A 72,089-nucleotide genomic window follows, 5' to 3' on the forward strand; every position below is an offset into this window, starting at 1 on the left:
AATCCGACTCTTCTAGAATTAATTTCATCCCATTATAGTGGTAGGGTGTGACTCTTTAGGTTCACCCTCAACTAGACTCGGGCGTTTATGACCAACACAATTAGTTAAATTTGATTTAATTAATTATTTCCAATTAGACTAGGTGAAATATGGCGTGAACATTTAAGCTCTGAATCCATACGAGTACGGTCCTATTGTCAATCATTTTAGGACATGAAATTGGGCGTCGGTTTCCATCCTTAACTAGGCAACTATGCTTGAAACTCGAGATGCGTTTACTCTACTGATCGTCCTAGGAAATCCCGTCCCACTCAATCAATCTCTATGGCCATAGATTTGAATAGTCTAAACTATCTCATAACACATAAGAGATCTCGTTGTCATATACTAACAGGGGAAGGTCCTCTCTTGGAATCCACTATCCTCGCTACATACTCCGACTGTACTGGATAAAACTTATGATGACCATGCCTCACGACACAGCCACCCCTCACCAAATCCAAGATACAACCTTTGTACGCACTTGACTGCCATGATTCCTCAAGTCCAAGGACTAATCACGTACTATCAAAATCGAAAATTTCAATCATACCAAACAAGCCTTAAGAGGTTTCCACATGATAATTCTCGTGAGTCAGTTCAGTCAGTTGACTACCTTGCCAACTGACCCACTAAACTACACATACGACCTACATCTCCTGCCGATAAAACACAGCTGCAGTACTTAGTGTAAGTCTCTGTAGGATCCTCGATGCTCTGTCCTGAAGTCATCGAATTGGAACTTTTCAAATCAATCCTCGGGAGTTGGTTTCATAGCTGTCATGCATAGCCCAACTCTATGGGTTTTACCTTTCGATCTGTAGGCATTTTGTTGTGACATTGCAACCCCGTTCAATATTAATGTTAAGCACATTGAAACATACTACCAACTTGATGAATTCTTACCGTATTCATCAATTTAATATTATTTAATAAAGATTGGAAATGGCAAATAAACACTTGTTGCTAACAAACTGGTATAGAAAAAGTATCTAAATTCTGCAAAAAATCTAACTGATCTAACTGGAAGCTGGTCGAACCATTGTTGAGCAGAATTGATTAGTGTAAAAAGAAATACACGACATTTAATATCATCAGTATACCTGTGCAGTAGTGCTGCTTTTTCAAACATCGGAATGTGCTCAATAGGGTCGGTAGTACCTTTGTAGGTGAGAAGGTGAAAGGGCACCCTAAAATGAACAGGGAGTTCTTCTCCGATGATGTCAGCGCTGAAGAGAATACCACGCTCCAAGAGCGAGGCTTCTCTCATAACCCCTTAGTGGAATTTTGTCATTCTTTTCATGAGAGAGTGCCAACTCTCGGGAGGTCCTTGGAGAACCACCTCCTTACTAGTAGGCTCGACAAATACAGGATCAGCCTCTTAGAAACCAGTAGGGACTTGCTTGTTGGTTCCTTGCTCACTAGGTGTTCCTCTTTTCCCCAATTGGGAAGGTTGTCTTGCTCCGCTAGCTTGGGTGCTCCAGAGAGCTATCTGGACAGTCTCATTATGAATTGCTAAGCTGTTCAGCTAGCAATGGATGGAGAGTAGTAAGCATAGATATTGGATCGAAGACTGGATGGGAGGTGTGGAGTCCTCCTTCAACTTGTTGCGGAGGTGGAATGGCTGAACCAGCTACAGCAGGGAGTTAACTGTTTTCCCTCCGTTGTCACATGGTTCCGATGATGTGTACCGAATTTCAATAGCACCAAAAAAGTTGAAAGATTTTCATGAAAATTCTAACGTTCTTACTGAAGAAATAAACCAAAAATTATATCAAACTGAGAATAATGGTTAAAATGATATGGAAGTAAAGAAAATCGTATGGAGTGCCAAGATTATGTTGAAAATAGCTTGGAAAATGAGAAAGAATATGAGAATTTGAGAGTGATAGCTTGTGTTTCCAAAAAGAATGCATCATACCTCAATTTATAGACGTTCGCAGAGTTATCTGGAGATTTTTTACTACCATATGTCTTAACAGGTCAGCCACCTATATGACGTGGTCGCTCTGCTGTATTATGAATTGGGTTGCTGTATTGAGCTTACTTCTTGGGCCTATCAGGTTAGGAAAAGAAAACAGTTTTATGGGTCTTATACCTTGCTCTCGGGCAAGCAGGGCCTGACCCGTTGGGTTGCATAGTGGGGCCCACAAACTTAACTTTGGGATTTGAAAAAAATATTTGAGGGGGCATTAAACTATAACGCAAATAAAATATAAATTCAAATCAAATTTGAATTGTGATTAAAATATGTTAATTTTAGTGGCATGTTCGAAAATGCAAAATAGTCTTAACTAATAGAACACATATATATAGGTGAAAAAAATTAAAATTCTATAAGCTAGACAGGTGAAATGCTTCTAATCATTTAAAAATAATTTTTTAACAAATTTAAATTTTAATAGCATGGCGATTAGAACTAATAAAAAAGTAGCCTAACAATTGATATAACTTATAATTTAAGTACATGATTATTAAATTTCTTTTTTCATGATTGTCACACAATATTTGGATATATAGATGATAAATTCAACTTATATATATTTCTACTAAACGTGGTGAAATTATTTTTTTTTTCAAGTATTAACAATATATATCAATTAAAAGTTGGTGAAACTATGAGAATGTATGTAATACTCTTGAGATTATTATCAATCTTTTAATAAGTTCGTATCTCTATAAGACTTTTGCTAAAATATTTGTGTTTATAATGTCTTATATTCTCTATCCTAATATTTGCTAAAATATTGCACAAGAAATATTGTATTTTTACATAAATTTTTTTATTACTATTGATGTTCTATAGTACATGTGTATAATACTTATATCCACCAAATCTATTAATAAAATAACATAGAGATGTATCGATGCACTTCATTGTTTCACTATTAATTTTATTGCAATTTATATCTTATTAATTGGCACTATTTAAAAAAAAAAACACGAAAAGAAGATACATAATGTAATAGAATTGCTTCTCTTATTTTTTTTTTTCTAATTTTTCTCTTTATATCACAATTTCAAAATTAAGAAAAAAAGATTGTGCCAAAATTATTAATTTACTCCAGTATAATCCATTTATTTTTAAAAAAAATTTATTTGACTATAAATATTTTTACTATTTCAAGATATAATATATATCTTTACAAATTTAAGTTTATATTAAAATAATTATATAATTATTCAGTTAAATAAATATATCATGACTAAATAGGTAATAGAACTCAAAAAGAGGATATCCATAATTAAATTGATGAATTTGCATAAACACAAAGTAGTTATTATTTGGATAAGTTTCACCACCTCTATAATTGAAAAAACTTAAATAACTTATTGAATTACTTAATTAATAACTATATTTACATTACCTATTATGTTCTTATTAGTAATTATATTAATAAGATTATAATACATAATATAAAAATTTTAGATAATTATTCAGTTAAATAAATATATCATGACTAAATAGGTAATAGAACTCAAAAAGAGGATATCCATAATTAAATTGATGAATTTGCATAAACACAAAGTAGTTATTATTTGGATAAGTTTCACCACCTCTATAATTGAAAAAACTTAAATAACTTATTGAATTACTTAATTAATAACTATATTTACATTACCTATTATGTTCTTATTAGTAATTATATTAATAAGATTATAATATATAATACAAAAATTTTAGATCTTTTTTCTGTTCACACTTTTTCTAAGAGTATATAATGTTTATTTATGGTTTTGTGCCCATTTTTTTTTGCCTTTTTCTGTTCTTTTTTAGGAGAAATGATACGGTGATTGTTTAGGAGTAGCATTTAAATCTTGTAATATTTTTTTACAAAGAGAAATTCTATTGTATATTGTTACAAAAATTAAAATCTTATACACTGACAGTTTGTTCAATTATTTTATAGATGAATGAAAAAGATCATATAACATACATAATAGTTGCACCTCAAATGTCAAAATTACATTTTAGTCTATCTTACTACAAATCAAATGTGCCTTTTTTTACTGCGGATAAGTGATTTAATTCATTCTTCTTTTTTTTTTAACCTGTTTTACTCTTCAAAATTTTTGTTTTACATGATATTTTATTTTCATTTGTCATCTAACCTATTTTAATATGATAAGCGATCTAACTAATTCTCATTTATATCTATGCTAGGAAATTTCTTTAAGAATAATATTAATATAAGATTAATTTAAATAAATCAAAAAATAAAAGAAGCTTTTATGACCATTCATGCTTTCATAAATATATATATATATATATATATGAACATGTATAACTTTCTTCTTATTATCGATAACTAATTTTCTTTTCATAATGTACTGATAAGACATAAGTTCTAAAGTAATAAATAATTAATTAATTATCAATTTCACATAAATTAAAAATATATTTTACTTAACATCATTAACAATAAAAAAATATATCAAATTCATTCAAATGAAAGTATATCACTTGACATTACTAACAGCATAAAAATAATCTCATCGACTAATCCAACAAAAAAATCTATACAAAAGTTACTTCTCATGCCTGTCCAACAAGTTAGTTCCAACCACCATTACATAGGACTAAACAATATTTCAAATTCTTGACTATTCTCATGCCTCAGAGTCTAAATAATATTTCAAATTGTTGGCCACTGTGACCACTTATGAGGATGTAGGCAACACAAATCAACCATTCTTTGGATGGTACAAGTTTGAAGAACAAACTCCCCATTCCATTGCATAAAATTTAGCAAAAGTATGGGTAACATCGTGGTATCGACCTATTATTGTACCACGGGTCTATAAATTAGTAGTAAATTCAACATGCCGCGCCACTAGATTACATCAAAAATTTGGGGATAACGGTAAAAATAATCGTCCAAATCAAACATACCCTGGGATATAACTGAAATATGCCGTAACCTTTGCTTTCTCCACAAAATAAATGATTTTCTCTGGCAAACTATTTTTAAGAATTGTACTGCGGTTTTCTATGTCTTTGTGGAAGTTTGAAGCTTTTAAGCTGCTTTCTTGCAGTAATTCTCAAGCCATTCCATTGTCACACTTTTAGGCCTCTCGAGTGGCAGTCCTAGAGCTCGGTCCCATATAAGCTAATCCAACAAAAAAAGGAAACAAAAACAATGTTTAGGAAAAACCAAAAAGACAGAAGAAGTAGAAGAAAAACAAGTACTAGAAAGAAAGAGATCTGATGTGGAAGATCGAACCTGTGCGCAAATGCCTATAGCCCTTGATACACCGAAGAGTACAGTGTAATATCTGTCAACAAAAACAACAAAACTGTCACATGTATCTTTTCTTTTTTTTTTAACATATAGTACAGAAGAACTGTCCACCAATGGAAGATATTAGAAGAAATTATACCTTGCTTCTGTTAAACCATAATGGTTGAGCAAAACTCCACTGTGGGCATCTACATTGGGCCAAGGGTTTTTCACCTACAAGAGTTGGACCCCGGATGCAATATAATCAGTATAAAATGACGATATAAGGTTGTAGGACATTACTATTCATCAATGATCTCTGGCGCAAAAGTAGAAAGAAAAACAGGTTCATTTGCAGTATCTAAAGATGAGAAACAAATTGAACATAAAGCAAGCATTGCAGGATAGTTTGGCAGTAGGACATTGGCTAAGCAAGCAATAATCATTAATCACTATGTCAGAGTTGTCTCATGAAAAAGTCTGCAGATAGAACGAGGATGATAAGACATCAGAACATGATAGGTTATTCAATTTCATCTCTCTCTCCGTTCCTCTGTAATTGTTGGCTTTTAATCAATTTGAAGCACAGTGATACTCCCCAGGCATGCTTAAAGGAAATTTCACAATTTATAAACTAGTCATGACTTACCTTGCCTAGTTCCAACAGTATAGGGGGCACTACTTGATATAGATTGGAAACCTGCGCAAAAGTATGCAAATGGGGGGTAATTAGATATATGCCAATGCACATGGTCATGTTCGAAGCAACAACTATATCTTGTTATCAAGAGCAACCAGTTTAAATAATGGATCATCAGGCAAATGCTTTAGTGCGAATTCTCTCTGGCATGTGTATCTTGGATCTGTCTTGCGCAGAACTCCATGTCCAAATCCAGGGACAACCTGCAATAGGAATGCAAGGATGAGAAACTCACATTAAGGAGATAAAAGTGTAGGATCTGAGTGCATTAAATGTGAAGCAAATTGCGGTACACAGTCATAAATTGCAAATTTCAACGTCAAGTTACTACCTTTCCACTATTCAATGTCTTCCAGACATAGTCTTTCAGATGTTCTTCGCTGACATTTTCCCCACACTCTTCTACCACAGATTTGATCCATAGCAGGACTTCCTTTAATAACACAGAAGAATCTCAGTTACAGATGAGACATCATTGAGGGTATAGCAGTTACATTAAAGATAAAAGCATATAGGAAAAGGAAATTGAATCACTAATATCGAAAATGATGATGGATTTTTGGATTGGGGGATGTATGGCATTCATTATTCAAAAAATGGTATTTATACAAAAAGTAGAATAGACACTATAATATTTAAAGTACCCCTAATTCAAAGAGTGATAGCTCATTATTATTGCAGGTTGATAGCATGAATAGAATCATCAATTGATTGGTCAGTAAGAGGCATCAATCTCTCAGGTAACATCTAACTGTGCTGCTAAGACAACCATGCCATTAAGAGAAAGAGACGTGTTCAGGAAACAAGTCGTTGAAACGAAAATACCAGCTGATGCCACTGGAGATTACCTAATCCTGTTCAGGATGTATGTTTTTTTTTTCACCATCCTTCAATGTACCACAAAGTTCCCCAGGTGCACTACTGTTCTAAAATAGAAGTTGCAAATTTAAACTCCTTTTATTTGGAAATTTGGAAAGTACTTCCTCCTTGACTTCATTAAAATCTGGGGTGATCAGAGTTGGAATATTACTGATTCCATAACAGCAGAAACGGTCCCACTCGCACCAAAGAGAAAGGTTAACTAAATTATTACACTGTTAAAAAGATTAAGCATTCATTTTTCTACAACTTAGGTCAGTAGCAAACCTTGTTACTCCAGGAATGATTTCAATTTAAGCTTTTATAACTTGCGAACCACAAGTGTTTTATGCCCGAACCAAGATAATCCTAGGAGCCTGAAATGCCACTATGATAGTCACTCTTCTATACTGAGTGCAAAATTCAGAAAGGTACATTATTCTGTCATATCGAAGCCACACCCCTTCACCCACTTTATGAAATGTTTTAAGCAACTACTTATGACCTGAACTAGGTTTTCCTGTATTTTTCACTTCACAGAATCACATTAGGAGATTGTAATCTTTCATCTTTGCATCATATAGTAGTGCAGTAGAAATTGCAGAAGTAAAAGATGTTTCAGAGTATCCAAAACTGAGTCACAACTTCTAATCTGAAGGTGAAAGCATTGGTTTTGGGTATCATACTCATATACAATGGTTTCCCCACCCAGAGGAACGAAGGAGCTTTGAAAAATTTAGTTGAGTATGACCCAGCAGTGAATTCATCTAAAATATTCATCAAAGACAAAGGCATAGATATTACTATTATTTCAGGGCATTGGCATTGCATGAGCTCATTAGCATTTCAACGCACATAATCTGCAACTGTCACACATTGTTCATCGTGAAGTAACAGGAAAACCTGACGCCTAACTAAACGCAAGAACACCTGCCACTACATTTCGGTGTTCAAGGCCACATCTACACGAGGTTTTGGAGTTGTACAGAGCAACCAAGCGAGTTTACCATGATTTGCATGTTTGAAATCTACTTCACAAACACCTAAAGAATAGATTAACCACCCACAACTCAGTCCCTGGAATATGGGAGTCTGTATTACTCTATTACAAATTTGCAACAGCAGTAAGGACTGAACGTATCTTGAATTAACTATCATGTTATAACATATCCATCCTCTTGTATGTAGAAATAGGAATAAAGAAGTTAGATCAATCATTCAGTCAGAAGAAAATAATCGCACAATAACATATATAATTCAAAATTGAAGACCAGTGGACAATTACGTGAATTTTTTAATTCAAATATTTCTATCGAGAAATTGGTGCAAGAGTTTAATGCAACAGGGCATCAGCATCAGTAATGATACTTAATGAATGCATGCTTGGCTAAACCCAAAAGGACATTGGCAAACAAACAGCAAAAGAACACCTGATTAGCCAAGCCGTGAAGTGGACCAGCTAAACCATTTAATGCAGCAGCAAATGAGAGATAGGGATCAGACAAGGCACTGGCAACCTGAGAAATTACAAAATCAGATAGAAATACAAGAATATTCAGTGAATGAGAGAGTCCAGAATGTCGGAAAAGATCAACTTTAGAAATTCATTCAGGGAAGTTTAACCAGATGCAAGCATTAGCAAATCATTAGAACCCTAGGCCTTTTATGAGGATCAGAAAATGTGAAGTCACTTACTAGATGACCAGTATGGGCACTAACATTCCCACCCTCATGATCACTGCACCAAATAGCAAATGGCATAAATTTTAAATGGATAAGCTGATTCAGGATCTAAATTAGAATTCGTTGTAAACTCTTTACTACATTGTTCATATTTGAAATTTCATAAATTACTAAACACACCTGTGGATGGTGACATAAAGCCTCATAAGCTCTAACATAGAGGGATTATCAAACCCTAACATGTGGGCAAAATTTCCACCATAATCTAGAGAGTGATCCATTGGTATAACCTGTCCATTCTTGTAAATCCTGCACAATTCAATAAAATGTTATCTGAGGACAAATAAATACAACATACAACAAATTAACCATGGATATAAACACAAATGTTTTCTATTCAAGCAATAGAGATAAAATCCATTAACCAACCTGCGGTAGACATAGGAAGCTACGATTGGAAGTTGAGCAATCAAACTAAGGGAATCCTCGTATGTTGGTTCCCAATACCTGAAAATGACAAACCATTAGCATTTGAATATAGAAAGAAAAGTTGATGTTTCATAAGTACTTAGTAAAACTCACTTTGATTTGTGGATTCCTTTCTCATATGCCTTCTGGAATTCACTTTGAACCTTAAGCAGACACAATATGACATAAATTTTCAGTAAAAATCCAATATATTAAGTCAAGAAGGGTAATCACTTTCCAGAATTTGATACTTCAAATCAGGAACACAATAAACAGCGATACTGACTTGATCAACTTTATCAAAATAAAGAGCTCAATCAATTATACAATGCAAGTGACAAGACTAAAAGGAACATTTAAGGGGCAGCTGATCAAGCAAGATCATTCTTTGAGCAACCATTTTGCATTGTCAGCTATAAGTTCATGACCAGTCCATCATGAATATTTCATAACTTGCTAGCTAGCAAGGAACTAGCAAGAAAACCAACGTCAATGACAAATGTGCTCGAGAAGTATGTCGAGCGTGAAAAAGTTGAAAAGCGATGACAGGTCTCCATCATAAAGGTAAAGGGCAAGGACAGAATATCCAACTCTCTTCATTCAATTAATAATATCTTTTGTTATTTAAGGACCAAAGAAAATGCTTTATGCTCAGAAAACACTTAAGTCGATGAAACATTTCATTCACGATGGAAGAAAAACAGTTAGTCTTTACTCATAAAGAAAGTTAGCAATCCTAGGAAATTATATTCAACGGAAATATTTTGTGCCTAAACATAACAATGAGTTGCACAATGATGAAGACAATGACAAAGCCAAAATATGGCTGAGACATAAACATAAAAGATCCCTATTTCTAGGCTTAGTATCTTATTCTTTCCCCAAAGAAACTCCAGATCTCAAATAGCTGCTGCTTCTTTTTTCCCCTTTAAGCTTCAGTAAAGTGGTGAAGATGATACGGAATTAGTTAATAAATAATAATTAGTAGCTTAAGTAGTGAATTAATATATAGGCATCCTACATGGGCAATTAACAAGCATTCAGAATGACTACATGCATCAAGGACCAGGTTCTAACCTGAAGAGCCATGACTCCGGTTGCAAACTGAGTCATTGGATGAGCAGTAACAGGTAATGCATCAATGGTTTTATATACATGATCTGCAATCACAAATTAGAATCAAATCAACTATGAAAAGTTTGCACAAATAAAGATAAAGACTAGATTACCATTAAATCATAATCTAAGCAGATAAAAATAAGTTTAAGATCTGAAAACCTGGGACAGTAGCACGATTTCTCAATTCCTTTGATAATGCATCCACTTGTTCCTTTGTTGGCACCTAATTAAAGAGAAGGTACAAAAATCTGAAGATCAACCTTTAAAACTATCAAAGAGATCAGGGGACTTGAAGTGCCAATTAGTTAAGAAAAGGGGGATCAAGAATGAGTCAACTTAAGAGAAGATGCTAGTTGCACAGTTTGGTGTACATAAATAAACCTGACATGCTCTACAGCACGTAAAGGTAAGACTAGTAATACATACAGCCAACACATAGAGATCAAAAAATACACTAAAACAGTAAATAAACTACCTTTCCTGTTAAAAGAAGCCAGAGGAGACCCTCAGGCAATGGTTCACCATCGGGCTTTGCTGCTGGTAACAACTTCTGGCATTCAGGAATAGACAATCCCCGGAAGCGAATTCCCTAAGAAAATTTAAGTGAAAATTAACACGCATGGGTAAGTAATTATAACATAACGCCAAAACCTTCTCTAAGAGTCCTTAAAAGTTCTGCAAGAGATATGCACCCAGAAAGATGGAAGCTGCACAATTTTACAATCTACAATAGAGCCAAAGGATGTGTACCTCTTCTGGATCAAGCAATGAGGTTTCCCACAATAATCCCGTCATTCCCCTCATGCCACCAAGCACCTTTGAAAATGTACCATTAATCAATTAAGTTACCAACAAATAATCAGCAGAATTTGCCAGAGAACATAAAAACATGAAAACATACCATATCAACGGTGATGTTCCCCAACTGAACCTTTCCATGTTCCGACTTAAGTTTCTTTAGACGCTCCTGCAACAAATAAACAGGAAGTGTGTGGTTAACATCAATATAACCAAGAACCTTTTAAGCTATCAACACGCTGATCAATTATCAAATAAAGATGGGAGGCATTCAAACAAGCATACATCTACATATCTATACATTTGTTCTTTTCTTGATTTTTCAGTTTCTTGAATGTTAATAAATATGCAACAAGATTATATTGCATACAGTAATTGGAAATTAAAGTCAGAACCAATTTGACGAAGCATGACTGTCAAAATAAAGCAGTGGTTAGATAAATCAGTTACTTCTAGCTTAGTAAAAAAGTACCTGTTGTTCTGGGATCAATTCCTTCAGCTGAGAATGGAGGTCCTACAGACAAGTAGTAAATAACATCAGCAACTTAGCTTGAAGAACAAGCAAAAGCATGAAAGAAAACCAGCAAGGATCATAACTCTCGATGAGGAAGTATTAAGTTAAAAAATAACATGACATCGGTATTCTGCAATCCACAACATTCTTTAAGCCCTTTCTTCTGTTATTATCAGAATCTAAGTTAAGCCTCACATCATGTTTACCACAACTAAAATCACGATATTTATTTTCATGATATTTCTATCCTCAAATTGACTGTTTCCCCATTCTCTTCTTCAGGGATTGAAGCAATGAGGTCTTTGAACCTCCCAAGTCCTCAAGCTGCCAAATAGTGACTAGTGTATCTGACCAATCTACTGACCCAGTGCATCCACAACTTTGCTCCAAATAGAAAGCTAAAAGTCACAAGATATTGAAGCCTTACAACATCAGAGGAGGTCTGGACTTGAAGCCATCTGACAGAATTGCGGAGACCTGGTTGTTGGACCTATTATAAAGCAATTCAAAGTTTAAAGAAAGAGGGATCGTAGTGAAACAAACAAATAAATTATACCTGTATCTAATAAAACAATGAGATTGAGGATAGCCAATTGAATAACATGTGCTTGCATAATTGTATAGCTTATTTTAATTGAACTCTACTTTTACTACAAAAGATCATAGTTATGCTTATTTTTATTAAATTTGGGAGTGTAGACGCATATCTTTATGCAAACGTCTCCAAGATATGTTTGTAATACAAAGGAGCTTTCATTGTGATTTAAATTCCAAAATACAAGTTAATATCATAGTTATACATAATTCTGTTTATGATAATTATTCACCACTTTGGTTTTATAAAGTGATTAATAAAATTATATCTCGCTCATTTTTAGGCAGAGGATAAAGACTACTAATTAATGAAAGCAGAATCAGTACAAAATCACATGAAATCAGATGCCAGATGTTTTCTCTACTTATTTTAGATGATCAGAACGGCAATAGCGACACATAACCGCCAATCATCAGAAAATACTCACAGCACGAGAACGCAACTTGGACAAAAGAGAGACGCTCTTATGGAACACCATTGGTCACGGAAACCAAAACTCACTGCGCCACAAAACAATCAAAAAGCAGTCAAATAATTTACACAAACGCCAGGCATGACTATCCACTTCCACCAATAATCCTATGAACACAAGAAAAACAAGAAAAGAAAATAAATCAGCAGATCAACAGAACAAAATATAACAATTAAAAGCAAGAAACCGGAACTCGTACGTATGCTTGCAGAAAACATACTGAAATCCAACTACCACAAGTTCTAACCATAACTAGAATTACGAAATAAAATTGACACTAACACAGAAATTCATCGGCCGAGCCAGCCAAGACCTATATGAGGAAAATGGTGGAAATTCAAGGAGATGAGCAGAGAGAAAGGCTTACAGTGTGCAGAAGATCGTATGGATTATGGACGGAGTATTGTGTTTCAGGACGCAGTTTAGAACGAGAAAAGTCGTGTTTTTCGGTTTTATTTTTATAATAAATAAAAGATTTTGGCTTTTGCTGGTGAGTGCAGTTTTCTCTTTTGACTTCCAAAAAAGTAGGCAATGTACGGTAAAATGTTCGGTTGGATTTTCACGTGTATACGGTAAAATAGTATTTTTCGTCCCATAATATAGAATTTTTTATATTATTAACTATAATTTATTTTTAATTTTATAAATTTTAAAAAGTAGTATTTTTTATTTCATAGTACATTTCTATTAGATATTTAACATAACAGAACTCGTCGTCGTTCAATATATGAAACTAAAAATACTGTTTTTTCACAATTACGGGATCTAAAATGATAATACCATAACATAATAACAAAACTATAAGTCCTAACGGCCGCGTGCTAATCACGTGCCATCAAAGCCTTTGACAATGACTGGGACAAGACAATGACTGTTTCAAGAATTTTATTATTTATTCTTTTAATAAAATAATTTATCTAATAGTATTTAATATTTATATACTAATATATATATAAAAAAATTACTTCTCATCCACAACTGCCGCGATTCATAAGACTGCCACCACCAAATATTAAAATATCAATTATACTTTTAAATATTTATATAATACTTATCTATTTTAAATAATCGATGTCATCTTTTAATCTTTAATATATTATTATTTTATTCTCCACTTGCACTCATAATCATCAATTGTTGCTTAATATTATATTAATTTTTCTACTTTTAAAATCTATATCCTATCTACAAGATTATATTAGTGCAAGTATTGCATGTTATAATGGCTAGTATTATCATGTGAATAGATTCCTAATATATACCTTACATATGTGCATTTCATATAGAATGGAAGCGTCAAGAAAAAATGTTGCTGGCCCAAATGAGTCATTAGAATCTGTGTAGAGTTATGATCATGCATCACAACATCAGGGGTTACTATAAGTATGACATCTAGGAAAGATATAACCTTAGTAGCGATAGGGGGTGCTACATTAGGAAAATCGAGGGGTGTAAAGTAACTACTTTGATATGTATTAAGACTAAATTAACCATATATAAAAAAAAAGGAGAAACGAAGTCGATTATTTCTTTTTTTTTTTCCCCACCTCTCACTTTTTTTAAAAGATAATTATAATTTCCTCCTAATTTTAATTAAAACTAGGGGAAAATTGTAATATATGCACCTAATCCAAGTCTTATTAGTAGTTATTCTCATGCAATGTGCTAATGCAATTTCACTTGCTAGATTGAGTCATTATTTGGAATTCATGTGTTAGAGTTAGGATATAGCCATTTTATTGAAAAATAAAATAGGATTGAGGTTACTCTTTTTTTTTTTTTTTCAATTGAGTATGGGTCGCCAGACATGAGTACAAGCTGAAGAAGGCTTTGTTCGAGTTCTTTGGAAGTTTCACTGAGTCAAAATTTGAAAATGTTTTATTTTCATGGAATTGCCTCTTTGTTGGGGATATTTTCTATTATTTTATCTTGTTACTATTTGTTTGGTGTCAATTGAAGGTATGAGAATTAAAGGGTTAATTATTTTTATTAATAAAAAATAAATAAATTGAATAAATATAATTTAAATAAATACCATAATAAAAATATAACGAGTCAAAACACGACTCAATTAAAAAAGTAATTATTTTTTTAAATAAATAGCCATGTCGTGGTTTCGTATCACGACTTGGTTATTTTTTTATTTTTTTAAATTTTATTTAACTAAATTTTTTATAATTAATTATATAAAATTAATTTTTAACAATATATTAAAGTTCAAAAAATCATAATATTAAAATTATATTAATTTAAAAAATTACAATTAAGTATACAAATGTAATAATGCATATTTTTTTGTATACTTGTAAAAAATGCAATGAACTATACAATTTCAAATGTCAAAAATGTCCACCCATTCCACAATTGCGTATGTGGCTTTGACGCCGAGGTCTTCTTATTTCCTCGCCCACATTTCACATTAGCTCATTTTGCGCCTCATTATCATCACCACTGAACCGACTTAATGTTGTTGCAGAATTAGACTCCACATTATTACAATATGCACCAAAAGATGGAAATGGAATTGGTGAAATATTGTATCTTGGTGCATATAATTGACTAATACCAAGATCAAGGTCAAGATGTACTTGTGAAAAAATAATCTTGTATTTGGGTTGGCATATATGGTGTCGATTGAAACTAATCACCTTGAGGCGGTTGAGGCATGTAGTAATCTTGAGGTGGTTGGTGCACGGTAATAATTCTGAGGTGTATATACTGTAGTAGGACCATCTATATCAACCCAAACACCATGATGTTCAACTCTTAGAACTTCTTCTTTGCCTGTGGGATGTTGTGGGAGCATCATCGGATGGAGAAACAATTTGTTGTGGCTGATGGGTTGTGGCCCGTGTTCGTATCTATATTGACTATATCCTTCAATATTTAGTGGTCTAAATTAACACAAAAATTCAAGGCATTCACCTCGTATGCTTGAAAAAATTATAGGAAAATGATAAGCCTTGTGTTGAAAAAATAATATTTAAAATAAAATATGTGATATTATATAACAACGTACCACAACTTGCAACATATGTGCATCTCCAGGTTGGTACCCGCTTTCCACACATCTATTAGTAGATGACGATACGAAATATTTTATCGATCTATACCATCTTTTAACATTCCCGAAAGTACTCGGGGATTCCATTGATGTAGCTACCATGAAGTATGCAAAAGCCTATGACAAGAATGAAGATAGACTTGATGTGGGAATACTTTTCAAAAATAAAGAAGCTTTAATTGAGGCGGTGAAAGATCACTCGATACGACATGCTCGTCGCGAGTATTTTGTAATTAAGAGTTCAAAGGTCAAGTGGAAAGTGGTCTGTAAGCAGCGCAATCTAGGTATAATATATATATATATTTATAAGTATAAGCATACATGATTAGTCGATTGATTCATATTTATTTATTTTTAGATATGTGGTGTAGATGGGAGCTGCGAGGGATTTTAAAATAAAAAATTGAAAGGTGGATAATAACCAAATATGGGGGGACCATACGTGTATATTGAATTATATGTCCCTGTAATATGGTAATTTAGATAGGGTTTATGTTGCTTCTTTACTTTTAGGACAGGTGAAATGCAACCCCACGTACGGAATAAAGCATGTCATCCAAATTGTAAAAGACCATACAGAATATAATATACCATACCAAAAGGCATGGTACAGTTTGAAGATGGCACGTAAAATTGTTTACAGCACATGGGAAAGCTCAGTTCGAAAGCTACCCAAATACATGGGAGCTCTCCAAAAATATAGTCTAGGAACTATTGTTGAATAGTAACATAAAGCCTTCCAACCATCATCCGATGTGCTAGGATACGTCTTCTGGGTATTCAAGCCATGTATTGAAGGAGTCCAACACTGTCGCAAACTTATCAGTGTAGATGGACTCATTTATAGACAAAATACAAGTACAAAATGTTGATTGCTGCTGCCATGGATGGAAATCAATAAGTACTCCCTCTTACTTTTGCTATTGTCGATGAAGAATCATATCATCTTGGAAGTGGTTTCTTAGACAATTGAATAGATATATTATATAAGGGCGACGTGGTATCTGCCTTATTTATGATCGTCATCCTAGTATCATTAAACCAGTACGTGAAAGTTCTGATTTTATGCCACCTCATGGCGTGCACCGGTATTGCTGAGGTATGTGTGTTCTAATTTCAACAGTCATTTCAAAAATATCATGTTGAAGGATCTTTGTTGGAGAGCTGGCTCTAAATATCAAATCAGGAATTAATCAAATTATGGAAGAGATAAAGAGCCAGAAACTAGCTGCGTTTGAATTTAGATGATCAGATCAACAAGGAAAAATGGACAACATCTCATGATAGTGGATGGCGATGCGGTATTTTGACAACAAACATGTCGGAATGCATTAATGGAGTATTGAAAGTGGCTCACCACCTACCGTTGACAGCAATAGCTAAGATGACGCTTCAACGAACTGTCCATTATTTTCGTGAGAGGTTAGCGAAAAGAAGTGTAATGTTGGCCAACAACCAAGTGTGGACGGATTTTGCATATAAGATGTTCACATGTTGGCAACAAAATTCTGTTGAGCATACCGTCACCAAATATCATCAGTTCCAACAGTCCATCTCGGTTGTTTAGAATGGACATGGACTCAATATCCATGTTGTCAAAATTGCGAACTGAGAATGTTCATGCGGCAAGTGGATTCAATTTGGTATTCCTTCCAGTCACGCTCAAAAGGTATGCTCTGCATACATGATTAATGTTGCATCAATGGTGAAGGATTATTATGACTTAATGGCTTATAGGAATACATATTCCAAATCATGAATCTGTGCATAAGATTATTGGAATGTCTCGGGATTTGAGTTGGTCACGACACTGCTATTCGCATCTCTTCACGCCCTGGTCGAAACCAAACATCACGTATTCACAACAAGATGGATTGGGCGCAAACGCGTGCAAGGCAACAAGCCCAACAAAGAAATTCTTCTACACAATCAAATGTGCCGATACCGGGTTGTCAAAAATAATTGTATAGTTCATTGTATTGTTTACAATTGTACAAAAAAATATATATTATTATATTTGTATACTTAATTATAATTTTTTAAATTAATTTAATTTTAGTATTATGATTTTTTGAACTTTAATATGTTGTTAAAAATTAATTTATAAAAAATTTAATTAAACAAAATTAAAAAAATAAAAAATAAACTGAATCGTGGATTCAAACCATGGCTTGGCCAATTTTTTTTTTAAAAAAATAATTTTTTAATTCGAGTTTATATACTATTTAATTAAAGTATATTTCTATAATTTATATATTTTTTATTAATAAAAAAATATTAACCCAAAATTCAAATATCAATTCATTTCTTTTTCTTTATAAATGAAAGTACTAAATTTCACTCTTTAAATTTGCAGATTATGGATACTTTTATAATTAGGATTATAACGACCCAAAAATTATAATACATAATAGTGGAATTAATTGACAAATTTTTATGAAACCTAGTTAATTAGTAAATGGTGGGTGTCGAGACCACAAAAAATAATTCCTACAACACTTGTGAATGTGGGAGTAGGGTCGATTCCACAGAGACTGACTTTAAGTTGATTTCTTTGAGGAAAAAAAAATAATTGGGGGGGGGAATTCCTACAAAACTTGTGAAAGTGGGAGTAAGGTCGATTCCACAGGGACTGGTATAAGTTGATTTCTTTAAGAAAAGAAAATAATGGGAGGAGATTTGATGATAAAAAAAATAATTAAAAACTAAATAAGCTAGAAAATAATTGAAATTACCTGGCGAGGATAGGAGAGAGAGATTTTACGGTTAAGGCTAGGATCATGCTTGATTCTTGCGAGTTGATCATTGATGCAAAAATAACACTATGTAAACAAATAAATCAGTTATGGTTGTTGGTACGACCTAACAACTTCACTTTTCCTTACCTTTTCGTCAGTCAAGGTACGACCATTGACTAGATCCCTAATTAACAGACAACCCTGGGAACGTCCACAAAATTTAATCTATTAACAGCATTTAGAATTAGAAAGGCCTGATTCTAATCAACAAACTCCTACGAGGATAATTCGTTTAAACTAGATCATGCATTCCCTATAATCTTCTTCCAGCCTTGTACTCTTTGTCAAATCTTATCCTTAATTCTAGCACATTAATATTTCTTTCTTCAAAAGTCCACCCACCGCCAGTTACCCCAAGTGTTGACTTTCGCTACGGCCAAGTGGTATTCATTGCATATGTTTCTACTAAACCCCGTGCTTGATTTTTTAAGATTAATAATCTACCCCGATGCTTGTGTGTATCGGTATAGTATAATTAGAAAGGCCTGATTCTAATCAACAAACTCCTACGAGGATAATTCGTTTAAACTAGATCATGCATTCCCTATAACATAACTAATTACTATGACATAATTAATCATGATACGTTGCCACTAAGCATTGAACTAAATAAATAATTACACGGATTTATAAAGTCCAATTAGCTAAGCAAACCTTCTTGATAATGAACAACTGGCCATATCTTTAAAAAATCAAACATTTGTAATAAAAACACAGAGAATAGCATGAATATTCATTTAACAAGTGTAAAAAAAATAAATTAGATCTCACAACATATTACGAATCAAGCAATCACCATACCTTTACCAGAAAATTAGGAATTTAGCCGGACATATTAATGGATGACCACACTAAAAAGTGGAATTCCATTAACTCCGATTATAAAATAAAGAGAGAGGATGAGAGAAGCTATAATAAAGTATTCTATTGAATTCCAACTATATCGAACTACCATCAAATGAAGAGACACCCCTATTTATAATAAAATGTCTCCTACGAATCTAAACGTAGGGAGGGATAAGTACATAATTAATTCTAAAAAGGTAAATAAATCACAAATAACATGTTTTAAGGAATCCTTTCCAAATCTAAGTACATCATTCCTTTTTCTCTTGCGGAAATCACTCATTTTTCTTCCTTCACCCGAGTTGACCACTCCACTGAGCGTGGACACGTTTAGTCAATTCTGCAGAAATTGCCTTGTAATCTCTTTTTTCCTTTTTGATGCCTTCAATTTCAGTTTTAGCTTGATTTTTGCCATCTTTGTCTCATATATTCCCTTTTGGTTGAATTATGCAATAAAATCATATGATTAGGAATATTTTGACTTAAAAAAAGAAGATTAAATCGCTATAAAATCGTGACAGTTACAGAATTATCAGTAAATAAAATATAGATTAAAATTCAAAAATATTAAAATTTAAACGGATTAAATTGGAGTTTGTTACAATATTTGGGAGCAAATTATATTAACTAAGGAATTAGAAAAAACATAATGGTGATTGTCAGAAATATTAAATATAATAAAAAAAAAGAAAGAAAAAGAGAAAGGAGTGCGGGTGGGTCATCACTTCACCCCCCCCCCTACTTTTTACACAACACACACACTTTACACAAATTAACACACACACACACACACACATATTTATACACACACCGACACACACACATTTACGGATGAACAGATGTAAAATTTTGATTTTAATTTTTATTAATTTATGTGATTATATTATTTAATTAGTCTGTTTATTAAATATTATTTATATTGATTGATGTACTATTTGATAGGAGTATTTTACGAGTTTGGTTTTTAAATTAGTGTCGAATTAAATATCATATTTGATATAAAAATGATATAATTGGTTAATTAAATTATTAGATTTGTTAGATTTAAATAATTTACACAATTTCATCAGAATGATTAACCAATACGTAATTCTACGTATTGTTGTTTAATTAAAGTATATGTAGTGAGGAATTGATAGAAAATTCATGAAAATGTTCAGAAAATTATTTTTAAAAAATATTATGTTATTAAAAAGGAAAAAATATTATGTTATTAAAAAGGAAAAATGAGTTGTTTAATGATAATCTAATTTAAGGATGTTATTGAAAATGATAGTTATAAATATATAAGGGGTTTGATTAAATGAATTCTTATGAGTTAGTTGATAAATTAAATATATACTTGAAAAATTTAGACAGTGTAATTATCATAAAGAAAATAGAACAGATGTTTAGACTTTAATATAAAATAAAATATTAAAAAATTGGTGAAAAATATGCGAATATTATATAATATTTTATTTATAGTGTATGATATTTTGTATATATTAATTATACATATAATACTCTATTATAAGACGTGAAAACAAAATAGAGGGTTGAGCAGTCCCTTATATTAATTGAAGCATTTTGAAATTTGAGGTAAGTATAGTTAATTGGATTTATATATATATATGTGTGTGTGTGTGTGTGTGTGTGTGTACGCATGTGTGTAGTATTGTATATACTATATATATTACACATTTGGGTGGTGTGGGGATGCCATGTTTGTTGTGATGTCCTGTACTAATATTGGTATACATTGAGATAGAGAGTGTGGGGATATCACATACAACGGGTATCATGTGCTGTATATGATATGACATTGACGGAGATCATGATGGCCAGCAAAACGATTGCTGATGTACTCCAATTAGAGTAAATAGGCTAGATAATAAATAATAACGTCATATATAGTGTCGTGGATTGTTTTACAGTCCTTACATATGTTGTTGCTATATGATGAATATTTGTTAGTTGATGTGATTGCATTGTACATGACTTGCTACATGTATGTATCTATATATATATATAGACTTACTGAGTAGGCACTTCATTACTTGCCACGTACTTTTCAGGGATAGATCACACTAACTAGCTATATTGAATTTTGAGCCGTGTATTTATTCTTATTAAGTGGGTCAGCCATGACATCTGAAATCGGAGTTTTGACTGTTTGGTTGTTTAATATTCTAGTAGTTTGTCGGGTTTGCATTTAAAATTTTGTATTGTTGGTTGTTACGCTATTTTCCTTTTGAGGTTATGCATATGAAGACATCTGATGAGGGTAAATATAAATTTTTAGCGATATCGATTATCTTTTGTGATATTTATATATTATATTGATAAAATAGAATTTATTTTACAGATCGAAAAGAAAATTACTTATAGAATGAGTTGTAATTAAGAAAATGGTGAAATAATGAATAATGTAGTGAGTAGGGGGTGCTACAAGGATCCTCAAGCACCAAGATAAAAAAGAAAGTGATGTGCATATATGTTTATATTTTTTACTCTTTTCTTTTTAAACTTTTATTGTTTGTAGTAGGTAGGGGTGGCAACAGAGAGGGTTTGGGTGGACTTAGGGCCTGCCCCGCCAAGTCTGACATGGACCTGAGACCCATCCAGCCCTGAAGTTTAGCCTGTTTCACTCCACCTTGCCCCTACCTCACCATAAAATCAGCCGGGGCGGGTCAGACCAAGAACTCGGGATTTCTATTTTCTTTTTAAAAAAAAAGTTTTAAAAAATAAAGAGAGAAGAGATGGGGCGAAGGCAAGCGATGGGGAGAATAGCGACAACACAAGGTTGGAAGCAGAGAATTGACTTGGAGTCGTGAATTGCAACGACATGATGTCGTGGATTGAAACCACGACATCAAGTTGTGGTTTCAATCCACGACACGATAATTTCTTTTTAGAAAAAATAGTTTTTTATTTGAGTCGTGGTTTCATAATAATATTATAATATTTATTTAAATTATATTTATATAATTTATTTATTTTATACTAATAAAAAAATAATTAACCACCCCTGTACTTATGCCAATAATAATCAATAGTGACACTTTAATATTTGGACCGGTTGATTTAAAATTATGGACTTCAAATTTCTAATGACAAATTCTTAGTACTTGTTTGGATACTTCTAAATCTCAAAAGAGTTTAAACCCTTCAATTTTAAAATTTGAATTGTATTTTACTATATATTGATGGATTTCCAAATAATCTAATATAGAATCACTTGAAATAATTTCTTCAAATACTTCCATCAAATTTAAATTCATCCATCCAAATATAGCCTAAGGTTAAATTTTGATAAATTACAGTTATTAACATCTATAGCTCGTTTGGCCCTCAGACCGAGCAGTCCAAACACGCGTAGATATAATTCTTTTTCCTTTAAAAAAAAAGAGAGAGAGAGAGAAAAACCTCCATATAATTATTTTCATTTAATTACCTATCTGCATTAAATATATTTTACTTCTTATATTAATCTTGAAAATGGGGATAGTTTGAAATTTAATTGCAATATGCAGTTGCATAAAAATTATGAATCCAACGCTACAATCTCTTTTTTTAAAATCAAATATTTTATAATCTTATTATGAATTTCCGGCCAAAATGAACTTTAATATTGTAATTTATTCTGATGAAATAAATATAGATATTTAAAAGGGTGTAAGAAAAAAAAAAGAGAACGACAAAGAAACTCATATGGACGGAACGAAACACTGAAACAAACGTAATAGTATTTTCTTATTATGTTGAAGTCTACTTTTGTAATAGTTTTTTGTTTATTTATTTATGTTGGATGTGTTAATTGATTTGACAATATTTATGTATTGAATGAATATTTAATTTTGAACAATGTAGTATAAATTTTATTAAAAAACAAAGAAAAATGAAACAAAATATAGAATTCCGAATAAAAATAAGGGTTTAATTTAATTTACTCTCATGTGATACTGCAGTTGGGCAAATTATCCTTTTATGAAAAAATAGCAATTTATCCTCTATATTTTTTTTTTAAAAAAAATGAAGCTTCATTTTAAAAAATATAAAGAGATAAATTATTGTATTTTAAAAAATACGAAGAGATAAATTGTTAATTTTTTATCTACAGGGTAATTTATACATATGCTATATCACACAAATTGCTTTCATTTTTTCCTAGAAAATAAGGGTTTAATGCAATTTAACTTTCTGTGATATTGTAAATGACCAAATTACCTCTTTATTTTTTTAAAATGAAACAATTTATCTTATTTTAAAAAATACAAAAGGATAAATTACTGTATTTTAAAAAATATAAAAAAAATATCAGTATTTTTTTTTATAAAAAATAATTTGCTCACTTTTTTTTCTTTTTATCAAAAATCACCTAGAGGTGGGAGGAGCATTTCAGAGTCCCCAGTCCTTCTATATTGAAATGCACAAAATAGTTACAGCGAAAAGAGCTACCTCCCTAGAATTTCTAGCAAAGCCATAAATAAGGAGTACTACTCCCTTACAAATAGAGCAACATTAAACAACGAGTACTACTCACTTACAATGAAAGACACGAACAAGTGTACTAGAAAAATTATAGCGAGTCAAAAAAGTTTTTGTTATCCCACCACATCGTGGATTGCACAAACATGTTTTTACCCACAGGCCATGCATAGTTAACAGCAAAATTTGGTTGCAATGCAGAGTGCACTATTTGACAGCATTCACTGTAAGAGGCCCGATTCAGAATGTTCCCAAAGGTTGATGGAGGAGAAGTCTCGCCTGATTCAGGTCAGACGAATCTAATTTTGTCTAGTCATATTAAAGTTTGCTGGCTGCATAATTTAAAAAAAGTTGCCTGAGTAGACCTTCACCGGGCAATATCATCATATATATTGGTTTCTGGGATTGGCGTGGATGTCCCTGGTATTGCAAACTACGTCTGCTACATGCTTAGAGTTCTCTCATCTCTCAAGTGCAAACCTTTTTTTTATATTTTCCTTGCTTGGATTAAATCATATGCATGACCATCGAAGTACCCTGAGTTTTATATCTTTTTATCTCCGTTTCAGTGTTGACTCATAGTTCTAAGGATGTTTTGCTGAAGCAGATGTGTTAAATGTAGACAACAAAGTGAGATTAATATCTGAACTGGAAGTCTGAGTATAAAAACTCTGTTGTTGTTTTCTCTGGTCCCCTTTCTTCCTGTAGTCATGCATTTCAAATGTCGAGGAAACACTTAGATCTCATTGATAATGAAACACCACATTCAATAAAGACTTCCGCATCAAATGCACACCACTGAGCAGCATTAAGATGGAATATGTAGAAGTATTGATAGTTAGCCTGTGTATTGGATGTTCAGCAACATCCTTTTAGCAGTAAAAATGAGTTGCATGGGCTGAAAAATTGTTGTTCTCAAATATGGCTAATTTCCTCACTAGATGAAGAATCATGTGAAACATAGCTTGTTCACATAAGCTTCAGCAGCAATAACTTGCTTGAGATCTCGTGAGAGAGATTTTTTCCCCTGACCGTAAATGGAACCCTTCAATTCATTAATTTGGGAAGAAGTATAAGATCGATTAAAACTCATGGACCGAGCTCCAGGAGGGAAGAATCATCATAGATGTAGGAAAGTTTGATAAGGCAGAAGTTATCTTGACAAATCACAACAAAGTAAGATTCAATTGCATTTCGTATGAAGCTTCTAGACTTTCTTGGTAGAGAGTAGCTTGTGAATATTGAAATCAGATTTGAAGTTAAAGAAAGCAGGGGAATTCAACATGTGGAAGAACAGTTGAAGCCAATAAATGAATCCCAAAAAGAAAAAGGAAATTCTTTTTCCCTTTGGATACAAAGATGAAGTTCTTCAAAGCCCCACAATTACAACTAGGCATACAAGTAAAACAAGTAGCAAATCTTATGGATTCTCTATCCACACTGAAGAATATTGCCCACTGTTCAGCATGTCAATGGAAATTCCTAGTTAAATATGCTATACAGCACTAGTTATTAGGAACCAAACATATCTTTCATATCTTTGACGAGTGGTATGCCAGCCTTCAGACTTATCAATCAACCACATCCAAGACTTCTGGATAGAACATCCAAATAAGTCCAAGTGATCATATATCACCACCAATGATCATCACCATTATATTACCAGCCTCCAGCCATATTTTCTGATTGTTTCGGACAATTCTACTGCTTCAGTCTAAAGAGCTATCTGGTAGAATGATGAATATGGAACAACCACAAAACCTCTTAGGTGGGTTTGATTATCATGCTCGTATGACATAGCCACTGAAGATGATTCAGGTTCCTAGGCACAACAAGATTATAAATGAGAAAGTTTTTCAGAGTTTATCAGCCGTACCAAACAGCAAAACATCTTTTTGTGTAATTCCAAATGCAGTCACCCTTAAAGTATGAGAGAAGACGAAGAAGAATATGAGTCTCTCCTGTTCTCTGAAGGAGAAAGAAAGCCAAGCATCATATCCGAGCCCTGTCAAGCCTCTCCACACGCAAAAGTCGAAAAATAAAAAAATCAATGAAATATGTAGACCCTCCTTTTCTTCTGCACACAAACTAGTGATTTTATAAGTTTCAACTAGCAGAGAGGCATCTGAGTGAATGTATTGATTTGAGAAGACCTGAATGGAAGTAGAGAAAATCCATTCATATCATGTATGAATCCATCTACCTCTCCTAGAAAACTGAAAAAGGCGTTTGGATTATCTCCTGCATGTATTTCTTCTTTCTCCCTTTTCATTCTCTGTGTGTTCTGCAATATGGATACGCCCGCTGACTGTGTATTCTTCCTTAGGTTGCTACCATATTTCTTTGGCTGCTGCACTTGGGATGAAACATTATTCCCCTTCTTCATGCTTCCTTTGCTTTCAAAAGGTTTACCTGTTAATCTTTGGACAAGCTCTCTGAAATTCTCAACGTCTGTCTTTATGATTTCTGGTGCAACAATATGAATTATGCGTATCTTTGGCTTTTGTTTGGAAATTATGTGGGAGTTATCGTGAATTGACAATTTAGATGGAGCAGAAGTTGTGCCATAAGAGTGTCCCTTCATGTTCTCTTTTGTGGCAACTGATGTGTGTGTGTGTGTGTGTGTGTGAGAGAGAGAGAGAGAGAGAGAGAGAGAGAGGAGAGGGAGAAAGAGAGATGGTGTTAGCGGTAATGTTGCTGTAGATTCTGCTTCTACAGTTATATGGTAGGATTTATATCAACTAGAGAACTTCTCAGTTGGAGTAAAAAAGTCCAATATTGGATTGAAAAACAAGTTTTTGCCTTTTAGAACTGATGATCAGATGTTTCCTTGTCTGAGAGGCTACAATACATCTCCGTGCTTATCCATGATCGAAACTATAGTTTATTTTTCTTCCACTTAGTATATTAAATCAACTTCAGACACACACATTGATTAGAAAAAAGAACCTGTCATACAGATGATGTTACATTCTAGTTTACTTATGAAAAGAAAACTAATTAGTCAACTGAAACGCTTTTCATCACCTCCACAGGATGTCGACTTCAACTTAATTTGCACGTAGCCGACATTTGTTGTTTATACCAATTTTCTCAAATATGACAAATGAATTTATAGTCTGCATTGTTTGCTAAGCCTATGTCATTCTTCAGAGTTCCCTGCTTACGTTTGCGTTTATGTTGATTTCTGAGATTCGTGTCTGCATCGGGTGCATATATTCATATCTGCATCGATCTTTCTGTACCGTGTTCGTCCAGAAATATTATCTGTGGGTTTAAATCAATTTCTGCGTGCCGACTTTCCTTAGAGCTCCTCATGATATCTCTCTTTACATTGTTTATAACCAAAAGAAGTCAATCATTTTAAGTATATACAACTTGTGAGGATGTTAGCTAACTAGGATTCCGAATTTTGTACTGAAATTGTTCTTAGTTTAATCATTGACATTATTGTCAATAATTCAGTTCTTTTGGAGGTTAAGTAAATGAAAGTTGTCGTTGTCTGAAAGCGTGGTTTCGTTGGCTACACGTTTCTTGTTTATATTGACATTTGTAGTGATAGAAAGGAGCTCGTGGTGAGGGGGAAAGGGAGATTAAGTGTAATTTCTATTTCAAATCCCCTTTCATTTTATATTTTGTTTAACATATACATATTACGGGCGTAAAACGTTATATTTTTATTAACATATACCGACCACGTATATAAAATAATTTCTAATTTGTTGCTTTTTGTTCATAAGAAATTATTTTGATATCGTAATTGATTGAATATTGTAACCAATCGATCCTATAACAAATAATAAAGAAAATACAAGTTTAAGATTTTCCCTGTCATGAATTTTAATTTCCTTAATTATGCAATAATTTATATGATTAGAAATAAATAAAATAAAGAATCCCTTCTTAAAATGTGAAATTTCACTTTTACCAAAAAAAGTTTCAAAAAATGCACTTATATTCCCTCTGAAAATATACCATTTATATTTGGGTTCATTTCGTTATGGTTTGAAAATGTTGACTTTAGTAAAAAAAAAATTATATAATTTTTTATTTTATCTCCCATTTAACGTTCTTATATATAAAAATATTATAACAATGTTAACTCTATATATATATATAACATGTCTTCGTTTATAAGCACAAAAATGTACATTGGAATGTTAGACAACGAGCAAGTCATATTTTTTATTCAAATCATAACGGAGGGAGATTAAGTATAAATGGAGAATTTTTGGTGTAGGTATAAGTGTAATATTAAAATTTTTATAAAAAAAAAAGTATAATTTCATATATATATTTTTTTATAGAGGGTTTAAGTGAAATTAACCCTTAAAATAAATAAAGAGAGTGTTGGGTAGTGCTCGGAAATGGAAGTGGGACACCATAAATTGTTGCAGAATCTGATTTTCCAATACCATTTATAGGAAATGTCTCCATTTTGCATTTAGTTATGGCTATAGATGCCTTGTAATGCATCCCATTACCACTGATTTATTAATTATAATATCAAAGGCAGAGCATCTTCACTATCCTATTTGTTTAAGCCAACATTCGTTCGTCAACGATATCTTAGCTTAGTAGTCTAAGCAAAAATTAAGGTTTATATATATATTTGAGGTTCCACTGAACATATGTGTATTGTTTGTTCTATCGTTGTATGAGTTATTATAATTTATTTGTCCTTAGTTATTACAAGTGAGTGTGTGTTACAGTCTCCTCGTTCTACCCATGCATGTACTCAAAGATGTTGGAGAATTTCTCCCTAACTATATCCAGATAGAGTGATACGAATCTGAAATGATTGAGGTAGGTTTTGAAGCCTCAAGCGGGTCTTGAGTCTTAGTGGTTTGGAGTCGGACCCGTCTTGATTAACTTTTTGTATATTTTATATATATATATATATATATATCAAATATATTTTTACATTTATAAGATTTATTTACACTTACATATTTATAAGTTAAGATAAGGATTCAAATGCTTTATAAACGGTTTAATATTTATATAAGTAACACATTCCAAAATTTAATATTTCAATGTCTAAAACATGTACATATAAATTTACAAAAACAAAAAAATTAAACATTAGTCTCATATCCCGTTTACTTATGTTTTCTCATATGAATCTTTTGTCTTCAGCAATTGGAGATCTCATTTCCTTACCAACTCAAGATATGCTTATTAGACTCTATGTATTAACGAGCAAGAATCGTCGAGGTGCGGAATGATTGGGCGTGTCTGTAGGTGGTTTTTTAAGTCCGCCGTCAAATCCTAGGGCTCAACCCTGGACAGGCGATGGAAACTACCAAGATGGAGTAAGGTAGGGGCAGAGGGAATTTCCGATGGGTGAGCTGTTACGCACTCTTTCAAAGGTGGTTGCTTCTAGGCAAACCTCCTGGCTGTCTCTGCACCCCTACCTCTTTTATCACTGAGCGATCATTTAGGGGCCTTAACCGGTGATACGGTTGTTTTTCTCTCGACAATGAAGCTTATCCCCCATCGTCTCACTGGCCGACCTTGACCCTTGTTAGTTTGAGATTATATCTAGTATTATTTTCTTATCCAAGTGATCTTTTCGTATACTGATGAGCCGGGACATACTATGTGTAATGATTACATCATTCACGATAAATGATAAATAAAAAGAAAAAATCATTCCAAAGACCCACACTCAAGTTCTATAGCTTGTATAATTATGTAGTATTATTTAAAAGAGTATTTTTTTTAATATTTGAAAAATATTAACCAGGTTCATTGTATCCAACACAATGTTTCCCTATCTCGGGTCGAAGGGCAAATTTTTCTTGGGATGGGTTCAAGTTATGACAAACCTGTCCATTGTCATTCCTAAGCTGTTTTACTTTTTGGGTCTGTCTAAACACAATAATTAACCTATGTAAATCGAAAATAGAAACTTTTAATGAACTGTAATTTGACAAATCAAGTTTTTGTGAAGAAAAGAAAAGGAAAGAAAATCAATTGGTCTTTTCTCGGGTTGTTTTCTATATGGTCTCTAGGTCTGTCTATCTGTAATGCACGAACATTCTAAAAAAGTTATTGATACAATGTCGGATATGCATCGGATACGGACAGGTTCAATTTGGGGTATATATGAATTTGTATTCAATCTTTTTGTTTTTTGCTAAATATCACAAATTCAATGAATTTTGACTAACGGATGAATCTATTTATTGAACAAAAACAAACATGAAACGTACTAACTGTAATTTTTTAAACCACAAAAATTTTACGTGCAATTATATCAAATTTTAAGAGATTACCATGTAGCTATCCCTTTAATATAATAAGCAATACATAAATTTTTAAGTTGTGCTTGAGCTTAATTCATTTAAAGTAAAGAAAGGGTTAATTACATTTAGACTCCCTCAGAAAGTGGGAAGTTATGTTTTTCTCCAAAAAAAAATTAAACTTACATTTTACATTCCTTTTGAAAATTCACTATCTACACATGTCCTCCTGTCGTTAGAATTTGAACAAAATTGCTGATGTGAAAAAAAAACAAGTTACATTTACCCCCTCATTCAATATTCCCATGTAATAATTTTGTATTTATAAGGAGAAAAATATAAACCTCACTCCATATATATATATTATATATCTCTTTGTAATTAAGTACAAAAATATATATGAAAATGTTGAATGAGGGACAAAATTAAAAATTTATTAAAACTTTTTCCCTAACCTCAATATATTTCGTCTAAACCCTAACAGAAGGGGATCAAGTGTAAATAAAAAAATTTCAAAAAGGGAGTATACGTGTAATTTCAAAACTTTTTTAATGAAAAGTGTAATTTTACATTTTTACAGGAATCTTAATGTAATTAATCCTAAAAAAATAATAAAATATAGTCGAAACTATCAAACTATTTGAACTCAGTTGGATATATAAATTGTAACAATAAAAGTATACCCATAAATTTGGTAAATTGGTATAAACTCCATGCAGTTATTATTGGATAAGTTTCACTGCCTCTACTACTGAAAAACCCTATAAGTTCTAACTTATAATGACATAATTAATAACTATGATCCTTATTAATAACTACATTATTAATAAAACTATAATATGTAAAAATATTAATGTTAATATATCATTAGGATATTTTCTTTTAATATTTTGGTCTATCTTACTACCCAATTTTTTTTTTTTAATAGGGGATAAGTGATTGAACTGATTTTGATTTATCTTTTAACATGTTTTATTCTTCGATGATTTATTTAATTAATTTCATTTGTTATCTAATCTATTCAATATGATAATTGATCTAACTAATTTTCATTTATATTTATGCTAGATAATTTTCCAATGTATTAAATCCTTTCAATTTTCATGAATTGTTCTACTCATTGTGTGTCATGTCATAAGGAAATTTTTTATCCAATTGGTGTATTATATTATAAATATAATATAGAAAAATATTAATATGAGTAAATGGGTACAACGTGAAAAGTAATTAATATGAATATTGTGGAAAGTAATTAATGGGGGTAAACTGACTAAACTGTGCTGGAAGAGATATCAGGACCAAATGCACTAATAAGTCCTCAGAGAGGTCAAGTTTAAGTGTTCTCAATTTTGAAGCAAGATGAGATATTTCCGTAATGTACTACTTTTATGAAATTAGGTTTGTAGTAGTGTACTAATTTTAGATTTTTTATTCTTGACAAACCTCTTTTCAATATCAGCAAGGAAATTTGTAGCTTTAGTCAATGACTCAGACATTGTGCCTCTGAATGCTTCTGGAATGGTCCTCTTTATACCCCTTGTAGTTTGGGACGTTACATTTAGTACTTTTGACGTTTGTTTCTGTCCAACAAAATAGATTTATTTGTTAGTCATCACATAATTTGCTAATATTAATAAAAAATATAGGCGAGTAATTTGCTCATTTGCAATATCACAAAAAATTAAATTGCATTAAACCCTCATTTTCTAGGGAAAATTGAAAGCAATGTGTGTGATATTGCTCACGTTTAAATTACCCTGAAAAAATAAATTAGCAATTTATCTCTCCGTAATTTTTAAAATACAATAATTTACCTTTTGTATTTTTTAAAATGAAGCTTCATTTTTTTTAAAAAAAATATAGAGGGTAAATTACTATAATTTTTTATTAAAGGATAATTTACTCATTTGTAATATCACATAAGAGTTAATACATTAAACCCTTATTTTCTATTTAGAATTCTATTTTTTGTTTCATTTTTCTTTGTTTTTAAATAAAATTTAATACTACATTGATCAAAATTAAATATTGATTCAAAACATCAATATTGTAAAATTCAATTAACACATCCAACATAAATAAATATACAAAAAACTGTTATAAAAGTAGACTTCAACATAATAAGAAAATACTATTACGTTTGTTTCAGTGTTTTGTTCCGTCCATATGAGTTTCTTTGTCGTTTTCTTTTCTTTTTTTTTCCTTTCACCCTTTTTAATCTATTACTACTAAAAAAGGCAGGATTTGGAGTGGAATTAGGAACGATTTCTTTTGTCTTTGGAACGGTTTGTAGGACACTGAACTTATTTGAAGTGGTTTTTCAAACGGTTTTGGAACGGTTGGAAATCCGTCCCTACAAATGACGTTATAAAATTTTAGGAGCGGTTCGGGCGAGACCATTCCTATTTGGGACGGGAACTGTAACACTCTATGAAAAATATTCCTAGTATTAAATTTGTCAAAAAAAATAATGTTTTTTAATTGGAATGGGTTTATGAATGGTCATTCTTATTTAAGAACACGTATATAAAACTGTTTTAGTATTGGTATTAGGAACGGTCTTTCAGAGTTTGGAACACATACTTAAAACTGAAATAGCAATGATATTAGAAACGATCAGCCAATATTTAGGAACATTTATTTGAAATGGTTTTAGCAATGGTATTTGGAACGAGCAATGCAGTTTAGGAACACGCGTTTAGAACTGTTTTAGTAATGGTATTTGGAACGGCCATTTATTTAGATTTGTAACATTTCTTTACATTCCTAAAGTTGTTCCTAATTTTTAATTTTATAATTTATTTATATATTTAATAAATTGTAACAAATAAATAAATTTATATATTTTAATAACTTTTTTAATATATAACTAAATTAATTTAATAAAATTTTAATTAATTATATTTATACATTTAATTAATTAAATAAATATAAAATAATGGAATGTACTAAACATTATAAAACATGAATAATTAAGGAAAAATATTATATTAATATAAAAAATTACCTAATTATAAAAATTAAAAAAAATAAAACCTAATCTAAACCCCTCCTCTAAATTGACATTCATATCGTCTTGGTTCGAGGTCGGAGGGTCTGTTGTAGATATTTCTGGAACGTCTCTTGCAAAACAAATAAAATTATTAGTACTTTTAACTAAAAATTATTTTTTAAAAAAAAGTAATATTAATAATTTACTTACCGCCACCTCAGCCACCCTCGACGCCTCCTCCTTTTTCTTATAGCACCTTTTAAATAACTCCATCTACTTGGGCGGCCGACCGAGTTCTGCCTCCTGTAGAAGAAAAAAAAATAGTTAGTAACTTATTTATCAACATTGTCTTTTGTTGATAAATGAAGTTGGATAAACCTAACTAGTTTTACTGACAAAATTTATTTCATGGACTAAACAAGCTTAAAGGCATGCGTGATTTGCTTGTACGTGGTTAAAACGTTTTTTACGAAAATTGGGGAAAAATGAAGTAAAGTTGGGTGGAAAAGGGAAGAAAGATGAGGGAGCAAAAATGAAGAAAAAAGAGGGGGGAGGGAATTAGAGAAATGGTGTGGGAGGGGGGGTGGGTTCACAAAATAGGGGAAAAATGAAAAATAAACTGTGGCTTACCTCTAGTGAGGTTTCACGGCGGTTTTACGGTGGGGGACGACGGCGGGGAGCGCGGGAGACGAGGAGTCGGGCTTAGAGAGTGAGGGAGAGAAAGGGAGGACGAAAGAAAAAAATCTGTTGAGTGTTGTATATATATTGACTTTTGGAGTGGGCTTTGGAGCAGACATTTTTTAAAAAATCGTTCTAAATAATTAAGACGACGTCGTTTTAATTAATGAGCATTTTTTTATAGTAATCATTCCTATTTTTAAAATCGTTCCTACAAATAAAAAACGATATTGTTTAATCCAAAAACAATGTTGTTTTGGAGCATTTTTAACAAAATCGTTCCTATTTTTTAAAAAAATATTCCTAATTATATGCCAAAATTATTTTCCTAAAAAAAAATATAGAAAAAATCATCCCAAACATATTAATGATTAGAAAAAAGTAGACCATAAGTTAAGACCATTAAAAACATAAAATATTTTGAATTAAATTGATACATGTACAGAAGATCAAGTATATTTGCAAATATAATATTATAAGTCTTACATAGATGTAAGTAACATCTTATATTATTGTATTGGATCCGTCTAATCAAACTGTTAAAATTTTAATCAGACCTTTGGAGATTATTAAATCAACAAAATACTATATTCAATGAAGTTCTGGACATTTTTGTTATACGGATACTGAGATATCGTGTTTGATACACAATCAACGAGGTTAAAAGCAATGCAACCATCTATTAGGTCATGTGATTTTGGATTAGATTGCTAGATTTATTCACATATGGAAAGTATTGTTATGCTTTTAAGTTTGGAATTAATTAGGGCCCCGGATGTTGAGATATCGTATTCGGGAAGTGAACAAGGAATCTGTGGACATATTTAGGAACGATTTTGGAACTCGTTTAGGACCGATTTTTTTGTAATCATTTTAGGAACAGATATTTTATACATTTAGGCGCGGTTTTAGTTAAATTCATCTTAGGAACGGTCAAATATTTAAAAATTGTTCCTGAGTTTGATTTTTCCTCCACTTTTCATTTGGCGCGAAATTAAAATTTTAGAACTGGTTTTGGAGCGGTCAAAATAAATTGACCGTTCCTAAATTTTGATTATCCCTCCTTTTTATTTAGGATATTGTAATGTATTTAGGAACGATTTTGTTTTATAAAGTCCGTTCAAAGTGGGAACAATTTTTTGGTTTAAAAAATTAATTTATTTGTGTGAGAATATTATTTTGCAAATTGTTCACAAAATTCGTTCCAAAAACCTTTCCAATTTGTAGCGGGTTTTGAAACGATTTTTAAAACACATTACTTCTTAAGTAAAACTCATAATTCGGAACGATTTTTGACATAATTGATTAAGTTTATACTAAATCATTCCAAATTGTACCTCATTTTAGAATATATTTTCTAACTGTCATCTTTTGGACACCCATTGTCACACATATAGGAATGGTCATTGCAAGACCGTCCCTAATTCTAATAATATTTTCTAAACAGAGTTTCGAATGTTAATCATTACTACTCTGGAATGGTCTTTGAAACAGATATTGTAACTGTTAGTTTGAAATACATATGAGAATGGTTTTGTCGTTCCAAAATTATAACCCAAAAAAAAAATGGATCATGACGTTATGTGTCAATATTTGTTCCTCATATGTTCCAAAATCCTTTCCTATATGGAATGTGTTTAAAAAGTTATCTTACTCGTACTAAATTCCGTCTTTTTTATAATGTATCTACATTTATAAATTTCATCAGAATAAATTACAATATTAAAATTCATTTTGGCCGGAAATTCATAATAAGATTAGAAGATATTTGATTTTAAAAAAGGTAATTGTGGCATTGGATTCATAATTTTTATGCATCTCCGGATTGCAACTAAATTTCAAAGTAGTCCCGTTTTCAAAATTAATGTAAGAAAATGGAGATAGGTAATTAAATGAAAAATAATTACATGGAGGTTCTTCTTTCTCGTAGCAAATAATAATTGACCACGGTCATGCAACGGTTGTTAATCATGGTGTCTATAAGGGTGGCTAAAATATTTACTATGACTAGAAATTATGGCAAATATTTTTACCATGATTCTTAGTCATAACAAATAATTTTTTCTTGGAGGAAAAAATATGTTTTTACATCGATTTTTATTGAACTATGGTTAATAAAATTTATTTATCATGATTTTTAATCCATAGATATTAAAGTTATAGCCAATAGTCAATTTTTTCCTAGCGACAATATCATCTTCACATCAAAATATATTTCTATTTTCACATAAAATCTACACAAAATAAATGAAAACTATTTTCTACTTACAAAAATAAAAATATAAAGGGTAAATTGCAATCTACCTATTTGTATTATGGAAAATAGACAAAAAGTCCCCTTATGAAAAATAAAATAGCAACTTATCCCCTGTGTTTTTTAAAATGTAACAATTTATCCCCTAGGGGGTAAATTACTTCATTTTTTAAAATATAAGGGGATAAATTGCTATTTATTTATCATAGGGAGTAAATTGCTATTTACCCAAAATATAAATAATACCAAAGACGGCCTAATCCTCGTTTCTGCTATGAATCGACAATCAAGAACTAATAAAGAAATGAGATATCAACCTAATCAGCTCTCCGCCTGCTAAACGACCGGAGAAAACCCGTGGACGAAGGAGAGGAGTCTCCGGCGGCGGGAATATCGGCGAGGGCGGCGGCCCAGCGACGGATGCTGAGCGTGCGAGCAGTCTTGAAGCTGTGTGATCTGGGAGTCTTGGAGAAGACGTTGGAAGACTGAGAAAGAATGAGATAAACCAGCCCTTGAACAAGAATGAAAAGCCCCACCTTCAACACCATTCCTCCTAAGCTGCTTTCACCTTCCATGCCTGATTATTATAACGAGAGAGAGAGAGATAATTGTATGGAACTGAATTCTGTGTATTGCTTATTGCCCATGTGATATATATATATATATATATATGGAGAGAGAGAGAGAGAGAGAGAGAGAGAGAGAGAGAGAGAAAGAGTTTCAAGAACGGCGCCTTTGACTTGGCTTGTCGTAGGCTGCATGGATGGTGAAGAGTCGTGACTTCAATTACGAGCACGCGATTTTCAGGGGATGGTCAAATAAATATCTGATGAATAATATAAGGAAGTCTTTACAAAAGAAATAGATATATATATATATATATATATAATTTTTTTAAATTGTATTGAAGAAATTGAAAAACTATTCGAAGACTTTAATTAATGATGCAATAAAATTTAATTTTTATTTGAAAATACAATTTAATATTCACAATTTAACCAATAAGCTATTCATAAAAAATATTTATAATTTAAATCAACTTAATTCAAGCAGTTCAAATGCAAAAAATATAAAAAAAAAATTCCAAGTTTATTATTTTTAATAATAAGCTGATAAATCTTTAATTTTAATAAACACACCATCATCTCTAATAAATAAGACAAAGACAACATATATAATGTGAAACAGATATGAATAATCAATGTCATATGTACTTTTGAGGCAAATTGGGTGTGAAATTGGTTGTAATATTTCTAAATTTGAGATGAGAAACGCCAAACAATTAAAGTAGCTTTTCTTTTCTTTTTTTGTAAGTAAAAATTACGAGCAATTATTTTTTAAATAAATCGATTATAATCATCAGTGTTAAACATTTATATCTAATAGCAACCAACAATTATAATAGTTACATACCAATCATCAATATTAAATAATTATATCTAATTAATAACTATAATTAATTAAAACAAAATAACATCTTAAGCTTTGTGAAATTCAAATTCATAATTTTAAAATCACGAATCCTCAGTTTCACCAAATGAACTGGCCATCGTATTCGCAAATAATTAAAGTAGTTATTCTCATCATAAAGTTTGAATTTCAACCCGAAACGCAACTGCAATAGGATAAAGAAGTTCCAGATGGTTTACTTTTCAGCGAAGGGAACCAATTCTGTTTGGATATTGTGGGAATCCGTCTCTGGTCCACGACATTTATACGTGTAGACATAAGATAAGCTTAACTTTGTAGCACGAAAATGATGTAAGAAGAAGAAGTAATTTGACCATGATTGTTGCACACGGATCATGTGTTTATTCCCAATCAATCATGTTTTAGTCTTATAGTTAAAATTGAGATACATAAATAAATGGAATAATTACATTTTTCATGTTCAATTTTAGTTTAATTATACGTAAATTTTTTGTGGTTTAGAAAACTATATCTAAAATTCTTGATGTATGTTTTCGTCTAACAAATAAGTCACTCCATTATCAAAATTCATCAAATTTATTGATATTAACAGAATAAAATAAGAAGAAAAATTTATATTTACCTCCAATTGATTTATTACTAATTTATTGCAGATCTAATAAATATTTTTATGATCAAATTATCCTCATACATCTTCACATGTTAATGCATGTTGGGAGGTATATCTTCGTCATTACAAGCATAGTTTAGTCGGGAAAAGTTATTTCACCTGCAATAAGTTATTAATAAGTCAATCGAAGGTAAATATCAATTTTTATTCATTTTTTTGTTAATATTAGCGAATTTTGATGGATTTTGACTAACGGAAGGACTTATTTGTTAGACGAAAGTATATCTCATGGGTGTTTTAGATGTAATTTTTCAAATTGCAGAGGGTCTATATGTAATTACACTAAACCTCGGGGGAGGGAAGTGTAACTATCCCTAAATAAATTTGGAATTATGAGTTTGAATTCTACTAGATATTTGGGTATTTGTCTTGCTTAATATAAATTTATTAAAATTTAATTATTATTTATTGTAATGTAAATTTATTAACAATGTGCTGCTAAATTTTAAGATATTGATGTAATTATATAACTATTATTTCTATAATAATAAAAAAAAACGATAATGTGTCACAAATTCATGCAGGCCGATTATTGGAACTAGCGAGTGTGACACAATAAATTAAAAAGATTAGACTTTAATCGTTTTTCTAAATATATTTTAATTAAATAAATTTAAATATTAAAAATTAATACTATCTACCATAATCAAATAAAATTGATACGAAAACATTCCTTTTGACCACGGTTAATCAACATTTACTATGATTTTATCTATAGCTAAAATATTGCCACAATTGAATATTTTGACATTCTTAGTAAAAACAACGAATAATAGCCATTGAATAGTTGTGACTGATCAATATCTTCCACGATGTTTTCACTTTTAACCATAGTGATTGATTATAAGAAAAAATATATTTCTCCTAGTGACTTGTGAAGTTAAAAGTACATGAAAGTTGAGAAGGGTGAGAAAATTGAAGGTTAAGAAAAGGGGGATAATTACACCATCTTCTCTTGAAGTTTTGTGTAACTACAGACATACTCCCTGTAGTTTAGGATGTTACATATAGTACCTCTGATATTTGTTTTAATTCAACAAATAGATTTATTTGTTAGTCACAATTTACAAAATTAGCTAATATCAACAAAAAAATTAAATAGAATTCAAACTTATTCCAAATTTATCTCAGGTCACATAAGTCTTTCTTGACCAATTTAAAAAGAATAAAATATTGAATGTGATGCGTGCAAAAGTATCATGGGTCCAATGGAACTGGACTATCGTTCAAGATTTGGGCCGAACCGTTTATGGACCTAGAAAAAGAGGATCTACAAAAAAATTACGTTAGCACTCCGACGCCCAAATTAGTATTATATTCAAAAAGTGAAATAAAATGAGAAAGTAAGCAAACATAATAACGAATTGAGATATGTTGATTGAATCGAAAGAAATGTGCAAATTCATTAGAGGATGCTTGATGAGTGCTAAAAGAATGCTTACAGAGTTAAAAGAGCCGCCTCCCATCTGGAGGACCAAACCTGTATATATAGGGGAATGCCCCCGCCTGCTGGGGGTCTATCCCCCATCCTAAATTTTTGGAGAGATGGGTTAGGGTGGTTGGATAAGTGGCAAATTATCCTCATCCATAGTTGGATTTGTACAATAAGAGTATTCTTCCGTTGGAGGAGACCCCTTGCTTATAGGAAGTTTTAGACACCAGGAAAACCTAGCCGCTAGGGAGTTCTGGACTCCATGGAGACTTTTCTTACTTAGATTATCTTTCTAGAGCTGACGTGATCCGTGTTGGCGGTTGACTGGTGGGCCAACTGTACACCACCTGTGGAGAAGTTGTCAGGTTTATGGGCCTTTTGGGCCGGTCGTCCTTGTGGGTCATTGTCATGGGTTGAGTCTAAGGGTGCTCGAGCCTCTGTCCTCCTTCTTGGGCTGCTTAGCTCCTTGGGTTGTTGAGGCAGATAAATTAGGTGTCAAGGGCTGGGCTGTACCAAGGATTTTTACCCTCTTGGATCGGGCCTTCTTAGACATGCACATCAGAATAAAATAATTTCAAAATTGAAAATTATTTTAAAAAAAAAAAAAAACAAAATGCAACCAATTTTTTCGGACACAAAAATTTCCCTGTAGATGAATCACGAATCCTTGCTCTATGTTATGCTCTCATCTCAAAAAGAAATTCTAAACCCTCTTATATAATTATGGTATTTTTCATTGTTTAGTAAGTCATATTCTAAGAAGATTGGATTGGAGCTGTAATAAAGTTGAATAAATGTAGAAATTCTATTAACGTTGGACACAATACAAAATTTGGGCCGGTCTGTGCTGTGGAGTCAGCCAAAGGGCCCACATTGCTCGTTCAAGCCAATGTTTTAAAACTGAGAATGACGATCGAATCCACAAATTGACTAGGGATTACTGGTTCAAGTATTGGGTGAATCGTAATTGAACGGTAATGTCATAACTATATCATAATAAAAGTTAATATATATGTTAGAATAGGTGATCAAAAAATCAATTAGATTGGCAGTTTTAAAAATTATTCAAGCAATATTGCCCCGACGAATATGATAAGTATTTGTCTTTGACACATGTGTATGTTGCGCTTACCAATTACGACAAGCGTTGCTTTGACGTCACAATAGACACCCACAGATCACTTGATGACCCATGTAGTTGGGCTGCGCATTGGATGGTGGCTATTAAACCAACTTGTAAAGGTTGGTCTGAAACATTCCAAATTAAGGACCTCGAGACTAGATATCGAGTGTCCTACTAAGACTTGCACTGAGTATTGCATTCAATGGATGAGTGTTGCGTTTTCGGCGACAGAGGTTGGACGTCTATGCAATTTCAGTGGGTTGGTTGATAAGGTGGTCAACTGACTGAACTGACTCGCGGGGATCGTCATATGGAAGCTTTGGAGGCTTAGTCGGTATGACTCAAATCCCCGACTCTGATAGTATGGGAGTAGTCCTCAAACTGGAGGAATCACGATAGTCACGTGCATACGATGACTGTATCTTATATCTGCACGAGAGGTGATTGTGTCACAGACATGATCATCATAAGCCTTGTCTAGTGCAGTCGGAGTATGTAGTGAGGATGGTGAGTTCCAAGAAGAGGATCTGTCCCATATCAGTATGTGAAGAGGTATCTCCTATGCACTTGAAAATGCGTTCACGCTTTATGAACATGTGGCCACAATTGTTCATCGAATAGAAAAAAGAGGTTTCTATGTCGAAAACTTGGCGTAACGCGATCTCAAGTATTAAGTATAGACGCCTAGTCCAGATTAGGAACCGACACTTAATTCCATGTTTTAGATTAAGGTCGGGAGACGGTAGACGGAAGGACCATACCAGTATGGACTCGAGAGCCTAAATGTTCACATCGAAATTCACCTAGTCTCTAGTGCCATGGCTGTTGCTAGACGGCCACCCATGGTGACAGACTTTCTTGATTAAAGGTTAATAAAAAAATATTAATTAAATTAAATTTAATTAATAATAGTGTTGGACACTAGCCTAAGTCTAGTTGAAAGGTAAACCTAAAGAGTCACACACAAATCACCGAGAAAGAGTAAGGAGTTAATTTGAAATTAATTCCAAAAGATGTAAGTAATTAGATTACCCACACATGTGGGTCCGTTGGATGAATATCCCAAGTTTAAATTAATTGAATTAATTTAAATTGGGATTGTCTTTATTTAATTAATGAATTGGATTCTATTAATTAATAAAGATAATTTGGGCTTGAATATTTAATTGGATTAAATACCTAGTGTGCTCAATTAAATGGATTGGATTTAATTAAAATTTATTCGGCCTTGAATTTATTTTACATAAAATCGGCCCAATGATTAAGAACACTAGAAAAATTGATGGAGGAAAGTTGACCAAAGAATTACATTTTTTGAAAGTGCTAGCATGGTCATAATTAGACTCTTCTCTATTTGGAATGGATTGAAGAGTTGCCTTGTAAATAATAGAATGTAACTAGACACATTCTTGTTTATCTATTCAAGGTATATAAATATATTTGTGTATGATTATTAGTGTAATAATTAATCACACAATACAACACACAAATCTTCTTCCTCCTCCATCAATTCGGCCGCGCTTCTTTTTCCCACCAAGGGTGAGATTTTGGTCTTGATTCTTTCTAGTAAAGGGATGAAGACCCCGTTATTCCGGTGTGGTGTGGATCATTGTTGGAGGAGAGCTACATAATCATTTTGAATTTGAGGAGAGTATTTGTAATTTTTCAAACAATGATAGGATATTCGTAATTATGCCAAACCTCAGGAGAGGTAGTTGTAATTTACCTTATTTATAATTACAACTGCACCCCCTATTCAAATGCAAAACTTCATAGGGGTGTTTGTGTAATTTTTTAAAGATATTTACACTTTGACAATCAAGTCATTAACATTAAGAGAAAATAAGGTAGCAATAAGTGCTTAAGAGAATGAGAAAATAAAATCACTCATAAAAATGCATTAGTTGTATGTTGTTACGTGTTCATGAAACAAAGCGTTAATCAAGGGGAGCTTTTTTAGCCACGGTCCCCAGCGAATGAAGAAGTAAGTTTCCTCAAAATTTAGGAGCAGTTGATGAGAATCCCTAATAAATCCTGTATGGTTAGGGAAAACAAGACTAGATAAGCCCTCTTCCAAGTAAGACCCGGGATTCCCAGGGGGTGGTTAGGGTATATGCAATATCTGTCGTTGTCCCCTCATCTTTTTCACAATCTACATGGACGTTTATTCCCTTCCAGGAAAAATGATCTTCCACTACATGGGAAATTGCCCAGCCTAGCGGCCATCTCAACTCCGAACCCCTTACGCCAACGGGTATCTAATCATGGCCACACTTTCCTTCTAGTCCATATGTGAGTATCTAAGCTATGGAGGCTACTCCTCTTGGGCCTCGCACATCTCCAGGCTTCCCACTAAGCGTTGATGTAAATTAGGCCATTAGGGGGAGTTCAAGCCTCTATTTCGGGCTAGATACATTTTTGAGGCATCATTTAGCGCCCCCCCCCCCCCAAACTGAAGAGGAGGATACTAGTTCCTTCTTCCTTAGAGTAGGGAGTCTCAGTCAAAACATGCATTCAGGCTTTTTCCCCCTCCTTCTCCCTGAGAGAGATATCCCTCTCTCAAAGTTTTCACTCTCAAGAAAAGGTGAGGCAGCTTTGTTGGGATCATTCGCCTTCTGTCAAGGTGAGTTGATGGCTAGTCCTAGCCTACAATGATGCCTTAGGCACTTGAACGCAATTTTTTAGGCAAGTAGGCACCTATTATGGTAACTGCCCAATAGGGTGCGGTTCCCTAACTGCTACGTGGGTGATACAAACCCTTATCACCTTCCCTTTCCTTATTGCAAATTCATCTATTTCTTTTTCCCATTTCCCCTAAGATTTGAAGAGAAAGAAATATTAAGGAGCTCATGCATTTCTCCTACCTGTTTTATTATTCTCATAAGTTCATTTATCTTTTTCCTCTGTTTTTCTATGTTTTCTTTACAGCTTGAACTTCTTGCTTTCTCTTTTCTTGACTTTTTTGCTTCATGCTCGTCTATTTTCTTAATTTGTTAATGGCATCTTCTGGAGAGTCTGTGCAATTTGTAGGTGAGCAATTGACCAATGATGATTCCAATGAGGCCACTTCTAGGGGATGAGCCCTAGCTCATCTTCTTATGGAGGGCCACGTTGGTGGAGCTTGAAAAAAAGGTATCGGCCATCCAACATCGCTTGATCGATGAGCCTTTTGATACTAAAAGGGAGTTCGTTGGCGAGAATGAAGAAAAGACTTCCTTGAGGGAGGAGGAGGGAAAGGAGTCGATGGTCGTTGGCAGTGAAGGGAAGAGCTACTAACCTTGTCCTGGTAAATAGGGCTCTCTCTACCTTCTGAGATGCAGGCGCTCATTGCCTAGCAGACGATTACGGCTTCCCTGATTGCTTTGCCATACTTCTTCCTCATCTTGAAAGTCATCCTAAAGTCCCTTCCCTAAACTACTTTTGGTGTTTTACTACACAGTTTAAGGCAGGTTTATGTTTTTCTATCCCCCATATCTATTTTGAGGTCTCTCGCATTTTTAATTAGCCCCCAACTCTTTTTGTCTTTTGGTCGACTTTTCTATTATTTTTTTATTATCACGTTGTTTGCCCCTTAAGCGAGGATTTCTTTGCCCATTTTCAATTAAAAAAGTTAGAGCCTGACATTTTTCACTTCTCCCCTCCCGCCCCATGGGGTTCGCTTTCGTCCTGTTCCCAATGCTCTTAAGAATTGGAGGGGGATTTTTCTTTTACTTTTTTTTTTTTTTTGTTTCTACCTACTTCCTGTTGGAACTTTCCACATAAGTGGGTTTCTGACCTCCCTCCTTCATGCCGTTTTCTATTTAGAAAAGGAGTGCAACCCTTTCCGCCCTCCTAGAGAAGTTAAATACTGAGCCCTATGATTGGCGGGGATTGATGGAGGAAAGATTCCCCCACCACTTTGGCTTGAACCCCAAGGCAGTCCCTATGGAGGCACATAGGCCTTCCTCCATGAAAACACCTTCATAAAAGCCCTGTTTCATACAGGCACGAAGTAAGCTCCTCTTCTTCTAAACATGCTTATGCTACTAACATACTATGTACGAATTAAAAAAAACAATGGTTGCATTTTCGAGCTTCACTTCTAAAGATGTCTACTCTAATAAGCGATCAAAGTCTCTCCTTATTAGAGTGGTAAACCTAATAATGTGTATAAAAATAGGCTGACCCAAAGAGGTCCAAGCCGCCGCAAAGAAATAAATGCAAGGCCGATGGTACTCCCGAGAGGCCCAGGTTAAGAGAGGACTCATAAGCCCCCCATGAGGCCCACGTCAGGAGATGATCCCATGAGACCCCTATAGGAGGTAGAACCAATAAAGATTTCTTTTTCAATTCATCCCTGGCCTCATTCAAGAATGGTTTTTGATCCAATCCGTAGGAATCAATAGAAAAGGCAAATCCCTTATGATACACCAGATTCGGCTCGGTTATTGATAGAGTGAATAGATCTGCCATTTCTTGAAATCTCTCTTCTGATTCAAAATCGTGGTGTAACGTGTATCCTCCCCTGTCATGGAATAGATGAAATAAATCAAAAAATAAATTTTTGTTCAAGAATGAAATCTTAAAGGAACCTGGCAGGCGGCCTTTAAAAAATAGATTGGTCAAAAGAGGACCAACAGGCCTTATAGATTATTAGATGCAAGTTGACATAAAAAAATAAAAAGTATTTTAAATAAAAGTTTATAAAAAAATTTCATATTTTTCTATGTGGATGTACTTGGATATGAGATATATATGATCGGTTTTTCCAAATTAATTTTATTATTTGACTTTAAAATAACGTTAAACTAGACAAATAAACTTGAATATTACTACTTATTGTATCATTATTATTAGGGTTAAATATATTTTATACCTCTAAAGTATGCCACCCTCATTAATTACCCTCTTTTACTAAATAAACCTTCACTCACCCCCTTCTCTTTGCTATAATCCTTTAGATTAAATAAAAATGGACAAAAGGATCCTTGACTATTAATAATTATATATTCATTTTAAAATACTCTATAGTAAAATATATCAATCAATTTGATTTTAAATTTTATTCATTTACAATGTTAATAAATTACTGTTGGACCAATAGATAAATTTATAAACTTGTATTTATATATTATATGTACTAGATGTAATTTGAATAACAAAAATAATGCAAGTGATTGTCAAGCCTATCGTTTTTTGTATTAAAATATCAAATGAGGTAATTTAAGGGTTGATAAGATAATTGTTTTTTCCGAATAGTAACTCTATTTAATCCCTTAACCTAACTCTAGGTTCAATATATTAATTAGTTTATTAATTGATGGGAAGTACTTAGATCCAGATCATTTTAAATATGAAGCCCTATGACTCTAAGATCATGAGTTCGAACTCCGCAAATGAGTGGAATATTAGTCTACCTCAATAGTAGGTGTTGTTCTACTTTAATAGCAGGTGCTGATGGGTTTATTTATTTGATATTGATGTTTCTTATATGAGATATAGTTGTCGGTTATTCTTAAATATAGATATTTGATATTAATAATTCCACTCTTACACTAAATAAATCACTCAGTGTTTTTGAGTTTTAGGCTTTTCTCGTAATGATAAAATATTATTAGAAATCGCTTTTTCATTTCTCTCAAAACAATCAAGAGAGACGTACATATATGAACAACTTTCAAAATGACTTATTTTAAAGGGATCTACGTAGGTATAGAAGTTAATTTAAAAACACATTAGACAAATCATTGAATGTAACATGAATTTAAAAATATTAAAAAAAATTAGAATATTTTAAAAAATACGAAAAGTTTGAGGAAGCTAGTCTTAGACATTTACAAAAGTTGAAAAGATTTTAAGAAAGCTCTATCTTTATATAAATATAGAAACTTTTATAGTAATTAAAAATATGTTGAAAGAGTTTCTTACAGCTTCTCACCACAACATTAAGATTAATCCGCACTGTCCCCTTGAGACCAAACGTGTATATTAGGTTGGAGTTCAATTTAAAAAAACAAGTTTCCGTATAATATTTTCAATCAAAATTTCCTCATTAAACCCTACCCGTATCCATTTAATTTCGTTTGGATCTTGGATAGGGCAGGGTAGGGTCTTCTACCCATTGGGTAAACTAAGAATATAGGTACAAAATATACTTCATAGATACGAGTATAGCATTAATAGCCCTATTCGAACTTATTTCATCAAAAATCAAACATAACAAGAAAGGATAAGTTTTATAGCTGAAAGCACAAAGTTTGCATTACAAGCTGGTTATGGTTTGTGCTTACATTAAGAAGCCAAGACTCGCAGCTCGTTATTTGACATAAGTTGGCAAAGAACAAGAAACAAGAGCCTCCCAAGATATATACATTACCTGAAAAAAGAAAGGAGTGAAAGATGTAAATCCAGATGTAAAGATTCAGATTAACATATCGGCTATCGCAAAAGCAAACATAAACATTTTACCAAAATAGATGAAAATCAATACGTGTAGCAATCCGACAAGGACTCGAAACGTCGAGCAAGAATGGTCAATAACTTGAAAGCTCATGTGGTTAGTTTTTGCAAAACAGAACCACAAGCCAGTACTCAGATTCAAAGAGATGGACTGTGAGAAAGAAAAACCAAGGCAGATACTATACAGTTTCTTGCATACAACAATAAAAAGGGTCTGTGTGAGGATAGTGGATTTAAACTAAAGAAAGATTTGTATGATCCCAAGCCTTTAACGGTAGAACATACGGTGTTTTGTTGAAGATATGGCAAAATATTAAAGCAATTTCTCGGATTTTCATCTTTTACAGAGCAACTTCCCTTAGCCACGAGGCAATAAAATCAAGAAGGATTAAATTTCATGATAACAAATTGTACTCAATCTTGAGATGAAGCAATCTTGAAGCCAATCACAAACTTTTACACTGGAATAAGTCAAGAAATGCTCAATAGCTAGCATATAGAATGTGCAGCGCCGATACTTAAACTAGAGAAGTCTCAGCAATCTGAGTTTATTTGTACCTCCCTCCATCATCAAGCGCCAAATGAAGCGGAAAAACAATAGAAATCCACATATAATTACTAGTTCTTAAACCAAAGGCACAAAGAGAACATGCTGAAAATAGGAAACAAAGACTTCATTCTCATTCCCAATTCCACTTCAGAAAACTCCCATCAAAATTCCAAGATCATGTGCACACTAGAAAAAATATAATTTTCCACTAGGATTAGTTGTTGTGGCAAATATAAATCAACCACAGTTTCGCATCGGCCATTAGCTGTTGCTTCTGCAGGTGTGGCCAAAAGCATAGCACATATTTCATAGCTATGGCTAAAAACTACGGTCAATATTGATTAATTGTGGTAAAATTTAAGTTTTTGCTGTTGTTTTGTTCAATCGTGGTTAATAGTATTGATTTAAAGCCGTGACCATTTATAATGTAGCGAAAACTCATTTTTTTTTTTTGTAGCGTGTAGATGCAGGGATGTTCATCAAAGATTCATGTAATACCGTCTATCTGACAAGAACTAAACTTAATGTCAGACATGAAACCGGCAAAGAATTTCTTTGCACATGAAAACCATTGCTAGAGTTTCTATCTAAAATCAAGAGAACAGACGCCCTTCAAACTGATCACTACATGCACATCACTTCAAAGCTCTAACCTCACAATTTATCCTACCATCCATCAGATTACACAATTTCCACATAAATGCCTGCGATCAATTCAAGAAATCCAGTGAACTAATGTGGCAGAGTACATAAGAATCACTTCAACAAGGAAGCTATGAAATCCCATTGACACGAACAGAACAGCAAGAAGAAGAAATCAGACCATACATACCTCTAATTTCTGCTCAAACGGAACAAAATCGGACAAACATCCCACTGGAAGTTTAGACCATAGCAAATGCGTCATCGTCACGGTTCCCTCTCTCCACCTCCCAAATTTGCAGTGGCGAAAGCAAACTCCCATGGCTCGCACCCCCAATTCTCCCCCCATCACTCCGTTGACGCCTCCTTGAAATGTAACCTAGAGTCCCAAAATCACCAAGCTCCTCATCAACTCCGAACCAATCTTGAAGCCTCGCAAATCGCACCCCACTCTCCGCCTTACCCTCCTCCCCCGCCGGCAACTTAAACCGGCACACGGGGCAGGAATTATTTATCTTTAGCCATGGAATGATGCAATCTGAATGATAAGTGTGTTTACACGGCATCATTTTCTCTGTGGAGTTTAGGAGAAACGGGTCCTTACACACTGGGCAGAGCATATCGGGGTCGCTATCGCTGGTGATGGTGATCTCTTGTAGAGAGTCTATGGCGGACCTTGGGGCTGCGTTGGCGGTGGAGGTGGTGGTGACGCTGTCGATGAGGCGGTGAAGGTAGTGGCCACTGATGACGGTGTCTTCTGACGTCGGGGTGGCGGCAGGAGTGGGATCCATGGAGCGCGAGTTTTGTGGGGAGAGAGAGTCCTCCAATTCCATCTGTTCGAGAGAGTCACGGCGGCAGTTGGGGCAGAGTAGGATGGCGGGGGAGGGGGAGGGTGGGAGGCTGATGCTGGTGTCGCAGAAATGGCACCAGTATGAGGGGTGGTGGAATAGGCGGGCCGCGGTGATGATCGGTGGGGAGGATGACATGGCGCGCGGCGGGCGGTGGCGGGATCTTTCTGTTGTGTGTTCCGAGTTCACTGGTACGAGGATTGCTTTGGATTTTGATTTGGTCCAACGCTACACTTCATTTTACGTTCTATTTTATTTTACTGCCATTAACTTTCGTAGGGAGTGTTGCAGAATTTTCTGCTTTTCGACAAATTAGAATAAGTTGAAAGTTGTAGCGGAATTAAAAGTAGATAATATTTGTAAAAAAATTAAAAAGCAGATAAAAGTTAAATTAAATAGTATTTGAAAAAAAAGTTATTTTTAAAAATACATTTAATTGATTAAAAACTATTTTATTCCTACTAGTTAAAAGATACTATTTTGCTTATTATTTCACTTGTTGTTTGTTAATAATAATTATTTTTTCTATAAAAAAATAATAAATTCTAGTTCGATTAGTATATTTCATATTTATTGTTTAAAAATATTACAAAAAAATGTGTTTGATCAAATAATAATCGTAAACAAAATAATATAATTGGATGATATAATAAATATAATATAAAAGTATTATATGTGAAAGTGTAAATTTGATCATTGTTAAATTATTCAAATTATTTGAACTCTAATATCAACTTTAAATATATGATTTTAGAAATAAATTGAAAGTGATAAAGTTGAATTAAAATTATTATAATAAGGATAAACTAGTCAAAAATAAAATTGAGTTTATCTACAAAAAGTCAAAACTGCTACAAGCATCCCTAAGGTGCTTCTACCTTTTGGCCTAAAAATATTTTTTTTAGTCGTTTTAGAAGGGGAAATTGGCATTTCAAACACTTTAATAGTGCTTTATGTGTGGCGAAAGTTGAAAAGCGTTTTTCTAAAATACTTGCAAATACTGTCTTAGCATTATGATTAAGTTTAAATATAATTAAGGATATATTAGAAAATTTAAAGGGTAATTACACCGTCCTCTTCTAAAATTTTAGTATAATAATATATAAATTCTATGTAATTCAAAAAATTATATGGTACCCTGATATTTGATTCGTCTAAGAAATAAGTAGATTCTTTCGTTAATTAAAATTTATATAATTTTTTTATATCAACAAAAATGTTGAATGAAAATTCATATTCAGGGCAAATAAATCTTTTTATGATCAAACTACATTTTCTATATCTTCATAAGCTAATGCATGTGAGGAGGTATATATGCACTCTTATATGGTGGTTAGAAAAGATTGATTCACCTTGCAATAAGTTATTAATAAGTCAATTGATGGTAAATATTAATTTTTATTCAAATTTTTATCAGCTAATTCGGTGAAATTTTGACTAATAGAATGATCTATTTATTATTCGAAACAAATGTCATGAGTAATAGATATAATTTCCCATAGGGATCTACATTTAAATACACTAATTTTAGAAAAGTACAGTGTAATTACTAAATAAAAAAGAGAGTGATAGAGTAGAGGGATACTATCAACAAAAGGACGAAGGTCAAGTTGGCAAATCAAGTCATGATGCTTAGGAAGTGTTTGCAAAAACTTACATTTTGTCACTATTAATTATTTTTTCACAAAAAACCATAAATTTTAGGAATAATTACACCCCTTCTCTTGATTTGGTATAATTACATGTAGATTTTCTGTGATTTGAAAAATTATGTCTAGCACCCCGATATTTGCTTTCGTCTAACAAATAAGTTCTTTTATTATTCAAAATTTACTGAATTTGCTGGTATTAATAAAACAACTGAATAAAAATTGATATTTACTCTCGACTAACTTATTGCAGGTCAAATAAGTTTTTTTGGACTAAAATACCCTTATAATGATGAAGATATATCTCCTCACATGATTAAGGCATGAAGACATATGATTATAATTATTAAATATATTTTTAACCACAGTCATTAATATTGTAACTAATAGTAATTATTTCTCTAATATCGATTGAGGATAAATCTAAATTTTCATTCAATTTTTTTTTTTATAATCTCAGCAAATTTTATGAATTTTGCTAACAAAAAGATCATTTATTGGACGAAAATAAATATTATAGATAGTAAGTATAATTTTTTAAATCATAGGAGGTTTATGTGTAATTACATTAAATATAATGTAATTGCTATATAGTTTTTAGTAATAAACACAGCATCAATAGTCGCTTTGGCCGAGTGGTTAAGGCGTGTGCCTGCTAAGTACATGGGGTTTCCCCGCGAGAGTTCGAATCTCTCAGGCGACGCATCTAATAATGTATGTCTCATAACATTGTTGGTCGGAAACAAATTGGATGTTCTTCTCTCCTTCGAAAAATTTTTGGTCACGCCATATGTGTCCTTATCCCAAAACTAATTCACAATGTTGGTTTCATTATTAACTTATTTTGGTGTGTTTTGTGGAGATAGAGAGACAAAATTAAAGATAAATAAGTATGTGTTACAGATAGTGTGTATGTTCGAATTTATTTTTGGAGATAATATAAAATAAGTATGGTATGTTTGATGTTGTTTAATGGGAGACAAAAACTACTATTCATTGTCAAATCATATCTCTTTTATATATATTTATATATATGAGTATGTATATAAATTTTTTAATTGTAGGGCTATAATTAGTATAGACTTATTTTGATAAAAAAAAATAAATGAGCCACTGTTTTAAAACATCTCAAAATACTACCAAAACTTCCAAATAAATCAAGGCAAACATTTACCATATTTTGGCCCATTTCCGAGATGGGCCAAAAATAAAATCAAGCACTATGATTCTGTTCGAGAGGAAAGTATAAGAGCTAAACCTTTTCAATAAGTATAATTTTAAATGAACTCTTACTCATCAAGTATCTATCTTAAAATTCAACTCAAAGCTACTTTATCTAATTTGTTTGTGTACAAAAAGAATGAAGTCCCTTGATCATATATGGCTATTGTGCATGGTTACGTATTTAATGGTAATCATGAAATATATGTCCAAAGCTTTGGTCTTAAAAGTTTCAAGTAAAAATCAATGAAATGGGGATATCACTTGATCTAGTGGAGGATTACCCACACGACACATGCTCTTATGAAGAGAACGTCTGGTTTCATGCACGTTGGCGTGTGGACACTAATGTGTGTGTGAGGGTGCTCGTTTGGAATGATGTGTACTGAATGGATCTGAAGGACGTTCTACGTTGGAGTAAGAACATAGAACTCTGTATTTCTTGACACGACAGTGCAAGAATAGTCCTCTTAACTTGAGGCACCATAGTAATCTTATATTGGATTCCTTGTACTCTCATTTATTCTTTGGTCATCTAGATGATCATAAATCAGGTACAAAACCATCCAATATAAAGGTCGAAAAGTAGCACATCAATGGATCATCAACTTGACTTAATGAGGCAGGAGATCTCCTACGCTGTTTTGATATTTTTGATTAATAAAATTCTTGGTCAAGATATCACAATAACTAGGTGTAATATTCTTAGGTTGACCGTTTATAATCAAGAAATAGAGCGAAGTAATGAATAGCTATTGAGTCAACATGGTTTTAACTCATTATCCATGCCTTGGACTCAATCGGGAGATAATTGATGATAGGACTTTAATTGCATGGTACTCATTATTTAAAGCTTCACCACCTTCACCTAAAGATAGGGCTTCATGGCATGTTGCTAAATTCCAACCATGACTAAATGGATTCTCGATGTAGAGGAGTTAATTTCAGGGTAATTTAATTATATGGTTAGTTAAATTTGACAAGTCAAATATCTGTGAACCCTTAACATCACTAGAGTGAATCTAATGGATCACACGCTTACTTGAAGAAGTCAACTTTCTTGAATTGAATTATTCAAAGATTGAATTAATTTAAGAACCAATTAATTCCAATGTCGAATTAAGGATGTAGAAATATTAATTAAAAGTAAAGGTTCTTGAGCTCAATTAATTTTATAAGAATAAATATAATTTGTAAGGAATTTAATTAAATTAAAACAAGACATGTTTAATTGGACTAAACAAGCTAAAGAAGGAGTGTAAATTTAAGGGTAAAATACACTATGCCCTCCTTAACTATTCGTCATAACATTTACCCTCACTAAAAAATGTAAATTTAAAGGTAAAATACAATTTGTGTGAACGACTCAACACATATTTGTTATAGTATTTAAAAAAATATTATTCGTGTAATTTTTCTTTTCTTGTAATAATAAAAAAATAATTAAGCTAGTAAATTGCTACATATTTTTATTCATAAGGAGATAATTTACTCATTTACAATATGATAGAAAGATAAATTACATTTTTTCCATATAAAATATACATTACGGCCAACTAGTTGGTTATTATATTAAACTTTGAGTAAATATGTTAAAATAAATGATAAGTGCACATCAAAGTCGCTTTGGCCGAGTGGTTAAGGCGTGTGCCTGCTAAGTACATGGGGTTTCCCCGCGAGAGTTCGAATCTCTCAGGCGACGTATTTACCGTTTCTACCTATTTGTTGCAAGGATTTTATTTGTAAAAATAAGTTTCTAAAACGATTGGATAAAATAAAAGTGATTAAATCTTATAATATATTTTTACATCTTATAAAATGTTAGAAAATTTTGACACTAGGAAGTAGTAATATTGTATGGGGTTCTAGTTAGCTTAAGTTTTTAATTGTAAATCAAAAGAAACATAATATTTTTTTTAATTGCTAAAAGAATAGAACAATACAATCTAATCAAAATGATATAAAACCGGACATTTTGAATTTGAGTACATACATAATTTTTATCCGCGGAAGTTCTCTAACTTAATACAAGTAGTTTTGTGCACATGTCACCTAAGTGTCTAGCTCCCCCTTTGTGTTCATATGCATAACGTGGATTAGACTGCCCTACTGGCTCATGAGCTCATCATGCCTACTTGTATTTTTTGGGCCAAGGGCTTTCTTGGGCTACACACATGAGCGGACTTAGGAAAGGTCCTGCTAGATCTTTTCTTCTTTGGTTTTATAAGTTATTCCGTTGGGTCGAGAAGTAAACTTGCCTTTGGTCCACCAGTATGAGGTTATACCACTCAGTCCCCCCCACTCTAAGGGAGAGGAGGACTGCATGTTCCTTTTCATAGTAGAACATTCTCATGGGTGAAGGGGCTCCTCTTCTGCCTTTTGAAAGGGGAGCTTGCGCTTTGTCCTGGTAAGTATGAGAAAGGTCTTCCTCCTGGGGTTCCATGCTCTACCTCTGCCAGACGTGGCTGATGGCTAGGGCCTAGCCTAGCCATCATTTGTAAAAATTACAAAATAACTTTCAATTTAGACACAAAGTATATTTTTCTTTTTTATATTTACTATAGACAATAAGCTCTTCTTATTTTAAATGATCAAAGAAGGATACGATACGATTAAGATAAAGTAAATAGCTTTTTCTTAACATATTTTGTGTTTAATATTTTTAATATTACACATTAATTTAGCTCTAAATAAAAATTTGATAGATAATTTTTTCTTACAAAAAAAAAAATTGTCATGAGAATTAATACTAATAATTAGACATTGGATTTTCATATAACATTATGCATCATAAGATTAGATAGAGAGAGAGTATGTAAAGGTTAAAATTGAAATATAATAAAATAATGAGAATATTTTTATTTTATGAAATATTAATTATATAGAACGTAAAAGATGTTTTGAGTAGCGTATAAACTTAACCAAATACCCTTTTAATTAGTTGGATGAAATTATTTGATTTTAAAAGGAGATCTTCTATAATTTCTAATGTTATGGGTGATTATATGGTTTAATCCACTCATTAATAGCTTAATTGTTTGGTAATGATAGATAGGAATAACTCTTGTAACAAGTCCTATTAAAATTTAGGAATATATATAAACTTGCCTGTTATCTATATTTCTATACTAATATAAAAAGAAAAGTCCCTTCGCACTCACAAACAACGGTTAATGACATAGTTGTACCAATTTTTTGTCAAGGCAAAAGCACCTTTCATGATAAAATAACTAACTTATTCAACTTTTCAAAATTTACATTAATTGATAATTTTTTTATTAATGTAATGTACTGATTTATATATTTTGCTCTTATTTATAATATATTTTAAAATTTAAAAAAATATTTATCATATGTACGTAGAAACAACGTGCCACAACGACTAATTTATCAAAATAAATATAGTTTTCTAGAAAAAAAAAAGTTGCTGGGGGAAGATCACCTAAGGGAGATAAAGGGCTAAAGAGAGAACCAAAAAGGATTCTGCGTGTACAATCTTTCATATTCTTAAATGTTATTACTTTCGGTACATAGACCAAATAATACAGTGCAAATAAAAGTTTCTAAACTCATGGAGATATAGAACAACGTATATAAGTACACACATCGAACAAATTAAATCAACAGTACTCAAATTCAAAAGTCTTTACCACGACGAAACTCTGCAACAGTGGGAATTTCATATTTTTCATGGTATCAGATCTTCAAAGCCTTAACGCCATATCTTAAGATATCTCGTGATTTCTCCCACAAAGTAGGAAGAGATTACGCGTCCACATAAAAAAATAGACTTTAAGCCTTTGGATCAAAATTTAAAACGAAGAATAATATCCACTATGGGAATTGTAACACTTTTGTTTTATTTAAACTTATAAAATTCTAGTTTGCCTATACGTATATTCTAGTCTCGTAATTTTTTTTTATAAAAATGAATTTTGTGCCAACAAAATCTCCAACTATTATTCTGATAATTCCATATTCAATTTGACCTATGACAAATATGCAAACATATGTTGCCTGCTTGATTTACAAATATAATTAGGGGTGGGCATCGGGTCGAGTAGTTCGGGTTCGGGTAGTTCGGGTCGGGTACCGACACGTCGGGTTTGGAAAAAATGAACCCGAACCCGAACCCGACTAAGTCGGGTACCCGATTGGGTTCGGGTTTTTTAGCTTCAAAAAATATACAAGGTCAATTTCTCAAAATGAAAGTAATTCACTCCATGTAAATCTAAAATATAAGTTATGGACACAAATACTTAAAGCTTTACATAAATACAAAAAAAAAAAAAAGAGTTCAATCACATCCATAAATTATCATAGGTTTTTGTAAATTATTTCACTAATAATAATAAAACCAAGGCCTCCTAAATACTAATGTCTACAGACTGAAAAAGCAACTAGCTCATATCACATTTTCATCCTCGAGTCCTCGACCTGTCAACCATTAAACATACAAAGTGGAAGAACTATTAGAGAAAGACAAACAGATTAAAAATTTAATATTACACAATGAGGTTTTACCGTTCTAATACCTTGTAAAAAAATTTATAAGTACCAGTTAGCACCATTAAACGTCCATAATTGTTGAATCAACCCCCAACTTAGTCAACTCTACAACAAAATAGAAAGTAGTTAGACAAGTAAAATATCTAAGTAGAATACATAGAATTGAACAATAATCAAAATACAAGAAAATAAATAAATAAGTACCTTTTTCAACCACTTCAAGTTCATTCGGTGACGAGTTAGACCGAGATTGAGAGTGACTTCTAATTCCGCCCATTGAGAAATCAATATTTCGAATCTGCAAAGTATAAGAACGAAAAAGTAAAGCTTCGTCCAATATACATATATAAAGCAAATGATATTTCAAATTGTTTCATGCACTCTCATATAAGGAGGAGAAAATAGATATCCTTCACGTTTTCAAGTAGCTATATGTGCTTACAAGTAGAGAAAGATAGCATGGAGATGAAAGATACTTTGGACAACTGGCTCTAAAGGATTAAACGTGAGCTTAAAAATTTAAGAAATTGAGAAGAGGACATGACAAGTCCTACCAATCCCAATTCAAATAAAAGTTAGTAATTTCAAAGTGATACAATAGGATGAATTGGGCTTCAAAACAAACATGATTTCAAAAGCTTATCTCCAAATATTTTCTCTATTATTTTACATCTTCTTTGCTTATAATCAAAGTTTCAAGCACCGCGGAACGTGCAATCCCTCTTTTCACCTATTCTGCATTCGCTCTTCCAAGTGCATATTGCTGCCAAATTATTTTTATCTCCTAATGGATAGAGGGTTTTCAGGGTTCAAGCTCCACTGGTGAGTTTAACATGGTCTTTGATAATTTCTGCTGGTAATTTCTTGATATCTATATTTCATATATAGAGCATTTCAAGTATAATCAACAAACACTTCAATTTGGCATTTCAACAAACACTTAACATGCATAGAAAGATAGAAATGTACCTTCAAATAAAAATGCAAAACAAACCCAACAACTAACCAAAAATCTAATCTAATTTCACAAAATATGCATCACCATTAGGTTCATTACATGATTACAACTCCATTATTAAAAAAATTACCTAGCAAAATAGCAACGACGAACTCTATCGGCGAAGAAGGAGAAGTCGCGGACTCGCGGTGGTGGGTCAATCGTCGGAGTTTTGGAGTTTTGGTGGTTGGCGACTCGGTGGCAGCAGCGATAATAGGGAAGAAGAAGATAGGACCGTTGGAGACTTGGAGGAAGAAGATTGTGGGAAAGAAGAGAAAGAGCCAAGGAACCGTCTGTGAAGAGTGAAGACAAACTGACTTATTTCTTTTATCCCGATCGGGTTCTTCGGGTAGGATGCTATAGCCCGAACCCGAACCCGACTACTCTTAGTCGGGTTCGGGTTAACAAAAACCTGAGATCCGATCGGATCGGGTTGGGACCCGATTAACCCGACCCGTTCGCCCACCCCTAAATACAATGTCATAGTTTGAGTCCCATCACATGTATTGTATTTAATTTACTGTATGTGAATTTTTTATAATGTATTATCTCATTGTTGTTGTGATTTCACTATTATCAATATATATATAGTATATATATATTTATTGAAGTGTTGCTTCGTCCTTATATAATAACACATAGTGAATAGTCTTTCCAGCAGCGTCGCTTTGGCCGAGTGGTTAAGGCGTGTGCCTGCTAAGTACATGGGGTTTCCCCGCGAGAGTTCGAATCTCTCAGGCGACGTGTGTTTAGTAAAGTTTTTGTCGTTTTTCTTGCTTCTTTGTTCTATTACATATAGTCATGGAAATGAAGCAGTAGCTGATTCTTCTCCGCTGTCAATTTTGGTAGAACTTCAACTTTCACGGAACCCCCTTCTGACATGTATATTTGACATTAGCTATACTTTTGTTGTGTCATGTTTGGATCAATTATTCAAACGTTTTCACATAATATAACTAGTTGTTGGACGTGGTTTTCGCGAGCATATAAAAATTTATAGTATGAGATGAATAAAAAGAATTATTAAACGAAGATAATGAAAAAGAAAAAATATATAAGAAAAAAGAAATATGGCTTAAAGTAAGCAAGAAAGAAAAATTATAATTGCGGGTGTATAAAAAATATGAAAGCTTGTAAAACAAAAATAAATATGGAAACGTGAGAGAGAAACAAATAATTATAATAGGGTTTACTAAAATTATAGAAGTTTGTGAGGGCAAAAAATATATAGAACATGAAAGAGAAAAATGAAGTAGCTACTATAGTACGTTGAGGAAAAAAAATTATAATTTTAAAATAATTAAAAAATATTAAAATTATTATTATGGGCAGATTTTTTTGAGAGATTAAAATGAATGAAGGGATAAAATGCGACAATCAAAAATTGATACAATCAAAGATTTTTTTTTTATAATAGTATAGATAAATACGATACAATTGTTATGTAAGCAGTATAATTAAGTATAATATGTGATTGATTCCGTTCTCATCAAATTTAACTTGAGCTAAAAACTTTCCAAATATTATTGGTTTCACCCTCGTGATGGATGTTGATAGCAACATAATTTCTTGACTTATTTACTTTAATATTATTTAAAAAAAATTATAATAAAAATATAACTATTTTAAATGGTATAACAAAAAATATTATTTTTTTAAAAAAAGAAAGTCTTTGACGCCTTCCACAACTCTATATTTTTTCATTTTTTTTAAAAAAAGTATATTTACTATAATTATATGGTAAAATTATTTAATTATAAATTTAAATATTTCTCACGCCAACCTTTCTGTTAGTGTGATTTGACAAGTCAGTTGTGACTTGTCAAATCATACGAAATGCTACATTTCACTCATCTTTTATAATTTTGTTGAGATGAGACGGTCTGGAATACACACTTTTTCTTTTGTGGCTGATGGGTTATGACTTCCTTAATAATATGTAACTCGTGTTTGAATCTATCCACCAATTGACTATATTCTTCAATATTTAGTGGTCTAAATCGATAAAAAGTTTCAAGAGCATTCATCTAATCTGCCTGAAGATTGTAGAAAAATAATGAGACTTGTGTTGTAAAAACAAATATCTAAAATAAAGTATGTGACATTGTATAAGAACGTACCACAACTTGCAACATAGTTGCTTCTCCAGGTTGGTACCCGCTTTCCACACGTCTATCAGTAGATGACAATACAAAATTTCTTGTTATGTTGTAGTATCATTCCCAATAACCTCGTTCTGTTACTCTTTTATTGGAAATAGGTGCCTCTACACAATCGTGTCATATTATTTCTGCCATCTAGTGATATATTGGATGTGTTGTAGTGCCAATCTATGCCAGTTGACAGCAATTGCTGAGATGACGCTTCAACGAGCTGTCCATTATTTTCATGAGAGGTTAGCGAAAAGTACTGTAGTGTTGGTTAACAACCAGCTGTGGATGGATTTTGCATATAAGATGTTCCCACGTTGACAATAAAATTCTGTTGAGCATACCGCCACCAAATATCATCAGTTTCAACAGTTTGCCTCGATTGTTACAAGATGTCACAGTGGACATGGACTCAATACCCATATTGTAAAAATTGCGAGCAGAGAATGTTCTTGCGGCAAGTGGACTCAATTTGGTATTCCTTGCAGTCACACTCAAAAGGTATGCGTTGCATACATGACAATGCTGCATCAATGGTGAAGGATTATTATGATATAATGGCTTAAAAGAATGCATATTCCAAGTCATTTGAACCTGTGCATTCCGAAGACTATTGGGATGTATCGGGATTTGAATTGGTCCACGACACTACTATTCGCATCTCTTCACACTCTGGTCGAAATCAAATATCACGTATTTACAACAAGATGGATTGCGCGCAAACGCGTGCAAGGAAACAAGCCCAACAAATAAGTTTTACACAATCAAATGTGCCGAGTTGTCAAGAATAATTGTATAATTCATTGTATTTTTTTCAATTGTACAAAAAAATATACACTATTATATTGGTACACTTAATTGTAATTTTTTAAATTAATATAATTTTAATATTATAATTTTTTAGACATTAATATATTGTTAAAAATTAATTTTATATAAGTAATTTATACAAAATTTAATTAAATGAATAAAAAAATAAAATTGCCCAAGTCGTGATCTAAAATCACTACACCAAGTCGCGATGGCTTTTTTTAAAAAAAAAATTATTTTTTTACGCTAGTCGGAGTTTCTAATCGCGACTCGTTATATTATTATTAATATATTTAAAAAAAATTATACTAATATATTTTTTTATTTTTTTATAATAAATAAATAATTAACCCACGAATATCAACCTAGAGATGTATCCACATTGCAAATTATAATATGTTATATAACAACATATATTTTATTTAAAAGCCATTATTTTTGCATTAAAATTTATTATTTTCTACATTCTTTAGTCTGAATAGGTATTCACTTCAATAAGTTGTCAACTTAGACCACTAGATATGGAAGGGTACAATCAATTAATGGATTGATTTGAGAACAAATTTCAAAAGCTTGCTGAGTTCATTAATCAGCCACAACAAAATGCAACGACATCCGAGAATGCCCCTACTATGTCCCACAGACAAATGAGAAGTTGTAGCTGAATGTCTATTGGTTAACTTAAACATGATAATATTGAGGTGAATATAGCTGGTCCTTCTACAACGTATACATCTCAAGATTTGCTACATACTGCAACCGCCACAACACGATGATTGATTTCAATTAGCTCCATACATGCCAAGCCATGCAAAAGATTATTCTTCATATGTTGATCTTTACCTTGGCATTAATCAGTCATATACACCAGAATATACCATTTCACCATTTCTATTTCCATCATTTAGTGCATATCATGATTACTGGTTGCACATTAATGATGGTGATGATGATAATGAACAGATTGTGCCAACACAAAATGTGGGTGAGGAAATAAGAAGACCTCGCCGACAACATTACCAACACAATTATGGGATGGAAGAGCATTTTTAATATTTATAATTATTCTGATATTTATGACAACCGATTGTAAATTTTTAACTTTTTTATTGATTATAATTTTAAAGTATTTAAATGTATAATTAAATAATTATAATATATTATAATAATAAATACATTTTTAAAATAAGAAAAATATAATATTTTTTAATATTTTTTCTCCTCAAGTCGTGGACTTTACCACGACTTGTAATATTTTTATTACAACAATTAAAAATAAATTATATTTTTACTATAATTTTTTATAATATAAAAGTAAATAAATCATAATTTCTTGCCACTTACCACATCCTTTACATATTGATGCGTACTAGAAATTTGACCACACCACAAGGGTCGAAGGATCTTTGAGAAATCCCTAAAATTATCAGAGGATTAGCCCTGCAAAATAGAGGTTAGCACTCCAATGTTTAAGTAAGTAACAGTTTATGAAGAAATCAAAGAAAAATTTGAATTAAAGTAAGAATAATGATAGAAAATGATGATAAGGTATATAAATTCGTACTGAATGCGGATTATAAGCTTAAAATAGGCTAAGAACCGAGAGATAATGGTTCAAGAAAGTGAGAGTTTGAGAATAGGTGTGATGTTACCATAAGCCTACATAAGACTTCTATTTATAGGCTTGTACATGGATACTGTACATTACATGGATACTGGATTAATTATTGAGTTTCATACTTCATTAGAAAGCTCTTTGTGTTGGCTGTCATCAACAACAAACTGTTGGTGATTTGGATAGATATTAATTGAGATACGTGAGCTGGACCGAACCTTGCCAAATTTGCCTAAAAATATGGGAGTTAGTTATTTGTAGATTTTCCAGCACATTTGCCACCGACTTACTTAGAACCACTTGGAGATATTTTAATGTGACATGTACAAATGTGTTTGCAAGCTGTATAACATGTCTTCCCAATTGTATGATGACGTGTCCGATTGAAATGGACTATTTATTGGGTCTGCCAGTTTAGTAAAATAGCAAGTAAGCCTGTAGGCTTATCTTCTATGCTGATGGGCCTTATTCGTCCTGTTGGTAGGCTTTATCCATGCTGCTGATGAGCCAACTAGGCTTTTAGCCAGCTGGGCTAGTATGCCTAGCTTGTGGACTTGGCCTAATAATTTTAGGGGGCATCACCACTCCCCCCACTCGAGGAGTGCAAAAATCATAGACTTGGAGTGTTGGAATAGGCAAGATGTCCTGAAAAAGAAAGGTATTTCCTTGCTTATTAGCAGGGCAGGTAGAGCTTAAATAGTTCCCTCTTTTTCCTATGGAGATATATGATTCCAAATTTTGAATCTACCCATGTAAAAAAAAAAAAAAAAAGAAAAGGAACAATTATTAATGGTAATGATTGCAAAGAAGGAGAAGAGTCCTGTATTTTAAATTTTCCCTGGAAGCTTCCGCAGTTAATAAGAGGAAGCAACAATCTACTTGAGTGCTCAAATAGGAGGATTGTTCGTGGTAAATCGTATATAAAGAAACATCTTTTTAATTTTACTTTTACCTCTCACATTCCTAAGGTAAAAGGAAAATTTTTCATTTTAACCTCTTTTCCGCGTCTGAAGTAAAGGTAATCTCTAACCCTTTGATCTCATAGGCTCACATCTCTCTCCGCTCCCATTTTACATTGTCTCCATCTATAGGTAAGTCTCCTATTCCTTTTGAAATTTTTAATCATGTTTGAGGAGAGAGTAGATGAACAGGCGATGAGGATTTCCTCATTGACTTGGCTTCCCTCTCCGATAATTCCCCATCCGACCAAGAGGCGAGAAGTGAGGAGGAAGTTAGTAGTAGTAAAAAAATGCATATCTAGGGAAGAGTCAGAGAGAATAAAACTAGGACATGGTGGTCGCATATGGTGCCGCTTCTTATAGGGTTTTTATTTCCTACATAAAGGAAGGAGATTTAGGTGTGATTAGAGCTAGGTTTGGAATGCCTGTTGATTTTGTGATTCAGGTCCCTACTTCTTCTGAGCACCCTCATTCCCTTTGTCAGGGCTTCGTAAGCTTCTATGTAGCTCAACTAGGAGTGGGTTGCATTTTTCTGTACCGTCCTTTTTTGCTGAAGTGTCCACCTTATTCAAGATCCCCCTGAACCAACTTATTCCCAAAGCATTCAGCATTCTTGTTGGATTTTACATTTTAGTGAGCGAGACTCCCTCTGCTGCTCAATTTCATTCCTTCATGCTCAAGAAATCAAGTCCTGGCCTGTTTTATTTTACCTCTCAAGAAGATGCTCATTTCCTACCTTCCGATACCTCTGTTAAAGAATGGAGCACCATTACTTTTTTGTATCCTCCCCCACCCCGTGGCATTTCCCCACGGAATGGGTTCTAGTTGTTCTTGATTCTCCTAGGTATTCCACTCGCACACGTCCTACTGCTTTCCAAGATTTGTTAGAACACGTAAACACTTTCCATTATGACCCCCGGGAGTTAGTCTATCTAGCCCTTCTCTTTCATTACGAGCTTAGTCTTAGAGAAGTTGTTATGGATACTACTGCTGGTATAATCCCTTGTATATTTTGATTTCTCATTTATATGCTTTCTCGATTTGGATTTTATTATACTAATATCCTCATGTTTCCTGCAGTCAATATGTTCAACAAGTTGTTACAAGATAAGGCCTTGGGTGAGGGAAAAAACCCCGGGATCGATTTTTCCTCCAAGTGTTCCTCAGCTAAGAGTCTTACCTCAACTTCTACTGGCGATCCTAAGGGAAAATGTCAAGTAGAGACCATGTTGCCCCCTGCGAAGAAAGTAAAAGTCTCCTCGAGCTCCTTTGCACCTCCTGTGCACAAGCCTTTAGTTGTGCAAATAGAAGGGGAAAAACACAGTTCTAATGAGGCATCCTCCCTGCTGAAAGAGGAGGGTGAGAGCAATTGGGTTGTTGCTTTTGTGAAGGGACTCCTTGCTCCTCCATATAAGACCTTTCTAGAGGCTCTCCTCGTGATCAAGTCATGAACTCATTGGCTTCATATGCTAGCAAGGTACAGAGTAAGAAAGTTCAATTTCAATATACGCTAACCTGAGGGATCTACTTAACCTGTTTGCAGACTATCTTGTTGATTGACATATTCTCTTGAAGCAATAGATATAAGGTCTGCCTCAATAAGGCAAACTTGAACCAGCAGGACCAGTTAAGAAAGTCACACACCAGTAGAGTAGCCGTTAATGTGTAAAGTGCATATTAGCAAGATTTTTTCAATAGATCGTATGCTGGCTAGATGATTCACGCAAAGCATGCGTTAGTAAGATGGCAAAACGTGTGCTCACAAGATGACTTAAGTGACACATATGACAACAAGATGACTTAAGTACTGTATGAGCTAGTAAGGCAACTTAAGTAAAGCGTGCGCTAGCAAGGCAACTTAAGTATAGCGTACACCAGCAAAGCGGCCTTGTAAAGCGTGCACCAACAAGATGGCTTAAGTAAAACGTATGCCAACAAGGCGACTTAAATAAAGATGAGCATTGTTTTGCACAGTTAACTTCACTTGAGATTCGATCCTGTTGACACAAAGAGAAGAGGAATAAAGTATGTGTTACTATTAAGAAAAAAATATTTGAGTACATTTAAAATCGATTATAAATAAAGGAATTTCAGGAGTAAAACTTCCTGATGTTGCAAGCATTCCATGGTCGAGAAAGTTTTCTGCCGTTGATGTCTTCAAGTTCATATGCCCTAAATTTGATGATGTGGTGATTCTGTAAGGCCCTTTTCAATTGGGTGGTAGCTTTCCTATGGGCCCAAGAGCGCCGGCTCGTCGAAATACTAAATCCCCCACCTTGAATTCTCTCATTCTAACTCGATGGTTTTAAGCACTGACTAATCGCTACTAGTACCTTTCTATGCAGGTATGGGCATCTTTTTGTACTTCGTCTATTTGGTCCAAATTAGTTCGCAACAAGTTGTCATTGTTTTCCTGCACATAATGTTGGATCCTGAAGGTTTCCAGCTTAGCTTCAGCTAGGATGAAAAGCTCTGATCCATATACTAGATTGAAAGGAGTTTCTCCTGTAGTAGGATGAGGTGTAGTTCTATACGACCACAACAAACTAGGCAACACGTCTACCCGTTGTCCACCTACTTGTTCCAACTTTGCTTTTATCCCTTGAACTAAAATACGTTTAGTGACCTCAACATGCCCATTGGCTTGAGGATGAGCAATAGACGTGAATTGTTGCCAGATGCCGAGCTCACCGCACCAATCCTGGATCTTCCAACCTCGAAATTGACGACCATTGTTAGGAATAATGGCGTGAGGTAAACCATACCTATAAATTATATTTTTTTGGAGGAATTTCATGACTTCATTGTCAGTTATTCGGGCTAAAGGCTCCGCCTCAACCCACTTGTTGAAATAGTCTACTACCACAAGAAGGAAATTACGTTGCCCTTGTGGTTGGAAAATGTCCAACTATGTCTAACCCCCACTAAGAGAATAAGCAAGGTGCTGATTTGGCTTTGAGAGGTTTGGTCGGAATGTGAATTAGTAGGGCATGCTTCTGGCATTGCTCACACCTTTTGGCCTATTTTATAGCATCTTTTTTGAGAGTTGGCCAAAAATATCCTGCTCGCCTAGTTTTGTTTGCCAAAGCCATGCCCTCTATGTGAGAACCACAGGCTCCTTCATGTATTTCCTGTAATATGCTTCTACCTTCCTCTGTATTGTAGATAAGGTTGAGCGAAACTATGCTAGTACAGAACCTGGATGTCCTGCTTTTTAAGCAGGTTGCTTCCATTTCATCAACAAGAAGGATACCTTCTATGTGGTAGTTTAGGAGGGGTTTACTCCAATCTGTTTTAATCTGCACGACAGCTATGTAAGTTTTAAAAAAAAAATTAATTAGGGTCCTTACAGTGATAGTGCGGGTGCTACACTTAACCAATCGGGCTAAATAATCATCCTTAGTGTTCTCTGTTCACAAATGTGATGTTCACAATATAAATTTGCTGGGGCATTTTAAACTTTTTTCTCATTGGAAAGGAAACTTACACTAATTATAAGAGCAAAAAGTGAAGCAAATCTAGACAACAACCTAGTACTAAACAATTTCTTGAGTACACTAATCACCCACTTACCATCTTAATTAATCTGCAATTATAATTAGTGATCTTCAAACTCCTCTCCTTCCAGACTCGGACTTGGTCAATGACCTCAACCTCACAAGAAACTTAACCTTACTCTCCCAATTCCCGCTGCATGACTTCTCCTTCCTCAACTTCTTCCCTCCAATCTTCTCCGGCCACCCCTCCCAATTCTCCGGCGAACCCCCCGCCCTCTCCGGCGATTTCGCCACCTCATCCCCCTCTGCCTCCACATCACAACCCAAAATCTTGGCTTGCATGGCCGACACAACTGCCTTGAGCGCCACGTCGGCGTCTCGCCTGTTTCTCAACAAGATCTCCCCTATCTGAGCCGGCGTGAGGGCTCCGCCGGCCCTCACGCAGCTCTCCGCCACGTCGAATAGCATGTGTGAGTCGAGTCCCAAGTAGTTCTTGACCAGCTGCTTGAATGCATGCACCCCGCACGTGCCAAGGCTAACGTGCACGTCCATGCGACCGCATCTAAGCAGCGCCGGGTCGACAGTGTCCCGGTGGTTTGTGGTGAAGATGATCACCCTTTCTTCCCCGCAGCAAGACCATAGCCCGTCGGTGAAGTTCAGAAGCCCTGACAACGTCACCCGCCCGTTCTCTTCTCCATGGTCACTGGCGGTGCGAGCTTTCTTGGCTATAGATGATGATGATGATCTTCTAGTCTTTGTCAGTCTGTCTCCTGTTAGATCAATTGAGCAATCTATATCCTCAATCACGATGATCGAACGATTGGTAGTTTGTATCAGCAAAGCCCTGAGCTCAGAATTGTCTGCAACTTTACTAAGCTCAAGATCATACACGTCGTAGCAGAGAAAATTAGCCATGGCGGCGATGAGAGATGACTTCCCTGAACCCGGCGGTCCGTATAGCAAATACCCTCTTTTCCATGCACGTCCAATTTTCTGATAGAACTCCTTGCCGTCAGCAAACGCCGTTAAGTCGTCGACAAGCTGGTTTTTCAGCTCCGGCTCGAGAGCCAGCGTCTCGAACGTCGAAGGGTGACGGAACGGCACGGATGACCACCCGGACTCGTAGGAGCCATGGCCATTGTTAGTGAAGAGGCGGCGCTCGCGGGACACGCGCTCGAACTCCTGCGCACGCGCCGTCACATGGTCGATGTAGGGACCAAGAAGTGCGAGCCGGCGACGCTTGGGGAGCTTGAGCGTGAAGCTCCGCTTCTCGTCAAGAGAGTCTTGGACGGTCTCAACGTGGTGGGTCCAGGAAAGGCGGTGGCCATCGAAGGAGTCGTGAACGGTGTGGTTGGGGGCGACGGAGTAAGAGATTCTGTTGGAGGACTTGGAGCGGGAGAGGGTGAGGCGGCGGCAGGAAGCGGCGGCGGAGTGGAGGGAGTTGAGGTAGAGGTTGACATGGCGGTAGAGGTCGTTGAGGTCGACAGCGCAGTAACCGTTAAACTCTGGCACATCGAAGTAGGCGTAGGGGGTGATGAAATCTTGGAGGGATTCGTATAAAGAGTGAAGAGAAGCGCTGAGCTGAGTAGGGAGGATGTTTTGGAGGACGGTGAGAAGACCTAAAAGAGACCACATTTGAGACAGAATTTCCATGTTTTTGTTTTGTAATTAATGTGGGGGTTGAAGATCAATGTAATATATATTAACGGTGAATTGGGGTTTGTCTGAGAATCAAGTTCAAGAATGTAATATATATATATATATATATAGAGAGAGAGAGAGAGAGAGAAGAGGACAAGAAATGTTCTGATTTTGATGTGTGTGGAGATTAGGAAAGAAGCTGTAAAGATAAAGCTAAAGATGAATTTTGAGCAGTACTGTTATATATATATATATAGTACTCTTTGCTTTTGCTTTTCCTGTTACCCATTTCATGCTGAGTAAGAGAGTGTTCAAACAATGATTCATGTGTTAGTATACTGGTAAATGGTTAGGTTATATAAATTGTTTTTGAGGTTTTGATGTTTTGAGTCATATCATATTTGTGGATATTTATCTTCACCAAAAGTAAGTAAATTATTATAAATTAATATTATGAATTTATTGATTCAATGGATGTACTTTTTAATTTATTGATATTACATACTAGAATAAATATTTCTTTTTATTATGGCTGATTACCTTATTTAAAAGTAAAAAATCATGACGGGTACTTATTAACTATGGCGTTGCGATTGTTAATCGTCATTCTTTTTTCAAGTCATACAAGAATAATAGTTAAAATAGCAAAATATATATTAGCCATAGCTAGGTAAAATTATAGCTAAATTAAATTAATCATAATTAAAAATCGTAGTATATAATATTTCTTTTTATTTTTTGAATTTTATGATTAAAAAAAGTTATTTATAGAGAATAAAATTTGTATATGTAAATGATGGTGATTATTCAATAATTAAAGATTTTAAATGTAGCTATGCACACATCCCACAAACACACATGTAAGAAGAGGTGGGCCCATGATTTGGTTTTTGATAAGATGATGATGTTTGTGTGCTTTAGTTAAATCTTTGTCCCCATCTTTATCTTTTGTTGTTTGTGACTTGTTTGGTCTTTTGATGTAAGAGAATGTTCTCTATAACAATTTATATCCATAACCCTATTAATGCCTCATCATGAGATCATCATTGTATGACTCTTTTGTCATACTCATAATATCAATTCGAATTCTTATCAAGATTATCGATGGAGTTAAACGTATGTTCTGATATGTGTGTTAATTATTACATGATTAAATTTTAATTTTTAATAACAATAAACTAATTATAGAGAATCAGAATGGTATACATGGGGCAGGCGCAACCTGACGAGTTAGTGTGATGGCACCACTATTTTCATCATAAATTGTCATAACATATAAAGGGATGAAACAAAAGCAAATAAAATTCGAAAAACATTGAAAAGTTGCATTGATTGATAGCAGGTTTTAATGGTTGACCATAATTTTAGGATAAAATCCGATTAGCTCACAGCAGTCTCTCATCTCATATTCACCACTGCGAGGAGACTGAAAACTTGTCCAAAGTTTATCCCATTAACTTTCAGTAGTGTCTCATCCCATGTAAATGCCCACGAGAAGATTGGAGATCAATCGAGTTCGTGTTGTCAAAACTTTTAAGTACTTGAGTATGATGCCCCTTAAGTAGTTGAAAATGATTTAAACATTATAAACAATTAAGTAGCCTACTAAAATTAATAATCATCATAATAAAAGTAATTATAATTGGCTACATATATAAATATCAAATCGTAACGTCCTCATATAATAAAATTAAATCATTATAATAATGAGATCATACATTTTAAATAAATATGAAATTAAATTATTACATTAAATTAAAATAAAGTATTGAAAATAATATGAGAGTAAAAAATTTTAAAACTTATTTTTCAGCAATTTTCTCATGCATTAGTAACTATTATTGAAATAAATAAAAAATATCGAGTTTTTGTGTGCTTAAACGATCAAGACCAATGTTTCAAATATTTTGTATTTATATATGTATTGCCACTAGAAAAAGGCTAAATTCTATTTTACTTCTCGTGTTTTTTTGAAATAGCTAAAAAATTTTCTGTGTTTTAGAAATGAGTTAAAATCCCATGTATTTTAATAAATATAGTAAAAAAAAAAAAATTCTCCCATTAGAAACTAACCAAAGGTGAAATACACGAGCCTAAAGTGCGTTTACACTTGATTTCTTGCGTGTTTTTTTATTTTTTTTTTAATTAACTAAAATGTTCCTATATTGTATCCAAAATTACTATAGTCAAATTGACTGTTTAATTTTCTTTATTTTTTTTCTTCTAAAAATATAAATTTTTCTATATTTATATTAAGTATCAAAATATAAAAAAAAGTATATTACAAAGACTGATATACTAAATGTTATTTTTTAAATTTAGATTACATGAATATGAATATTAAGTAATTGTAATAATTATTATTTATAAACTAATTTAAATACAATAATTATTATAATTATTTAAAATTATTCTTAATTAACTATAATATATATTTAAATAATTGAAGTACAATAATTATTATTTAAATGCATAATTTTCTTAAAAGAATCGCATTGTAGTCCTATTAAGGTCTTCTTTTATAAACCTATTATTATGCTATATTTTCAATATTTTTTAAATTCAGATAAATACATACATATTTAATAAAATTACATATAAATTTGAAAAAATTAGAGAAAATTGCAAAAATTACAGAAAATAAATAAATTCAGAAATTATGGAAAAATCTGAAATTTTTTCAAAATTACAATTATTCAAAAATCACAATATATTTAGAAATGAAAAATATTACACATAAAACAAAAATATTACAACAACATTTTCATAAATTAAAACAAATAACACATGTTTCAGAAATTAATTTTACAAAAATTTTAGAAGATTTCACACAAAAACAAAAGGATTACACCTAAAAATTTTATAAATTACAGACAAAAACAGAAAATTCAAAACAAAAAATAAAAAAAAAAAACTTTGGCAGGCGGTGATCGAGGACAGTGGTGGACTGGTGGCAGGCAGGGGGAGGGGGGGGGGCGGCGGGATGGGCCGGGGGGTGGGCCGGTGGTGGCGGTAGTGGTAGGGCAGGTGCGGGGAAGGGGAAAAGGTGGAACGAGAGGAAGAGGGAAGAGAAAGGAAGAAAAAGAAATTGCAAGTGTTATATATATATATATAATTTTGAAACGGCGATGACAATTCCAAAAGTCGTGTCAAAAAGAGTTATAATATTTGAAAAGCCGTTACAAATTGTACAGTGTATAATAGCTATTAAAAAAGTCGTTACAGTATATGGAAACGACGTCATTTTGATTATTTCTATTACAAAAATCCGTTACAAAAATAATTTCAAATTATTAATTATATTGAAATTATCTTTAAAAAAAGATTTAATGCTGTGGAAACTTATCATTGTAGTGGAACAATATAATTGAAATACATTAAAAAAACAAAAAATTTTATTTGATATTGATACATGTACGCAATATGCACTAAATTTATATATTCATAAATGTTAGTATTACATTGATGTAACTGTCATCTTACAGTATTGAACTGCATGTGTTAATCCGGTAGTCAAAATTTTGATCAAACCATCAGATATGATCACATTTACCAAAAAATCAAATCGGCCAAGTTGTAGCCTTATTAGGTATACAAATTTCAACATATCGTTCCTGAAATGTAATAGTACACATTCAAGATGGTGTATTTCTAAATCAGGCCATGTAATTTAAAATCATGCCGTCGATATGATTTAATGGGCACATACTTGTATATATTTAAATTTGGTATATATCGGATGCCTGGATGTAAAGATATCGTATTTTATGATATGAATTTATAAGATGACTCAATTTTTGTAACTATTTTTGTAACAACTTGTATAATTTACCATTGTAAAAGCATTTGTAATGGTCTGCGTAGCGGCCAATCAAAATTAAAATTCCCACCTATTTTTTATTTTGATTTTAAAAATTTTAGTTTGTAACAACTTTTTGAAATTTGGCCGTTACAAAATTTCATTTCTCGCCTGTTGACAAAAGTTGATAGCCTTATTTTGTAATGGCCTTTGTAACGGTTTTTAAATAAATTGGCCCTTCTAAATAATAAATTAAAAAAAGTAAAAAATATTTATAATTTTTTTTATTT

At 33.0% G+C, this 72,089-nt stretch overlaps 3 protein-coding genes, 1 long non-coding RNA gene and 3 other non-coding genes across 12 annotated transcripts; 3 read left to right on the top strand and 4 right to left on the bottom strand.

Moving 5' to 3' along the window:
• On the bottom strand, nucleotides 4,711-12,967 carry LOC105173380 (citrate synthase, mitochondrial). Of its 6 annotated transcripts, none has more exons than XM_011095092.2 (20): nucleotides 12,836-12,967; nucleotides 12,424-12,496; nucleotides 11,829-11,891; nucleotides 11,360-11,401; nucleotides 10,991-11,056; nucleotides 10,840-10,905; nucleotides 10,565-10,678; nucleotides 10,249-10,312; nucleotides 10,048-10,130; nucleotides 9,085-9,134; nucleotides 8,932-9,009; nucleotides 8,683-8,811; nucleotides 8,515-8,557; nucleotides 8,250-8,336; nucleotides 6,293-6,394; nucleotides 6,057-6,164; nucleotides 5,911-5,961; nucleotides 5,422-5,495; nucleotides 5,265-5,316; nucleotides 5,058-5,150 (listed from the first exon to the last, which is right to left on the bottom strand). In XM_011095092.2, the coding sequence occupies exons 2-20, from the start codon at nucleotides 12,472-12,474 to the stop codon at nucleotides 5,058-5,060; spliced, it is 1,416 nt and encodes a 471-aa protein (XP_011093394.1). In that variant the 5' UTR covers nucleotides 12,475-12,496; nucleotides 12,836-12,967. The 6 variants fall into 6 exon arrangements, with proteins under 6 accessions (XP_020553636.1, XP_011093394.1, XP_011093395.1 ...); XM_011095093.2 differs by having other exon boundaries at nucleotides 12,424-12,575; nucleotides 12,836-12,942; XM_011095094.2 differs by having other exon boundaries at nucleotides 12,751-12,869.
• Nucleotides 46,671-49,235, bottom strand: LOC105173382 (E3 ubiquitin-protein ligase SDIR1-like). Its single transcript, XM_011095097.2, has 2 exons — nucleotides 48,295-49,235; nucleotides 46,671-46,829 (listed from the first exon to the last, which is right to left on the bottom strand). The coding sequence occupies exon 1, from the start codon at nucleotides 49,088-49,090 to the stop codon at nucleotides 48,347-48,349; it is 744 nt and encodes a 247-aa protein (XP_011093399.1). The 5' UTR covers nucleotides 49,091-49,235; the 3' UTR covers nucleotides 46,671-46,829; nucleotides 48,295-48,346.
• On the top strand, nucleotides 51,223-51,304 carry TRNAS-GCU. The gene has a single exon. It is a non-coding gene; the product is annotated as a tRNA-Ser (tRNA).
• TRNAS-GCU lies at nucleotides 53,443-53,524 on the top strand. The gene has a single exon. It is a non-coding gene; the product is annotated as a tRNA-Ser (tRNA).
• On the bottom strand, nucleotides 56,047-57,820 carry LOC105173383. Its single transcript, XR_848742.2, has 4 exons — nucleotides 57,420-57,820; nucleotides 56,536-56,629; nucleotides 56,358-56,436; nucleotides 56,047-56,259 (listed from the first exon to the last, which is right to left on the bottom strand). It is a non-coding gene; the product is annotated as an uncharacterized LOC105173383 (long non-coding RNA).
• On the top strand, nucleotides 57,991-58,072 carry TRNAS-GCU. The gene has a single exon. It is a non-coding gene; the product is annotated as a tRNA-Ser (tRNA).
• On the bottom strand, nucleotides 66,275-68,100 carry LOC105173384 (AAA-ATPase At5g57480). Its single transcript, XM_011095098.2, has one exon. The coding sequence runs from the start codon at nucleotides 68,010-68,012 to the stop codon at nucleotides 66,471-66,473; it is 1,542 nt and encodes a 513-aa protein (XP_011093400.1). The 5' UTR covers nucleotides 68,013-68,100; the 3' UTR covers nucleotides 66,275-66,470.

The sequence above is a fragment of the Sesamum indicum genome, linkage group LG11, assembly GCF_000512975.1.
Source record: "Sesamum indicum cultivar Zhongzhi No. 13 linkage group LG11, S_indicum_v1.0, whole genome shotgun sequence".
Classification (NCBI taxonomy): Eukaryota; Viridiplantae; Streptophyta; class Magnoliopsida; order Lamiales; family Pedaliaceae; genus Sesamum; species Sesamum indicum.

Bases quoted from the DNA above. Each gene is read 5' to 3' on its own strand.
- LOC105173380 (XM_020697977.1), bottom strand. From the start codon at position 12,474: ATGGTGTTCCATAAGAGCGTCTCTCTTTTGTCCAAGTTGCGTTCTCGT. The intron at 10,679-10,839 runs GTACACATCCTT...AAATTTTCTTAG, and splicing joins CATTGCTTGATCCAGAAGAG to GGAATTCGCTTCCGGGGATT. The intron at 5,317-5,421 runs GTATAATTTCTT...TTTTGTTGACAG, and splicing joins TATGGTTTAACAGAAGCAAG to ATATTACACTGTACTCTTCG.
- LOC105173382 (XM_011095097.2), bottom strand. From the start codon at position 49,090: ATGTCATCCTCCCCACCGATCATCACCGCGGCCCGCCTATTCCACCAC.
- LOC105173384 (XM_011095098.2), bottom strand. From the start codon at position 68,012: ATGGAAATTCTGTCTCAAATGTGGTCTCTTTTAGGTCTTCTCACCGTC.